The sequence below is a fragment of the Mesoplodon bidens genome (genome assembly GCF_964165515.1).
Source record: "Mesoplodon bidens genome assembly, contig: HAP1_SCAFFOLD_532, whole genome shotgun sequence".
Classification (NCBI taxonomy): Eukaryota; Metazoa; Chordata; class Mammalia; order Artiodactyla; family Ziphiidae; genus Mesoplodon; species Mesoplodon bidens.
Genome location: NW_027671287.1, coordinates 219,998 through 286,365, shown reverse-complemented (window position 1 = coordinate 286,365; position 66,368 = coordinate 219,998). Strand labels below are relative to the sequence as shown.

Sequence of the window (66,368 nt, the reverse complement as noted above, 5' to 3'; positions counted from 1 at the left end):
GATCTGAAAAAGAAAACTGAGAAAAAGACTTGCAACAGGAAATAAATTACCATCCGCATGTTTCTCTCTTTGTCAGAAACGTCATCATCTGTCATGTAGAATTGTGGTGTCCAAGGGCAGCAGCCATGTTGGGGTGGCCATGGGAAAGGAAAGGGAAGATTCAGAGTTGGGATGTGACCTTGAGACCCCTGTGTTCTCATCTCCACGACCTCCCAGGGCCTCAATTGTACCACCTCTGCAATGAAGAAGTGGGTCTCTGACTTCCAACATAAGGCTGCCGCCCTCAACTTTCCGACTCCCCTGTGCACAATACCATAGATGTGCTAACCAGAAAACAAACTTCCATATTAGGCAGTGACAAGTGCAAGAAAGAGCAGCTCATGTGAAAAGATAACTTTTGATGAGCAAATCAAGAAAAGGTGATTATAAAGCACAGTCACGTCTAAGGACATAATTTCTCTCTATTGTATCATTAAAATATGAAAAAAAACAATTCAGAAATCTACACATATTTCATTCTTCTTGCTGATTTCATATTCACCTTCCTCATCCTCCAAAGCAGGAGATATAACCCTAAAGTTCCAGGAAACCTCTGCCATTAGATCCTACCTAAGTGTTGCTCCTACCTGTATCCTCTTCCTCATCACGGCCAAAAATGCTATCCAGAGTTGAATCTGTAGAAACACGAACATGAATTTCCAAGACTTATGGATACACTTAAAATGTTACTAATGTGACTGAGTAATTGGATATTTTATTTTGTTTTATTTTAATACACTGACTTAATCATTGATTGAATTAAATAAATTATAACAGGCACATCTAGCTAGTGGCTACCACACTGTAATACACATCCCTCTCTTTCTCTCTCTCTCTCTCTCTCTCCATATATATATATATATATATGTGTGTATATATATATATATATAAAGTATATGGAGGATGTTACCGCCGCTCCCGTGGTTATTCCCCTCTGTATGGTCTACCCATTCAAGATGGCTGTTTGCTGATGGTTTACCAAAGGAAAACCTCTGCCCGGTGAAGTACGTAGCCCAAGGGGTAAGAGGGATGCGTCCCTCTGCTGGTCTCCCTGGTAACCGATGAGCCCATCTGCTGTCAACTCCCCCTTTAACTGGTAGCCTGCCTATTCCGCCCAGAGAGAAGCATGCTGCTACTGCTGCTGCTGCGTTCTGCCTGCCATCGGCTATCTACAGTGGGATGTCTCTCCAGGACCACTTTGCTTCTGACGTGAAAGATGTCCCATTTATTAAACCATGAATGTCTCTGTCCCTGTCTCCGGGCTCTTTCTTTAGCCATGAGGCTGAGCAAGTACAGGGCTTGCAGGTGTGAGAGGTGCAGCCCAACACCCTCTGCAGGGCAGTTTGCTGGCCAGATTTGATGATTCATTTGTAGGTGTTTCCTAGGCTCATGCACACTTGCCAGGCACTCATGAGACCTTGGGGACACTGAAACAGTAATGTCAACACCCAGATCCTAGAGGAATTCCCGACAGGTGTTCCACTAAGGAAGAGGTAATGAGCATGTCCCAGTGCACCTGTGCTAGACATAATCGGCGAGCAGGTGCAGAAGAGAGGGAGGGACACTCACTCACTTCATGAGGCCATCCTTCTCACCACTGCCTCTGAAACATCCAGGGAAGGAAGGGACAAAATGCCCTTAGAAGGTAAATGGCCTGTACACTGAAAACTACAAACCACTGCTGAAAGAATTAAACAAGGAACAAATAATTGAAGTGACATAGCATATTCATAGACTGGACACTTATTATTGTTGACATTTCTACACTACCCAAAGGTAAGTATAAATTCATTGTAATACCTATCAAAATCCCAATGTCATTTTCAAAGAAATAGAAAAAAATGATCCTAAACTACATATGGAACGACTAAGAACTCCAAACAGACAAAACAATCCTGAGAACAAAGAATATAGATGGAGGTTTCGCACTTCCTGACTTCAAAACACATTACAAAGCCACAGGAATCAAAACTGTATGGTACTGACATAGAAACAGATACATAGCCCTAAAGACCAGAATAAATAACCCCCAAGAAAACTCATAGATACATGGCCAAATGAAATTCACCAAGCTTCTAAGACAACAAATAGGGAAAGTAGAGGTTTTTGTTTGTTTGTTTGTTTGTTTTTGTGGTATGCGTGCCTCTCACTGTTGTGGCCTCTCCCGCTGCGGAGCACAGGCTCTGGATGTGCAGGCTCAGCCGCCATGGCACATAGTTCCAGCCGCTCCGTGGAATTGGGATCTTCCCAGACCGGGGCATGAACCTGCGTCCCCTGCATCGGCAGGCGGACTCTCAACCACTGCGCCAACAGGGAAGCCCAGAAAGTATAGTTTTTTCAACAGTCAATAGGATGAAAATATAACTTACAGAAAGATTAAAAACATATATCAGAAAAGGAGCTAATGTCCAAAATATATAAGAAAAACACTACAACTCAAATGCAAAATAAGTTAAAAAATTAAAAAGGGTAAATAACTGGGTTCAGAAATGTGCAAAGACTTAAATAAGACATTTCCCGAAAAAGACATACAAATGGCTAACAAATATAGGAAAAGGTTCTCAACCTCACTAATCATCAGGGCAATGCAAATCAACACCTCATACCTGTGAGGCTGTGTATTATAAAGAAAAAAAAAATAACAGTTTAAGGCCAAGATGTGGGGAATTGGAAACTTTGTACACTGCTGGTGGGAATGTAAAATGGTGCAGCTATTATGAAAAAGAGTATAGGGGTTCCTTATAAAATTATAAACAGAAATATCATATTACTCAGCAATCACAGTTCTGGGAATATATCCAAAGGAAATTAAATCAGTATCAAAATGAGATGAACATAGGTTCATTGCAGCATTTTCCACAATAGCCTAGATATGCAACCAACTTCACAAAACAAGTAAGGGTCACGTGCCAGAGCTATCTTAGATACTTCAAAACAACTCCGTAAGTCTCTTAGCCCCTTAGAGAGGATGAAAGCAATATTAGAGTTAAAAGTAACTTGTCCCAATTCCCTTAGTCTGGAATACTGAAACAAAATTCTACAGCAGAGGCAGCCGCATAAACACACAGCACCTGCCAGGGTTTACCCCTGGAAGAACTGGGAAGGATAAGACCAATGCAGGCCTGAGGAAAGGTCAGAGGGTAGGCAGGTCTGGGGTGTGGGGAGCAGGGGCAGGTCTGTCCGGAAGGAGCAGTGGGTTGTAAGAAGAGCAGTGACCCTGGGTCCTGCTGCCCTGAGTCTCTGTCCTGGGCCTGGTCAAGCCCAGGAGAGCAGGTCAGAAGGGCTGTGAGACAAGTATGTGAAGAAGCCCAGCAGCCCCTTCACACAGCCCTCTAGAATTTTTGCCGCCCATGGAGGGTCTCTAGGGGCAGCTGGACGTGGAACCCTCTCAAATGGAAGCATGTCAGCACACCAGCCTTGGGGAAGTGCAGAGGCTGAGATGAGCTCAAGGAGACTGAGCACATGCAGTGATCCCAGAGCACGTGTTCTGTGACTCATCCATCCCTGGGACTGTCCTTTACAAGAGGAACAAACAGTGAGGACAAAACTTGAGGTGAAACCACAAGTCCTGAAAGTGCAGAGGGAGACAGTTCACTTCTCATCCACCACCTCACCCTTTCTAGAAGAACTTGGTCTCAAGTTTCAAGGGCCCATGAGAGTTTTGACCCACAGGTTCTGTCCATCATAGGTCAATATGCAAAAGAAAACAAACTCTCCTGTGCACAATACCTTAGATGTGCTAACCAGAAAACAAAATTCCATATTAGGCAGTGACAAGCACAAGAAAGAGCAGCTCATGGGGAAAAGATCATTTTTGATGAGCGAATCAAGAAAAGGTGATTATAGAGCACAGTCATGTCTAAGGACACAATTTCTCTCTATTATATCATTAAAATATGAAAAAAAAACAAGTCAGAACTCTACACATATTTTATTCTTCTTTCTGATTTCATATCCACCTTCCTCAGTCTCCAAAGCAGGAGATATAACCCTAAAGTTCCAGGAACCCTCTGCCATTAGATCCTACCTAAGTGTTGTTCCTACCTGTATCCTCTTCCTCATCACGGCCAAAAATGCTATCCAGAGTTGATTCTGTAGAAACACAAAAATGAATTTACAAGACTTATGGATACACTTAAAATGTGACTAATATGAGTGAGTAATTGGATATTTTATTTTGTTTTATTTTAATACATTGAGTTAATCATTGATTGAATTAAATAAATTATAACAGGCACATCTAGCTAGTGGCTACCACACTGTAATACACATCCCTCTCTTTCTCTCTCTCTCTCTCTCTCTCCATATATATATATATATATGTGTGTATATATATATATATATAAAGTATATGGAGGATGTTACCGCCGCTCCCCTGGTTATTCCCCTCTGTATGGTCTACCCATTCAAGATGGCTGTTTGCTGATGGTTTACCAAAGGAAAACCTCTGCCCCGTGAAGTACGTAGCCCAAGGGGTAAGAGGGATGCGTCCCTCTGCTGGTCTCCCTGGTAACCGATGAGCCCATCTGCTGTCAACTCCCCCTTTAACTGGTAGCCTGCCTATTCCGCCCAGAGAGAAGCATGCTGCTACTGCTGCTGCTGCGTTCTGCCTGCCATCGGCTATCTACAGTGGGATGTCTCACCAGGACCACTTTGCTTCTGACGTGAAACATCTCCCATCTATTAAACCATGAATGTCTCTGTCCCTGACTCCGGGCTCTTTCTTTAGCCCTCAGGCTGAGGAAGTACAGGGTTTGCAGGCGTGAGAGGTGCAGCCCAACACCTTCTGCAGGGCAGTTTGCTGGCCAGATTTGATGATTCATTTGTAGGTGTTTCCTAGACTCATGCACACTTGCCAGGCACTCATGAGACCTTGGGGACACTGAAACAGTAATGTCAACACCCAGATCCTAGAGGAATTCCCGACAGATGTTCCAGGTGAGGGGAGAGGTAATGAGCATGGCCCAGTGCACCTGTGCTAGACATAATCAGCGAGCAGGTGCAGAAGGGAGGGAGGGACATTCACTCACTTCATGAGGCCATCCTTCTGACCACTGCCTCTGAAAAATCCAGGGAAGGAAGGGACAAAATGCCCTTAGAAGGTAAATGGCCTGTACACTGAAAACTACAAACCACTGCTAAAAGAATTAAACAAGGAACAAATCATTGAAATGACATATCATATTCATAGACTGGAGACTTATTATTGTTGACATTTCTACACGACCCGAAGGTAAGTATAAATTCATTGTAATACATATCAAAATCCTAATGTCATTTTCAAAGAAATAGAAAAAAAAAGGTCCTAAAATACATATGGAACCACTAAGGACTCCAAACAGACAAAACAATCCTCAGAACAAAGAACATAGATGGAGGCTACTCACTTCCTGACTTCAAAACACATTACAAAGCCACAGGACTCAAAACTGTATGGTACTGGCATAGAAACAGATACATAGGCCTAAAGACCAGAATAAATAACCCCCAAGAAAACTCAAAGATACATGGCCAAATGAAATTCACCAAGCTTCTAAGACAACAAATAGGGAAAGTATAGTTTTTTCAACAGTCAATAGCATAAAAATATAATTACAGAAAGATTAAAAACATATATCAGAAAAGGAGATAATGTCCAAAACATATAAGAAAAACACTACAACTCAAATGCAAAATATGTTAAAAAATTAAAAAGGGTAAATAACTGGGTTCAGAAATGTGCAAAGACTTAAATAAGACATTTCCCGTAAAGACATACAAATGGCTAACAAATATAGGAAAAGGTTCTCAACCTCACTAATCATCAGGGCAATGCAAATCAACACCTCATACCTATTAGGCTATGTATTATAAAGAAAAATATTAACAGTTTAAGGCCAAGATGTGGGGAATTGGAAACTTTGTACACTGCTGGTGGGAATGTAAAATGGTACACCTATTATGAAAAAGAGTATGGGGGTTCCTTATAAAATTATAAACAGAATTATCATATGATTCAACAATCACAGTTCTGGGTATATATCCAAAGGAAATTAAATCAGTATCACAATGAGATGAACTTAGGTTCACTGCAGCATTCTCCACAATAGTCTTGATATGCAACCAACTTCACAACTCAAGTGTCCTGTGCCTGAGCTAAACTTAGGTACTTCAAAACAACTCCGTAAGTCTCGTAGCCCTTTAGAGAGGATGAAAGAAAAATTAGAGTTAAAAGTAATTTGTCCCAGTTCCCTTACTCTGGAATACTGGAACAAAATTCTACAGCAGAGGAAGCCTCATAAACACACAGCACCTGCCAGGGTTTACCCCAGCCTTGGAAGAACTGGGAAGGATAAGAGCAACACAGGCCTGAGGAAAGGTCCGAGTGTAGGCAGGAGTGGAGTGCGGGGAGCAGGGGCAGGGCTGTCTGGAAGGAGCAGAGGGTTGTAAGAAGAGCAGTGACCCTGGGTCCTGCTGCCCTGAGTCTCTCTCCTGGGCCTGGTGAACTCCAGGAGACCAGGTTAGCAGGGCTGTGAGAGCCAGTGTGTGAAGCGAGCCCAGCAGCCCCTTCACACAGTCCTCTAGAATTCCTGCAGGCCATGAATGGTCCTTAGGGGCAGCAGGATATGGAGCCCTCTCAAATGGAAGCATGTCAGCACATCAGCCTTGGGAGGTGCTGAGGCTGAAATGAGGAGACTGAGCACATGCAGTGATCCCGAAGCATGTGTTCTGTGACTCATCCACCTCTGGGTACTCGCTTTCCATGAGGAATAAACAGTGAGGACAAAAGTAAGGTGAAGCTACAAGTCCTGAAAGTGTAGAGGGAGAGAGTTCAAGTCTCATCCACCACCTGACACTCACTATAAGAACTTCTTCTCCAGTGTCAAATGACTATGAGAGTTTTGTTTCCAATAGGATATGGCAATCATACGTGAATGTAAAAACGAAACCAAAATCCCTGGTGCAAAATACCCTCCAGGTACCAAATAGAAACGAACCATTCATATTTGGCAGTAAAAAAGCAATGAAAGAGTAGTCTTGTGAGAAACCAAATTTCTGAACGGCAAAGCAAGAAAAGATGACTATAAGCACACTACAGACAAAGGACATGGACACAATAACTCTATTATATCATTAAAATTTGGAAAGAGCAAATCAGAATTCTACACATATTTCCTTCTTCTTCCTGATTTCATATTCACTTTCCTTAGTTTCTAAAGAAGTGGGTGAAACCCAAGTTCTCTAGTAATTGTCTTGCTATAGATCCTACCTGAGAGTTGTTCCCTACATGAATCGTCATTAGCATCACTGCTATATATGCTCTCCACCATGCATTCTGTACAAACACAACCAGGAGCATAAAGTTATTATACAAGTTGACCCACCCATTTCTCCTACTCGACTTGCTGGCTCACACAGCATCACCCTGGTATTCCCTCCAGGTTCTCAGAACTCCACTGTGTTCTGTGCAGACAGAGTCCTTCAATAAGATATTGATCACAGTTGAAAATTTCAAATGAGGGAGAGATGCTGAGAAAATCACCTTTCAAACCCTCACTTCTATAGACACATTTATAGCTTTCACCGTCAACCTTACCAACCTGAAATTCCAGATGTTACAGACACACCTGAAATATGGCTAGTGTGACCAAGCAATTATGTGTCTTTTGCATTTTTTAATAAAATGAGTTAATTATTGTTTGAATGAAGTTACTTATAAATAGACACATTTGGTTAGTGGCAACCAAACTGGAAAGCTCAAGTATAAGAAATCCAAAGATGAGAAAGAAGCAACCAGCCACCCCACTCCTGGTTGTTCTTTACTGCAGAAAATTTGATGGTCTGATCTGATCATTCGAGTATAGGTATATCTTGGGCTCTTGGACCCACGCCAGGCATTGGGAGAGTCCTTGTGGACAATGAAATAATACAGTCAACACTCAGATCCAAGAGGAATTCCCAGGAAGGGGCCCACTTGTTGACAGAGGTGAAGGGCATGGCCCAGTACAACTGTATTAGACATAATCAGAGAGTAGGTGCAGAGGGGAGGGAGGGATTTCACTCTCTCCATGAGTCCATCCTTCTCAACCCTGACTCTAGAAGACCTGAGGAAGGCAGTGGACAAGGCCTCGGAGGAGGTGAAAATTTGTACACTGAAAACTACAGGACATTGCAGAAAGAAATTAAAGAAGAGACAAGTAATTGGAATGACATACCATGTTCATAGACTGGATTATTAAATACTGTTGGCATTTCTATACTACATAAAGTGATGTACACATATCGCAACAACCCACAAAATTCCATGTCATTATTATAGAAGCGGACAGAATCCTAAAATACATATGGAACCCCCCCAAAGTAGATAAAACAATCTTGAGATCAAAGAGCAATGATGGAGATGAACAGTTCCTGAACTCAAAACACATAACAATGCCACAGTAGTCAAAACAGTCTGCTACTGGCATCAAGACAGTGAGATAGACCAATGAAATATAATAGAGAGATGCCAAATAAATGCACATATATATGGCCAACTGATCTTTGCCAAGGTTCTAAGATTACCAAGTGAAGAAAGGATAGCCTCTTCAACAATCAACAGAATGAAAAGGCAACCTATAGGATGGGAGGAAATATGTGTAAACCTTGTATCTGAATAAGGGACCAATATCCAGAATATATAAGAAACTACTACAAGTCAATTTCAAAAAAAAAGCGGGCAAATAACTGAGTTTCAAAATGGGTAAAAAGCTTCACTAGACATTTCTCCATAAAGACATACAAGTGGTCAATCTACATATGAAAATTTGCTCAACATCGCTAAGCATCAGGGAAATGGAAATCAAGCCACAAGGAGATACCACTCACACCTGTTAGGATGTGTAATATAAAAAGTTATTTAGGGCTTCCCTGGTGGCACAGTGGTTGAGAGTTTGCCTGCCGATGCAGGGGACTCATGTTCGTGCCCCGGTCTGGGAGGATCCCACATGCCGCTGAGCAGCTGGGCCCATGAGCCATGGACGCTGAGCCTGTGCTTTTGGAGCCTGTTCTCAGCAATGGGAGAGCCCACAACAATGAGAGGCCCGTGTACTGCAAAAAAAAAAAAAAGAAGAAGAAAGAAGGAAACTTAATGGATGCTTGCAAAGATGTGAAGAAGTGGAACTTCTGTACCCTGTTTTGTTCCCTGTAGTAATGTAAAATGGTGTAGACATTATGGAAAACAGAATGGAAGTCCCCCAAAAATTATTAAGAGAACTATCATAAGATCCAGCAATCACTGATTTAGGTTTATATACAAAGGAGATAAAACAAGCATGTCTAAGAGATATCTAAAAGCTCATGTCCATTGCAGCATTACACACAATACACAACATAGGAAAACTACGTAGTATCCATGGGAAGATGAATTAATAAAGAAAATCTGGTGTATACATACAGTGAAAGGTCATTCAGTCTTTGAAATAGAAGGAAATCCTGCCATTTGCAGCAACACGAAAGAACTAGGACGACATTTGTAAGAGTGAATTAAGCCAGTTACAGAAGGTCAAAAACTGAAAGAAAACTCCGAGAAGCTGAGAGTAGAAGGGTGGTTCCAAGAGCTGGCAAGAGGTTGACATGGGAAGTATCTGTTCAAGGTTAGAATGTGTTATTTGCAAAATGGAAAAGTTCTAGACACATGCTGTACAACAAGGTGCATGTAGTCAACAAGACTGACTGGACATTTCAAAACGTGTTAAGACGTTGGATTTCATTGTATATGTACTTTTACAACAATAAACTATACATATGTAAAATAAATACAAAGTGGAAAAAGGGGAAAAAAGAAGAAAAATAAGGAAAGGGAGTCAACAGAGGGAAAGAAGAAAGCAGGAGGGGTCTCGAATGTACACAGGTATCAGGAGATAATGGGAGAGAAGCTCCTCTCCCCAGGCTTTAAAGAAGACATCTCTCCAGAGTTCACTCAAGCAAGAGGGGGATGTCCTTTCTCTTCCCCATTCAACCAGAAGCACCAATAGCATCCTAAGTGTGGCCCAGGCTGTGCTCAGGTGTACACTTTTCCATGATCTCTAAACAAACCACCCCTGACTCCCCATGGCTCAGGTGCCCTTCCTGTATCTCCTTCCACTTCTCTAAAGCATTTCCGTCTTCAAGTCCAGCCCGAGGCTCCAATCCTGTCCTCACACGTGGTTCCACAGGGTGGGTCTCTGAGTTCTTAAGAGCCTCACTGTGAGTAGCAGGCACTGAATCGCACACCAGGGTTCCCCTCAGAACTATCAGCAAACTACGACCTAGGGATTCAGGATTTCTAGAACAACTTTACTCATAGACAGTCTCTTGGGTAAACAAGTGACATTTTACAATGAAGCATTTTCAGTTTTTACTGTGGTGGGGAAAATATTGACACATATATGGCAATCATATTCTATTAAAGTATGTATTTCTCAAAGGACTATCGAAAAAAAAATTTTAAGTATAACTTTCCATGTTTTAATCGACTTTACTCCCAGATTTGTTTGCTTGCAAAAGCCTTCAGAAAATACCAAGAACCTACTTCATCTGGCAGTTTGCACAGCAACATGAGAGGAGATGCTCTTGTCACACTGCTTGGTTTCTCTGTCCCACCTTGCAAAGCACAACCTCCTGTCCGCCCTCCTGGGAAGGGAGCCAGTACCTAACCAAAGCTCACACCCTGGGGTAGATTTCTTGGTTCTGTCTGCACTGTATGCAGTGTTCCTTGCCCAGCACACAGAAACAGGGCCGGCACAAGTGATGGAAGACAGACTTTCCACAGGAGAAGGACATTTCGTTTCCTTAGCACAGAATCCGATAGTGATTATTAGCCTCAAAGGAGAAAGGTGGAGTGAATTTCCTCCATCTACTCCTGAAGGCCCCTTCTAACATGGACTCCTCCAGAACTGGGTGTGGCATGTGGGTACAAGCATGGGCTCCCTGCAAAAGGAAGGAGGCATGCCTAGCACTAGGTGCTTCAGGTAAGGGGGGAGGACTCATCCCAAGGCTCTAATAGGAAACAGTTAGAATGAGGGAAGTGGCAGAGAGATGTATCATAACCATTCAGAATGCTATGAGACCTACTAAGAGATGAGATTTCTTATTAAATGAAGTTGTAATTGACCCAGTAGTAGGGATGCTGAAACCCAGCTTTGTTCATTAAGAATCCAGCTATGGAGCAACTAAGTCCGTGCACCACAACTACTAAGCCTGTGCTCTAGAGCCCGCAAGTCACAACTACTGAGCCCACGTGCCACAACTATTGAAGCCCATGCACCTAGAGCCCATGCTCTGGAACAACAGAAGCCACCGAAATGAGAAGCCCGCGCACTGCAATGAAGACCCAACACAGCCAAAAAATAATAATCATCATCATCATCCAGTAAACATTTGCCTGGGTGGTGATAGGATTTGTTTTCCAGGTTAAATGAGGCTCACTTGGTATAAAATCAATGCACACACTGAAAGTGTACAGTTTATTTACTTTTATATCCATACCCATTCATGATGCAGTGGTGATGGGAATATTTTCTAGAAAGTTGGCCCCAGTAACAGTGATGTTTAGGGGAACATAAATCAAGGGAAACACAACACAAAAAGTTCACATACACACACAGAATCATACCACTCATTTCACATACAGACACACCCAGTCTCATGCACACAAACCTACACCACCTAACCATAATACAGCTTCTTCCTGGGACTATAGTAATTGGTTCCATTACTTGTAAATCACTTTCTATCACCAGGACCCCTACTCTCATTCCCAGCACAAATTTGGAATCAGTTTGCCCTGTACACTAAAACCAGCAAGAATGTCCCACTTTCTCATCTTCAAAGTTCTTCCTTCTGAAGTGACTGATTCCAGAATACATACCGTTTTCACGTTCTGTGAAGGCCACCTGCAATTATAGAAGAGACAACACTATGAGGATAAGATCACAGTGATGCTCAGGTCTTTTGTTCATTTGCTGACAGTAGAAAACCTGATAAGAAACAGTGGTCCAGGGAACCCAGCAAGGGTTATCAGCAAACCTACTCAGGCTGAAAGGCAAGAACTTTGCTGGGAGGATGGAACTTCCAAGTCCATTTAGGCTGGAAATTACAGAATTCTTTGTCTAGAGGAAAAATCGCTGCAGGAGAGAGAGCTCCGTACTCTACAGGCTGTAATGGGTGCTGTCAATTGTAATGTCCTGTGGAATCAGGCACCATGAGTTGGTAATAGACTCTCACTCCACATTCTCCCAACCAAGGGAATTCTATGTATCTGGAAGGAATACCCTCAAATATTCATAACTCAATTCTATTCAAAGAGAAATAAAGCAATATTTCTATCTCAGACCAGAAAAAATCCAGCTTACCTTGGGGATACAGGGAGGCTTTTCTTCCGTCCTATCATGGTGCATGTCATCTGCCACATCCTCAGGAACAGCTGGAGGGACACAGAGTAACTGTCAGGACACTGGTGATGCGGCTCAGGAATTACTCAAGGGCTTTCTTCTCAATGAGGACATGGGGTGGTGTGTATGGATGTGGGAGGTTAGTAAGTGTGGGCTGAGCTGGTGTTGGGCCATCCTCTTTGGCGGATGAAGGAAGGCAAAGGACAAGAGGAAGGAAATGAAAACAGAGCTTTGGCTTTCTAGCTAAGGGGAGCCTAATCAGAAGGAAAGGGTCGATCTAAAAAATGGTAAACACTAAAATGCATGCTCTGTTTCAATGACAGAGACCCATGACCCATCCTGCCTCTTTTGAGCTTCTGCTAAATTGCCACTGTCTCTTGATTTTTCCCAGATCACTCTTTCCCCAGCATCCACAATGCCAGCTACTGCATTTGTCATGTCTTCTATTGTATAATATTTTTTAGTTGATTAACAGCAACCTCTATTAAAGGACTGAATTCCATCCTAGACAAAATATGCTATATTTATTCACTAATCACTTGTCTTAAAGAAAATCAAATACACAAGATTTGACAAAACTGAAATCCTACCATTTAGATACAGCCACTATCAATCGTATCATATTTTACTCCCAGTCTTTGTTTTCTATACAATATACATATGCCCAGTGAGTCAGGGGCTGTCCATACTCTAGGGAGCTGTTCCATAAGTGGGGCACTTCGTTATGAAGAGGGAGCCCGGACTGAGCACAGCCTGTCTCTAACCCAGCTGTGCAGGAGAAGTGTACAGCCTAACAGTCAGGTTCCACTTTGAGTCTTTGGGTGTGGACTACAGGAATTGACCAATTCTAAGGCTTATGGTAATGTTATCCAATACAATAAAATAGCTCCCTGATTCTTATCTGCTTTTGGCCTTTTTAAGCAATGACACCAGCAGTGACAGATATGACCTGTACTGTATACATGGGGTCTCACACCTCTCAGAATCTGTGAGCTGACCAGGAGAATGCAGGTCTTGTGGTGAATTTCACATTAATGACTGTGCCAGAGTCACCTGATTAGTCCACCCATAGCTGCCCTGGATTCTGTGGCCACTAAGGCCACCTGAAGGGCAAGGTCTGGACCTTTGGAGATGCTAGGACTTCCAGCCAAGGATACGGATGCAGGGACTCCCTTGCTCCATGACTGAGGATCCCTTGGCTGAGTGGTAAGTGCAGGTCAGGGATCCAGAGCACCCACATTGGGACCCACCCCTGGGTTCTCAGTTTGGCTTTTCCACTTAGGAGGTCAAGAGCTGAGAACATTTATCTCTGCACCATCTCCTTCTGAGGAAAAGGAATATTAACCAAATCTGGGCAACAGCTGTGTTGAGGGAAGAACAAGGTAGTGTACAATCAGTGTGCAGTGGTGACGAGCTTTGTTGAGAGGTGAATTGTGCTGTGTAAGATGGAAATATCTCCTGAGGAAACACACACATGCTCACGCACGCAGGTTCACAATCACACCACATAGGCTCACACATGGTCCCCACCCCAACCCTGATACACACAAACCCACATCATCTAAATGATGCAGTTACTTCCAGGACCATACATCTTGGGCATGGCTCTTTACTGGGAAATCAGTCTCTAGCTCTACACCCCCAGCCCTCATCCCTGTAGGGACCCTGAAACAGGGTGTCTCTCCAAGCAAAGCCAGCAAGAGAGTCCCACCGTCTTCATCATCTAGATTGTTCCTCAGCACAGGGGTGACCTCTGAATACATACCGCTTTTGTTTGCTGTCCAATCCACCTGTGATTAGAGAATAGAAAACAGTGTAAGGATCTCAGCATCCTGTGCTCTGTGGACACAGGTATTTCATCTCTTTTTTTGTCCTCAGAAAAGCAAATGGGGAACTGTTGTTCAGTCAATGGCCCCAAAAGAAACCAGAGAAGACAGCTGTGGGAAAGGCTCGATCTTTGCCTGGAAGATCTCTCAGGTCCACTTTGAGGAGCAAATACAAAAGTCTATTTCAAGGAGGGAAATTTTCTGCTGAGGAAAGTGTGTCTGACTCTACAGTTCCTAACTGATGTTGCCATTTTTTAAATGGCCTTTTGAATGAGTTATCTGTTGGGAAAGAGCTTCAAATCAGCATGCATCCAACCAAGCAAAATTGTATACATCAGCTGTCTTGAACATTGTAGATCTTCAGATCTGAAATCAATTGGAAAAGAAAGAAATGAAGCAAACTTTTAATCTCTGATAAATAAGGGGAGCTTACCCTGGAGGAAGAAGGAGCCTCTTCAACTGCCCTCACATAGGGCAGTTTCTCCAACAGGTCCTCGGGGGGCTCTAGGAGGACACAGAGTAAGTGTCAGGACACTGGTGATGCTGCTCAGGAATTACTCAGAGAGCCTCGTTAATGTGGACACAGGGTGGGAGTGTATGGATGCAGGTGGTTACTGAGTGTGGACTGAGGTGCTGTTGGACAAACCTCCCTGGTGGGTGGAGGAAGGCAAAGGGGAGGAACATTTCAGAAATGAGGAAGAGAACCTTTAGCTTTCTAGCTGTAGGGAACCTAATCAATTTGAAAGTGTCAGTCTGAAAAAGCTTGAACACTAACATTGCACTATGTTTCAGTATAGAGTCCCACGGCCCCTCTGCCCATTTGAAAGTCCCTCCAAATCCCCCTTCTTCTTGAAATGTTACAAGACTCTTTCAGCTTCCTTCTAATCAAATATGTTGCTCCTTCATTCATCGTCCATTCTGTTGGATTGTTGACTTATTTTATTGTGATGAAATATACATATTTATGCTTTTCCTAATTTTGAAGTATACAGTTCACTAGCATTTCTAACTTTCACAATGCTGTGTACCCATCAACACAATCTACATCTTAATCTTTTGCATCATTTCAACGTAACCTCTGTACCCACTAAATCATAATCCACCTTACTCCTGCCTACTGACCTTGGTTATTTCTACTTCCGGTGTCTGTGAGTTTGCCTACACTAGGTACCTTATACAAGTGGAATCATATAATATTTGTCTTTCTGCGCCTGCCTTATTTCACTAACAATAATATATTTTTTATATTATTTGGATCATTCATTTTGTAGCATAAGTCAATCTTTAATTCCTTTTTATGGTTGAAAATTATTCCATTCTATGTATATATCACATTTTATTTATCCATTCATCACCTCATGGACTTTGGATTGTTTCTATCTTTTGGCTACTAAGAATAATGCTACTATGAACATTAGTGTACACATTTCTGTATGGCACCACAATGGTGACAAATAATATTGTACATATTTCAAATATCATTGAATATAACAACAGAAAGTGTGACTCTTAGCTGAACTATAGACTTTTAATTAGTAAAAATATACTTACATTGTTTCACTAATTGTAACAAATATACTCCACCTATGTTATATATTATTAATAACTGAAACTGGAGCGATAGGATACAGGAATTTTCTGTATTGCATGTACAACATTTATGTCAATATAATCCTGTTCTAAATAATGTCTAATAATTTAAAGAAATTTCGAAACACAGTTTCAGAGAGGGATGTGTTGTTGCTAAGTTCAAAAATCAGCTAATGTCTAAACCGTAACTAGAGACCATCTTCACTCTTAAACATGAACCAAATTTTGAATTTTAAATGCATGTTTACTTCCATGGTTAAAACAGTACCATCTGGCTTAGTAAGTTTCAATTTGAACACATGGAATAAAAAAAGAATACTGCTTAATATTTCATAGCTTTTTCTTCAATATGAGGCACTGAATCAACTAGAATAATTGTTCTTGAGTGAACCTAATGAGACATTTTCCACAGTACCTTCAGCTGGGTCATTTATAGGGTTCACCCTAAAATGTGGCCGGATGTGGATCTTTTTCAGCCAGCCTGGGATTGATATTCTTGACCTCTGATGAGTGTTTCTTCTTCTCGCATTCTGGAAGCAGCATCCTGGGAAATGCATTACAATAGAGACAACTATTGACATCTTGCTGGCAGAAGACCATGGGGAAATTAGCAATAATTTATTCACAGTTCAATCCTCTGGTCCCTTTCCTCACCAGCGGCCCAGCAGAGCCTCCTGAATCAAAGTTGGACTTAGGAAGATCTTGCAGTTTGCTATGCAGGGAAAACACCCAACAGACAGGTTTTGTGGGCAAATATCTTTATTTAACTGAGAATGTTTAGAAACTCAGCAAGCCATTGGGACCATGACTGATGGACTGGATTCAAATCCCGTTTAGAAGAAGCATGTACTTGGGAAAGATATGTAGATCCCTCTTTGCCTCAGTTCCCTGTTCTGAGATGTAGGAATGTTAATATGGCCTACTTTTAGCATTATGTCATGTGGCCAAAAATGATTGAATGCAGGTAAAATGTTTGAAAAGTAAAGGACCAGTGCTTCACAAATGCTCTGTAAGTGTTCAATCCTGAATGATGGCAAGAAGAAGCTGGATATTTCGTAGCTGTTGAAAGGAGAGAAGGGATTTGACGGCTCCAAGTAAAGGGGGTTTCAAGCTTACTCTTCAGCTTTTTCATGGGAACAATGCTTTACAGCTCATGGAGAATATCCATTATCATGTCTGACACCCAGCCCTCTTGGGGGTGAAGCGGAGGGCAAAGTGGGGGCTGTAACCCATATGTTATGGTGGAGGGTGTGGAAATTTAGAGAGATAAGTGACTGTCCAAGAGTCACAACCATGATGAATGATGGATCACGGACAGGACAGACAGAGCCAGTGCCTACCCTGAGCTCAATCCCTGGGGTAGATCTCTTGGTTCTGTCTTCACTGTATGCAGTGTTTCTTGCCCAGCACACAGAAACAGGGCCGGCACAAGTGATGGAAGACAGACTTTCCACAGGAGAAGGACATTTCGTTTCCTTAGCACAGAATCCGATAGTGAATATTAGCCTCAAAGGAGAAAGGTGGAGTGAATTTCCTCCATCTACTCCTGGAGGCTCCTTCTTTCTCGGACTCCTCCAGAACTGGGTGTGGCATGTGGGTACAAGCATGGGCTCCCTGCAAAAGGAAGGAGGCCTGCCTAGCACTAGGTGCTTCAGGTAAGGGGGGAGGACTCATCCCAAGGCTCTAATAGGAAACAGTTAGAATGAGGGAAGTGGCAGAGAGATGTATCATAACCATTCAGAATGCTATGAGACCTACTAAGAGATGAGATTTCTTATTAAATGAAGTTGTAATTGACCCAGTAGTAGGGATTCTGAAACCCAGTTTTATTCATTAAGAATCCAGCCATGGGACCCGGAGGAAGATGGCGGAAGAGTAAGACGCGGAGATCACCTTTCTCCCCACAGATACATCAGAAATTCATCTACACGTGGAACAACTCCTACAGAACACCTACTGAATGCTGACAGAAGACCTCAGATCCCCCAAAAGGCGAGAAACTCCCCACATAACTGGGTAGGGCAAAATAAAATAGAATAAACAGAGACAAAACGATAGGGACGGGACCTGCACCAGTGGGAGGGAGCCGTGAAGGAGGAAAGGTTTCCAAACACTACAAGCCCCTTCGCGGGCGGAGACTGCAGGTGGCGGAGGGGGAAAGCTTCGGAGTAGCAGAGGAGAGCACAGCAACAGGGGTGTGGAGGGCAAAGTGGAGAGATTCCGGGACATTGGATCGGTGCCCTCAGGCACACACCAGCCCGAGAGGCTTGTCTGCTCAGCCGCTGGGGCGGGTGGGGCTGGGAGCTGAGGCACGGGTATTGGCTTTCAGTCGGAGCGCAGGGAGAGGACTGGGGCTGGCGGCAGGAAGAGAGCCTGAAGGGGTTAGTGCACCACGGCTAGCCCGGAGAGAGTCCGGGGAAAAAGTCTGGAGCTGCCGAAGAGGCAAGAGACTTTTTCTTCCCTTTTGTTTCCTGGTGCATGATGAGAGGGCATTAAGAGGGCTGCTTGGGGAAGCGCCGGAGATGGGCGCGAGCCGCGGCTAAAGGCGCGGACCCCGGAGACGGGCGTGGGATGCTGGGGCTGCTGCTGCCACCGCCGCAGGGCCTGTGTGCGAGCGCGGGTCACTGTCCGCCCCGCCTTCCGGGGGGCCTGTGCACCCCACCACTGCCGGGGTCCCGGGACCCGGGGACGGTTTTCCCGGGAAAGCGCACGGAGCGCCTCGGGCTGCTGCAACGTCACGCCGGCCTCTGCCGCTGCAGGCCCGCCCCACACTGCGCGCCCCTCCCTCCCCTCTGCCGGAGTGAGCCAGAGCCCCCGAATCAGCGGCTCCTTTAAACCCGTCCCGTCTGAGCGAAGAACGGACGCCCTCCGGCGACACTATGCACAGAGGCGGGGCCAGGTCCAAGGCTGAGACCCGGGAGCTGTGAGAGCAGAGAAGAGACAGGGAAATCACTCTGTGCAGCCTCGGAGGCAGCGGATTAAAGCTCCACGGTCCACTTGATGTGCCCTGCGTCTGTGGAGTGCATGAATAGACAGCGAATCATCCCAAATTGAGGAAGTGGACTTTGAGGACAAGATTTAAGACTTTGCCCCCTTTTCCTCTTTTTACAACGAATTATCCCAAATTAAGGAGGTGGACTTAGAGAGCAAGGTTTCAGACTTCTCGCCCTTTTCCTCTTTTTACAACGAATTATCCCAAATTGAGGAGGTGGACTTGGAGAGCAAGATTTTTGATTTTTCCCCCTGCTCTCTTTTTGTGAATGTGTATGTGTATTCTTCTGTGTGAGATTCTCTCTGTATAGCTTTGCTTCCACCATATGTCCCAGGGTTCTATCTGTCCGTTTTTATTTCAATAATTATTTTTTAATTTTAATAACGCTACTATATTTCATATTTTAAATAATTTTACTTTACCTGCTCTTTATTTTTTTCCTACCTTCCCTTCCTCCCTCCCTCCCTCCGCCCCTCCTTTCCTTCTCTTTCTTTCCTTCCTCCCTCCCTCCCTCCCTTCTTCCTTTCACTCTTTCTTTTTCTTTCCTTCCTCCCTCCCTCCCTCCCTCCTGTCTTTCTATCCTTCCTCCCTCCCTCCCACCCTTCTTCCTTTCACTTTGTTTTCTTTCCTTCCTCCCTCCCTCATTCCTGTCTTTCTTTCTTTCTTTCCTTCCTTCCTCCCTCCCTCCCTCCCTTCTTCCTTTCACTCTTTCTTTTTCTTTCCTTCCTCCCTCCCTCACTCCTGTCTTTCTTTCTTTCCTTCCTCCCACCCTCCTTTCTTCCATTCACTCTTCCTTTTTCTTTCATTCTTCCCTCCCTCCTTTCTTTCTTTCTTTCCATCCTTCCTCCCTCCCTCCTTTCTTTCTTTCTTTCTTTCTTTCTTTCTTTCTTTCTTTCTTTCTTTCTTTCTTTCTTCCTTCCTTCCTTCCTGCCTTTCTTTCCTTCCTCCTTTCTTTCTCTCTCTCTTTCTTTCTTCTACTAATTCTTTCTTTCTACTTTTTTTCCCTTTTATTCTGAGCCGGGTAGATGAAAGGCTCTTGGTGCTGCAGCCAGGAGTCAGTGCTGTGCCTCTGAAGTGGGAGAGCCAACTTCAGGACACGGGTCCACAAGAGACCTCCCAGCTCCACATAATATCAAGCAGCGAAAATCTCCCAGAGATCTCCACCTCAACACCAGCACCCAGCTTCAGTCAACGACCAGCAAACTACAGTGCTGGTCACCCTATGCCAAGCAACTAGCAAGGCAGGAACACAACCCCACCCATTAACAGAGAGGCTGCCTAAAAACATAATAAGGTCACAGGCAACGCAAAACACACCACCAGACGTGGACCTGTCCACAAGAAAGACAAGATCCAGCCTTAACCACCAGAACACAGGCACTAGTCCCCCCCACCAGGAAGCCTACACAACCTACTGAAACAACCTTAGCCACTGGGGACAGACACCAAAAACAACGGGAACTACGAATCTGCAGCCTGCAAAAAGGAGACCCCAAACACAGTAAGATAAGCAGAATGAGAAGACAGAAAAACACACAGCAGGTGAAGGAGCAAGATAAAAACCTACCAGACCTAACAAATGAAGAGGTAATAGGTAGTCTACCTGAAAAAGAATTCAGAATAATGATAGTAAAGATGATCCAAGATTCTATTTCCAAGATCCAAAATCTTGGAACTAGAATAGACAAAATGCAGGAAACAGTTAACAAGGACCTAGAAGAACTAAAGATGAATGAAGCATCGATTAAAAACACAATAAATGAAATGAAAAATACTCTAGATGGGATCAATAGCAGAATAACTGAGGCAGAAGAACGGATAAGTGAGGTGGAAGATAAAATAGTGGAAATAACTGATGCAGAGCAAAATAAAGAAAAAAGAATGAAAAGAACAGAGGACAGTCTCAGAGACCTCTGGGACAACATTAAACGCACCAACATTCGAATTATAGGGGTTCCAGAAGAAGAAGAGAAAAAGAAAGGGACTGAGAAAAGATTTGAAGAGATTATAGTTGAAAACTTCCCTAATATGGGAAAGGAAATAGTTAATCAAGTCCAGGAGGCACAGAGAGTCCCATACAGAATAAATCCAAGGAGAAATACATCAAGACACATATTAATCAAACTGTCAAAAATTAAACACAAAGAAATCATATTAAAAGCAGCAAGGGAAAAGCAACAAATAACACACAAGGGAATCCCCATCAGGTTAACAGCTGATCTCTCAGCAGAAACTCTACAAGCCAGAAGGGAGTGGCAGGACATAATTAAAGTGATGAAGGAGAGAAACCTGCAACCAAGATTACTCTACCCAGCAAGGATCTCATTCAGATTTGATGGAGAAATTAAAACCTTTACAGACAAGCAAAAGCTGAGAGAGTTCAGCACCACCAAACCAGCTTTACAACAAATGCTAAAGGAACTTCTCTAGGCAAGAAACACAACAGAAGGAATATACCTACAATAACGAACCCAAAGCAATTAAGGAAATGGGAATAGGAACATACATATCAACAATTACCTTAAATGTAAATGGACTAAATGCTCCCACCAAAAGACACAGAGTGGCTGAATGGATACAAAAACAAGACCCATATATATGCTGTCTACAAGAGACCCACTTCAGACCTAGAGACACATACAGACTGAAAGTGAGGGGATGGAAAAAGATATTCCATGCAAATGGAAATCAAAAGAAAACTGGAGTAGCAATTCTTATATCAGACAAAATAGACTTTAAAATAAAGACTATTAGAAGAGACAAAGAAGGACACTACATAACGATAAAGGGATCGATCCAAGAAGAAGATATAACAATTGTAAATATTTATGCACCCAACATAGGAGCACCTCAATACATAAGGCAAATACTAACAGCCATAAAAGGGGAAATCGACAGTAACACACTCATAGTAGGGGACTTTAACAGCCCACTTTCACCAATGGACAGATCATCCAAAATGAAAATAAATAAGGAAACACAAGCTTGAAATGATACATTAAACAAGATGGACTTAGTTGATATTTATAGGACATTCCATCCAAAAACAACAGAATACACATTTTTCTCAAGTGCTCATGGAACATTCTCCAGGATAGATCATATCTTGGGTCACAAATCAAGCCTTGGTAAATTTAAGAAAATTGAAATTGTATCAAGTATCTTTTCCGAACACAATGCTATGAGACTAGACATCAATTACAGGAAAAGATCTGTAAAAAATACAAACACATGGAGGCTAAACAATACACTACTCAATAACGAAGTGATCACTGAAGAAATCAAAGAGGAAATTAAAAAATACCTAGAAACAAATGACAACGGAGACACGACGACCCAAAACCTATGGGACGCAGCAAAAGCAGTTCTAAGGGGGAAGTTTATAGCAATACAATCCCACCTTAAGAAACAGGAAACATCTCGAGTAAACAACCTGACCCTGCACCTAAAGCAATTAGAGAAAGAAGAACAAAAGACCCCCAAAGTTAGCAGAAGGAAAGAAATCATAAAGATCAGATCAGAAATAAATGAAAAAGAAATGAAGGAAACGATAGCAAAGATCAATAAAACTAAAAGCTGGTTCTTTGAGAAGATAAACAAAATTGATAAACCATTAGCCAGACTCATCAAGAAAAAAGGGAGAAGACTCAAATCAATAGAATTAGAAATGAAAAAGGAGAAGTAACAACTGACACTGCAGAAATACAAAAGATCATGAGAGATTACTACAAGCAACTCTATGCCAATAAAATGGACAACCTGGAAGAAATGGACAAATTCTTAGAAATGCACAACCTGCCAAGACTGAATCAGGAAGAAATAGAAAATATGAACAGACCAATCACAAGCACTGAAATTGAAACTGTGATAAAAAATCTTCCAACAAACAAAAGCCCAGGACCAGATGGCTTCACAGGCGAATTCTATCAAGCATTTCGAGAAGAGCTAACACCTATCCTTCTGAAACTCTTCCAAAATATAGCAGAGGGAGGATCACTCCCAAACTCATTCTACGAGGCCACCATCACCTTGATAGAAAACCAGACAAGGATGTCACAAAGAAAGAAAACTACAGGCCAATATCACTGATGAACATAGATGCAAAAATCCTCAATAAAATACTAGCAAACAGAATCCAACAGCACATTAAAAGGATCATACACCATGATCAAGTGGGGTTTATTCCAGGAATGCAAGGATTCTTCAATATACGCAAACCAATCAATGTGATACACCATATTAACAAATTGAAGGAGAAAAACCATATGATCATCTCAATAGATGCAGAGAAAGCTTTCAACAAAATTCAACACCCATTTATGATAAAAACCCTGCAGAAAGTAGGCATAGAGGGAACTTTCCTCAACATAATAAAGGCCATATATGACAAACCCACAGCCAACATTGTCCTCAATGGTGAAAAACTGAAACCATTTCCACTAAGATCAGGAACAAGACAAGGCTGCCCACTCTCACCACTCTTATTCAACCTAGTTTTGGAAGTTTCAGCCACAGCAATCAGAGAAGAAAAGGAAATAAAAGGAATCCAAATTGGAAAAGAAGAAGTAAAGCTGTCACTATTTGCAGATGACATGATACTGTACATAGAGAATCCTAAAGATGCTACCAGAAAACTACTAGAGCTAATCAATGAATTTTGAAAAGTAGAGGATACAAAATTAATGCACAGAAATGTCTGGCATTCCTGTACAGTAATGATGAAAAATCTGAAAATGAAATCAGGAAAACACTCCCATTTACCATTGCAACAAAAAGAATAAAATATCTAGGAATAAACCTACCTAAGGAGACAAAAGACCTGTATGCAGAAAATTATAAGACACTGATGAAAGAAATTAAAGATGATACAAATAGATGGAGAGATATACCATGCTCCTGGATTGGAAGAATCAATATTGTGAAAATGATTCTACTACCCAAAGCAATCTACCGATTCAATGCAATCCCTATCAAACTACCACTGGCATTTTTCACAGAAGTAGAACAAAAAATTTCACAATTTTTTTGGAAAAACAAAAGACCACGAATAGCCAAAGCAATCTTGAGAACGAAAAACGGAGCTGGAGGAATCAGGCTCCCTGACTTCAGACTATACTACAAAGCTACAGTAATCAAGACAGTGTGGTACTGGCACAAAAACAGAAAGATAGATCAATGGAACAGGATAGAAAGCCCAGAGATAAACCCATGCACATATGGTCAACTTATCTTTGATAAAGGAGTCAGGAATGTACAGTGAAGAAAGGACAGCCTCTTCAATAAGTGGTGCTGGGAAAACTGGACAGGGACATGTAAAAGTATGAGATTAGATCATTCCCTAACACCATACACAAAAATAAGCTCAAAATGGATTAAAGACCTAAATGTAAGGCCAGAAACTATCAAACTCTTAGAGGAAAACATAGGCAGAACACTCTACATCAATCACAGCAAGATCCTGTTGGACCCACCTCCTAGAGAAATGGAAATAAAAACAAAGATAAACAAATGGGACCTAATGAAACTTCAAAGCTTTTGCACAGCAAAGGAAACCATAAACAAGACCAAAAGACAACCCTCAGAATGGGAGAAGATATTTGCAAATGAAGCAACTGACAAAGGATTAATCTCCAAAATTTATAAACAGCTCATGCAGCTCAATAGCAAAAAAACAAACAACCCAATCCAAAAATGGGCAGAAGACTTAAATAGGCATTTCTCCAAAGAAGATATACAGACTGCCAACAAACACATGAAAGAATGCTCAACATCATTAATCATTAGAGAAATGCAAATCAAAACTACAAAGAGATATCATCTCACACCAGTCAGAATGGCCATCATCAAGAAATCTAGAAACAATAAATGCTGGAAAGGGTGTGGAGAAAAGGGAACAATCTTGCACTGCTGGTGGGAATGTGAATTGGTACAGCCACTATGGAGAACAGTATGGAGGTTCCTTAAAAAACTAGAAATAGAACTACAATATGACCCAGCAATCCCACTACTAGGCATATACTCTGAGAAAACCATAATTCAAAAAGAGACACATACCAAAATGTTCATTGCAGCTGTATTCACAATAGCCCGGAGCTGGAAACCACCTAAGTGTCCATTATCGGATGAATGGATAAAGAAGATGTGGCACATATATACAATGGAATATTACTCAGCCATAAAAAGAAACGAAACTGAGCTATTTGTAATGAGGTGGATAGACCTAGAGACTGTCATACAGAATGAAGTAACTCAGAAAGAAAAAGACAAATACTGTATGCTAACACATATATATGGAATTAAAAAAAATGTAATGAATAACCTAGGGGGAAAACGGGAACAAAGACAGAGACCTACTTCAGAATGGACTTGAGGATATGAGGAGGAGGAAGGGTAAGCTGTGACAAAGTGAAAGAGAAGCATGGACATATATACACTACCAAATGTAAGGTAGATAGATAGTGGGAACCAGCCGGAGAGCACAGGGACATAAGCTCGGTGCTTTGTGACCGCCTGAGGGGAGGGATGGGGAGGGTGGGAGGGAGGGAGATGCATGAGGGAAGGGATGTGGGAACAGATGTAAATGTATAACTGATTCACTTTGTTATAAAGCAGAAACTAATAAAAAAAATTATCTTTGAGCCGAAAAGGAAAAAAAAGAAGTAATCAATAAAAATTATTAATATACTCTCACAAATAAAAAAAAAAGAATCCAGCCATAGAGCAACTAAGCCCGTGCACCACAACTACTAAGACTGGGCTCTAGAGCCCGCAAGTCACAACTACTGAGCCCACGTGCCACAACTATTGAAGCCCATGCACCTAGAGCCCGTGCTCTGGAACAACACAAGCCACCGAAATGTGAAGCCCGTGCACAGCAACGAACACCCAACACAGCCAAAAAAAAAAAAAAAAAAAAAAGAATCCAGTAAACATTTGCCTGGGTGGTGATAGGATATGTTTTCCAGGTTATATGAGGCTCACTTGGTATAAAATCAATGCACACACCGAAAGTGTACAGTTTATTTACTTTTATATCCATACCCATTCATGATGCAGTGGTGATGGGAATATTTTCTAGAAAGTTGGCACCAGTAACAATGATGTTTAGGGGAACATAAATCAAGGGAAACACAACACAAAAAGTTCACATACACACACAGAATCATACCACTCATTTCACATACAGACACACCCAGTCTCATGCATACAAACATACACCACCTAACCGTAATACAGCTTCTTCCTGGGACTATAGCAATTGGTCACATTACTTGTAAATCACTTTCTATCACCAGGACCCCTACTCTCATTCCCAGCGCAAATTTGGAATCAATTTGCCCTCTACACTAAAACCAGCAAGAATGTCCCACTTTCTCATCTTCAAAGTTCTTCCTCCCCAAGTGACTGATTCCAGAATACATACCGTTTTCACGTTCTGTGAAGGCCACCTGCAATTACAGAAGAGAAAACACTATGAGGATAAGATCACAGTAATGCTCAGGTCTTTTGTTCATTTGCTGACAGCAGAAAACCTCATAAGAAACAGTGGTCCAGGGAACCCAGCAAGGGTTATCAGAGCAAACCTACTCAGGCTGAAAGGCAAGAACTTTGCTGGGAGGATGGAACTTCCAAGTCCATTTAGGTTGGAAATTACAGAGTTCTCTTCCTACAGGAAAAATCGCTGCAGAAGAGAGAGCTCCGTACTCTACAGGCTGTAATGGATGCTGTCAATTTTAATGTCCTGTGGAATCAGGCACCATGAGTTGGTAATAGACTCTCACTCCACAATCTCCCAACCAAGCGAGTTGTATATATCTGGAAGGAATGCCCTCAAATATTCATAACTTAATTCTATTCAAAGAGAAATAAAGCAATATTTCTATCTCAGACCAGAAAAAATCCAGCTTACCTTGGGGATCCACGGAGGCTTTTCTTCTGTCCTATCACGGTGCAGGTCATGAGCCACATCCTCAGGGAGAGCTGGAGGGACACAGAGTAACAATTAGGACACTGGTAAAGCTGCTCAGGAAATACTCAGGGGCTTTCTTCTCGATGAGGACATGGGGTGGTGTGTATGGATGTGGGAGGTTAGTAAGTGTGGGCTGAGCTGGTGTTGGGCCATCCTCTTTGGCGGATGAAGGAAGGCAAAGGACAAGAGGAAGGAAATGAAAACAGAGCTTTGGCTTTCTAGCTAAGGGGAGCCTCATCAGAAGGGAAGGGTCGATCTAAAAAATGGTAAACACTAAAATGCATGCTCTGTTTCAATGACACAGACCCATGACCCATCCTGCCTCTTTTGAGTTTCTGCTAAATTGCCACTGTCTCTTGATTTTTTCCAGATCACTCTTTCCCCAGCATCCACAATGCCAACTACTGCATTTATCATGTCTTCTGTTGTATGATATTTTATACCTGATTAACAGCAACCTCCATTAAAGGACTGAATTCAGTCCTAGACAAAATATGCTATATTTATTCACGAATCACTTGTCTTAAAGAAAATCAAATACACAAGATTTGACAAAACTGAAATCCTACCATTTAGATACCACCACTATCAATCGTATCATATTTTACTCCCAGTCTTTGTTGTCTATAAAATATACGTATGCCCACTGTGACAGGGGTTGTCCATACTCTAGGGAGCTGTTCCATAAGTGGGACACTTCGTTATGAGGAGGGAGCCCAGACTGAGTACAGCCTGTCTCTAACCCAGCTGTGCAGGAGAAGTGTACAGCCTAACAGTCAGGTTCCACTTTGAGTCCTTGGGTGTGGGCTACAGGAATTGACCAATTCTAAGGCTTATGGTAATGTTATCCAATACAATAAAATAGCTCCCTGATTCTTATCTGCTTTTGGCCTTGTTTAAGCAATGACACCAGCACTGACAGATATGACCTGTACTGTATACATGGGGTCTCACACCTCTCAGAATCTGGGAGCTGACCAGGAGAATGCAGGTCCTGAGGTGAATTTCACATTAATGACTGTGCCAAAGTCAACTGATAAGTCCACCCATAGCTGCCCTGGATTCTGTGACCACTAAGGCCACCTGATGGGCAAGGTCTGGACCTTTGGAGATGCTAGGACTTCCAGCCAAGGATACGGATGCAGAGACTCCCTTGCTCCATGACTGAGGATCCCTTGGCTGAGTGGTAAGTGCAGGTCAGGGATCCAGAGCACCCACATTGGGACCCACCCCTGGGTTCTCAGTTTGGCTTTTCCACTTAGGAGGTCAAGAGCTGAGAACATTTATCTCTGCACCATCTCCTTCTGAGGAAAAGGAATATTAACCAAATCTGGGCAACAGCTGTGTTGAGGGAAGAACAAGGTAGTGTACAGACAGTGTGCAGTGGTGATGAGGTTTGTTGCCAGGTGAATTGTGCTGTGTAAGAGGGAAATATCTCATGAGGAAACACACACACGCTCACGCATGCAGGTTTACAATCACACCACATAGGCTCACACATGGACCCCACCCCAACCCTGATACACACAAACCCACATCATCTAAATGATGCAGTTACTTCCAGGACCATAGAACTTGGGCATGGCTCTTTACTGGGAAATCAGTCTCTAGCTCTACACCCCCAGCCCTCATCCCTGTAGGGACCCTGAATCAGGGTGTCTCTCCAAGCAAAGCCAGCAAGAGAGTCCCACCTTCTTCATCATCTAGGTTGTTCCTCAGCACAGGGGTGATCTCTGAATACATACCGTTTTTGTTTGCTGTCCAATCCACCTGTGATTAGAGAAGAGAAAACAGTGTAAGGATCTCAGCATCATGTGCTCTGTGGACACAGGTATTTCATCTCTTCTTTTGTCCTCAGAAAAGCAAATGGGAAACTGTTGTTGAGTCAATGGCCCCAAAAGAAACCAGAGAAGACAGCTGTGGTAAAGGCTCGATCTTTGCCTGGAAGACCTCTCAGGTCCACTTTGAGGAGCAAATACAAAAGTCTATTTCAAGGAGGGAAATTTTCTGCTGAGGAAAGTGTGTCTGACCCTACAGTTTCTAACTGATGTTGCCATTTTTTAAATGGCCTTTTGAATAAGTTATCTGTTGGGAAAGAGCTTCAATCAGCATGCATCCAACCAAACAAAATTGTATACATCAGCTGTCTTAAACATTGTAGATCTTCAGATCTGAAATCAATTGGAAAAGAAAGAAATGAAGCAAACTTTTAATCTCTGATAAATAAGGGGAGCTTACCCTGGAGGTAGAAGGAGCCTCTTCAACTGCCCTCACATAGGGCAGTTCCTCCAAACGGTCCTCATGGGGCTCTAGGAGGACACAGAGTAAGTGTCAGGACACTGGTGATGCTGCTCAGGAATTACTCAGAGAGCCTCGTTAATGTGGACACAGGGTGGGAGTGTATGGATGCAGGTGGTTACTGAGTGTGGACTGAGGTGCTGTTGGACAAACCTCCCTGGTGGGTGGAGGAAGGCAAAGGGGAGGAACATTTCAGAAATGAGGAAGAGAACCTTTAGCTTTCTAGCTGTAGGGAACCTAATCAATTTGAAAGTGTCAGTCTGAAAAAGCTTGAACACTAACATTGCACTATGTTTCAGTATAGAGTCCCACGGCCCCTCTGCCCATTTGAAAGTCCCTCCAAATCCCCCTTCTTCTTGAAATGTTACAAGACTCTTTCAGCTTCCTTCTAATCAAATATGTTGCTCCTTCATTCATCGTCCATTCTGTTGGATTGTTGACTTATTTTATTGTGATGAAATATACATATTTATGCTTTTCCTAATTTTGAAGTATACAGTTCACTAGCATTTCTAACTTTCACAATGCTGTGTACCCATCAACACAATCTACATCTTAATCTTTTGCATCATTTCAACGTAACCTCTGTACCCATTAAATCATAATCCACCTTACTCCTGCCTCCTGACCTTGGTCATTTCTACTTCCGGTGTCTGTGAGTTTGCCTACACTAGGTACCTCATACAAGTGGAATCATATAATATTTGTCTTTCTGCGCCTGCCTTATTTCACTAACAATAATATAATTTTTATATTATTTGGATCATTCATTTTGTAGAATAAGTCAAACTGTAATTCCTTTTTATGGTTGAAAATTATTCCATTCTGTGTAGATATCACATTTTATTTATCCATTCATCACCTCATGGACTTTGGATTGTTTCTATCTATTGGCTACTAAGAATAATGCTACTATGAACATTAGTGTACGCATTTCTCTATGGCACCATAATGGTGACAAATAATACTGTACATATTTCAAATATCATTGAATATAACAACACAAGGTATGACTCTTAGGTGAACTATGGACTTTTAATTAGTAAAAATATACTTACATTGTTTCACTAATTGTAACAAATGTACTTCACCTATGCTATATATTATTAATAGCTGAAACTGGAGTGATAGGATACAGGAATTTTCTGTATGGATGTACAACTTTTATGTCAGTATAATCCTGTTCTAAATAATGTCTAATAATTTAAAGAAATCTCAAAACATGGTTTCAGGGAGGGATGTGTTGTTGCTAACGTTCAAAAATCAGCTAATGTCTAAACCATAACTAGAGACCATCTTCCCTCTTAAACATGAACCAAATTTTGAATTTTAAATGTATGTTTACTTCCATGGTTAAAACAGTACCAGCTGGCTTAGTAAGTTTCAATTTGAACACATGGAATAAAAGAAGAATACTGCTTAATATTTCATAGCTATTTCTTAAATATGAGGCACTGAATAAACTAGAATAATTACTCTTGAGAGAACCTAATGAAAAATTTTCCACAGTACCTTCAGCTGGGTCATTTATAGCGTGCACCCTAAAATGTGGCCAGATGCGGATCTTTTTCAGCCAGCCTGGGATTGATATTCTTGACCTCTGATGAGTGTTTCTTCTTCTCGCATTCTGGGAGCAGCATCCTGGGAAATGCATTACAATAGAGACAACTATTGACATCATGCTGGCAGAAGACCATGGGGAAATTACCAATAATTTATTTACAGTTCAATCCTTTGGTCCCTTTCCTCACCAGCTGCCCAGCAGAGCCTCCTGAATCAAAGTTGGACTTAGGAAGATCTTGCAGTTTGCTATGCAGTGAAAACACCCAACAGACAGGTTTTGTGGGCAAATATCTTTATTTAACTGAGAATGTCTAGAAACTCAGCAAACCATTGGGACAATGACTGATGGACTGGATTCAAATCCCGTTTAGAAGAAGCATGTACTTGGGAAAGATATATAGATCCCTCTTTGCCTCAGTTCCCTGTTCTGAGATGTAGGAATGCTAATATGGCCTACTTTTAGCATTATGTCATGGGGCCAAAAATGATTGAATATAGGTAAAATGTTTGAAAAATAAAGGACCGGTGCTTCAAAAAGCTCTATAAGTGTTCAATCCTGAATGATGGCAAGAATAAGCTGGATATTTCATAGCTGTTGAAAGGAGAGGATGGATTTGACGGCAACAAGTAAAGGAGGGATTCAAGTTTACTCTTCAGCTTTTTCATGGGAACAATGCTTTACAGCTCATGGAGAATATCCATGATCATGTCTGACACCTAGCCCTGTTGGGGGTGAAGGGGAGGGCAAAGTGGGGGTTGTAACCCTTATGTTATGGTGGAGGGTGTGGAAATTTAGAGAGAAAAGTGACTGTCCAAGAGTCACAACCACGATGAATGATGGATTATGGACAGGACAGAGAGAGCCAGTGCCTACCCTGAGCTCAATACGTGGGGTAGATCTCTGGGGTTTCTCTTCACCTTATGCAGTGTTCCTTGCCCAGCACACAGAAACACAGCCGGCACAAGTGATGGAAGACAGACTTTCCACAGGAGAAGGACATTTCGTTTCCTTAGCACAGAATCCGATAGTGAATATTAGCCTCAAAGGAGAAAGGTGGAGTGAATTTCCTCCATCTACTCCTGGAGGCTCCTTCTTTCTCGGACTCCTTCAGAAATGGCTGTGGCATGTGGGTACAAGCATGGGCTCCCTGCAAAAGGAAGGAGGCCTGCCTAGCACTAGGTGCTTCAGGTAAGGGGGAAGGACTCATCCCGAGGCTCTAATAGGAAACAGTTAGAAAGAGGGAAGTGGCAGAGAGATGCATCATAACCATTCAGAATGCTATGAGACCTACTAAGAGATGAGATTTCTTATTAAATGAAGTTGTAATTGAACCAGTAGTAGGCATGCTGAAACCCAGTTTTGTTCATTAAGAATCCAGCCATGGAGCAACTAAGTCCGTGCACCACAACTACAAAGCCTGTGCTCTAGAGCCTGCAAGTCACAACTACTGAGCCCAAGTGCCACAACTATTGAAGCCCATGCACATAGAGCCCGTGCTCTGGAACAAGAGAAGCCACCGAAATGAGAAGCCCGCGCACTGCAACGAAGAGCCAACACAGCCAAAAGAAAAAAAATCCAGTAAACATTTGCTTGGGTGGTGATAGGATTTGTTTTCCAGGTTAAATGAGGCTCACTTGGTATAAAATCAATGCACACACTGAAAGTGTACAGTATATTTATTTTTATATCCATACCCATTCATGATGCAGTGGTGATGGGAATATTTTTTAGAAAGTTGGCCCCAGTAACAGTGATGTTTAGGGGAACATAAATCAAGGGAAACACAACACAAAAAGTTCACATACACACACAGAATCATCCCACTCATTTCACATACAGACACACCCAGTCTCATGCACACAAACCTACACCACCTAACCGTAATACAGCTTCTTCCTGGGACTATAGTAATTGGTCACATTACTTGTAAATCTCTTTCTATCACCAGGACCCCTACTCTCATTCCCAGCACAAATTTGGAATCAGTTTGCCCTCTACACGAAAACCAGCAAGAATGTCCCACTTTCTCATCTTCAAAGTTCTTCCTCCCCAAGTGACTGATTCCACAATACATACCGTTTTCACGTTCTGGGAAGGCCACCTGCAAATACAGAAGAGAAAACACTATGAGGATAAGGTCACAGTGATGCTCAGGTCTTTTGTTCATTTGCTGACAGTAGAAAACCTCATAAGAAACAGTGGTCCAGGGAATCCAGCAAGGGTTACCAGAGCAAACCTACTCAGGCAGAAAGGCAAGAACTTTGCTGGGAGGATGGAACTTCCAAGTCCATTTAGGTTGCAAATTACAGAATTCTTTTCCTAGAGGAAAAATCGCTGCAGGAGAGAGAGATCCATACTCTACAGGCTGTAATGGATGCTGTCAATTTTAATGTCCTGTGGAATTAGGAACCATGAGTTGGTAATAGACTCTCACTCCACATTCTCCCAACCAAGGGAGTTGTATATATCTGGAAGGAATACCCTCAAATATTCATAACTTAATTCTATTGAAAGAGAAATAAAGCAATATTTCTATCTCAGACCAGAAAAAATCCAGCTTACCTTGGGGACCCACGGAGGCTTTTCTTCTGTCCTATCATGGTGCAGGTCAACCGCCACATCCTGAGGGAGAGCTGGAGGGACACAGAGTAATTGTCAGGACACTGGTGATGCTGCTCAGGAATTACTCAGTGGCTTTCTTCTCGATGAGGACATGGGGGGTGTCTATGGATGTGGGAGGTTAGTAAGTGTGGGCTGAGCTGGTGTTGGGCCTTCCTCTTTGGGGAAGAAGGAAGGCAAAGGACAAGAGGAAGGAAATGAAAACAGAGCTTTGGCTTCTTAGCTAAGGGGAGCCTAATCAGAAGGGAAGGATCGATCTAAAAAATGGTAAACACTTAAATGAATGCTGTGTTTCAATGACAGAGACCAATGACCCCTCCTGCCTCTTTTGAGCTTCTGCTAAATTGCCACTGTCTCTTGATTTTTCCCAGATCACTCTTTCTCCAGCATCCACAATGCCAGCTACTGCATTTATCATGTCTTCTGTTGTATAATATTTTATACTTGATTAACAGCAACCTCCTTAAAGGACTGAATTCCATCCTAGACAAAATATGCTATTTTATTCACTAATCACTTGTCTTAAAGAAAATCAAATACACAAGATTTGACAAAACTGAAGTCCTACCCATTAGATACAGCCACTATCAATCGTATCATATTTTTCTCCCAGTCTTTGGTTTCTGTATAATGTAAGTATGCCCACTGAGTCAGCGGCTGTCCATACTCTAGGGAGCTGTTCCATAAGTGGGACACTTCGTTATGAAGAAGGAGCCCAGACTGAGCACAGCCTGTCTCTAACCCAGCTGTGCAGGAGAAGTGTACAGGCTAACAGTCAGGTTCCACTTTGAGTCCTTGGGTGTGGGCTACAGGAATTGACCAATTCTAAGGCTTATGGTAATGTTATCCAATACAATAAAATAGCTCCCTGATTCTTATCTGCTTTTGGCCTTGTTTAAGCAAAGACACCAGCACTGACAGATATGACCTGTACTGTATACATGGGGTCTCACACCTCTCAGAATCTGGGAGCTGACCAGGAGAATGCAGGTCCTGAGGTGAATTTCACATTAATGACTGTGCCAAAGTCAACTGATAAGTCCACCCATAGCTGCCCTGGATTCTGTGACCACTAAGGCCAACTGATGGGCAAGGACTGGACCTTTGGAGATGCTAGGACTTCCAGCCAAGGATACGGATGCAGGGACTCCCTTGCTCCATGACTGAGGATCACTTGGCTGAGTGGTAAGTGCAGGTCAGGGATCCAGACCACCCACATTGGGACCCACCACTGGGATCTCAGATTGGGTTTTCCACTCAGGAGGTCCAGATCTTAGAACATTTATCTCTGCACCATCTCCTTCTGAGGAAAAGAAATATTAACCAAATCTGGGCAACAGCTGTGTTGAAGGAAGAACATGCAACCACGTTCAGAAAACAAGTAAGGGTCCTGTGCCTGAGCTAACCTTAGGTACTTCAAAAAAACTCCGTAAGTCTCTTAGCCCCTTAGAGGGGATGAAAACAATATTTGAGTTATAAGTAACTTGTCCCAATTCCCTTAGTCTGGAATACTGAAACAAAAGTTCTACAGCAGGGGAATCCTCATAAAGACACAGCACCGGCCAGGCTTTACCCCAGCCTTGGAAGAACTGGGAAGGATAAGAGCAAGGCAGGCCTGAGGAAAGGTCAGAGGGTAGGCAGGACTGGGGTGTGGGGAGCAGGGGCAGGGCTGTCTGGACGGAGAAATGTGTTGTAAGGAGAGCAGTGACCCTGCGTCGTGCTGCCCTGAGTCTCTGTCCTGGGCCTGGTCAACTCCAGGAGACCAGGTCAGCAGGGCTGTGAAAGCAAGTGTGTCAAGATGCCCAGCAGCCCCTTCACACAGCCCTCTAGAATTTCTGCCGCCCATTGAGGGTCTCTAGGGGCAGCTGGACGTGGACCCCTCTCAAGTGGAAGCATGTCAGCACATCAGCCTTGGGGAAGTGCAGAGGCTGAGATGAGGTCAAGGAGACTGAGCACATGCAGTGATCCCAGAGGACGTGTTCTGTGACTCATCCATCTCTGGGACTGTCCTTTACAAGAGGAACAAACAGTGAGGACAAAACATGAGGTGAAGCCACAAGTCCTGAAAGTGCAGAGGGAGACAGTTCACTTCTCATCCACCACCTCACCCTTTCTAGAAGAACTTGGTCTCAAGTTTCAAGGGCCCATGAGAGTTTTGACGCACAGGTTCTGTCCATCATAGGTCAATATGCAAAAGAAAACAAACTCTCCTGTGCACAATATCCTAGATGTGCTAACCAGAAAACAAACTTCCATATTAGGCAGTGACAAGCACAAGAAAGAGCAGCTCATGTGCAAAAGATCAGTTTTGATGAGCAAATCAAGAAAAGGTGATTATAGAGCACAGTCACGTCTAAGGACACAATTTCTCTCTGTTGTATCATTAAAATGTGAAAAAAACAAGTCAGAACTCTACACATATTTCATTCTTCTTTCTGATTTCATATCCACCTTCCTCAGTCTCCAAAGCAGGAGATATAACCCTAAAGTTCCAGGAACCCTCTGCCATTAGATCCTACGTAAGTGTTGTTCCTACCTGTATCCTTTTCCTTATCACGGCCACAAATGCTATCCAGAGTCGATTCTGTAGAAACACGAACATGAATTTACCAGTCTTATGGATACATTTAAAATGTGACTAATGTGACTGAGTAATTGGATATTTTATTTTGTTTTATTTTAATACACTAAGATAATCATTGATTGAATTAAATAAATTATAACAGGCACAACTAGCTAGTGGCTACCACACTGTAATACACATCCCTCTCTCTCTCTCTCTCCATATATATGTATATATATATATATAATATATGGAGAATGTTACCACCACTCCCCTGTTTATTCATTTCTGTATGTTGTATCAATTAAAGATGACTATTTGCTGATGGTTTAACGAAGGTAAAACCTCTGCCCCGTGAAGTACTTAGCCCAAGGGGTAAGAGGGATGCGTCCCTCTGCTGGTTTCCCTGGTAACCGATGAGCCCATCTGCTGTCAACTCCCCCTTTAACTGGTAGCCTGCCTATTCCGCCCAGAGAGAAGCATGCTGCTACTGCTGCTGCTGCGTTCTGCCTGCCATCGGCTATCTACAGTGGGATGTCTCTCCAGGACCACTTTGCTTCTGACGTGAAAGATCTCCCATTTATTAAACCATGAATGTCTCTGTCCCTGACTCCGGGCTCTTTCCTTAGCCCTGAGGCTGAGCAAGTACAGGGCTTGCAGGCGTGAGAGGTGCAGCCCAACACCTTCTGCAAGGCAGTTTGCTGGCCAGATTTGATGATTCATTTGTAGGTGTTTCCTAGGCTCATGCATACCTGCCAGGCACTCATGAGACCCTGGGGACACTGAAACAGTTATGTCAACACCGAGATCCTAGAGGAATTCCCGACAGGTGTTCCACTTGAGGGGAGAGGTAATGAGCATGGCCCAGTGCACCTGTGCTAGACATAATCAGCGAGCAGGTGCAGAAGGGAGGGAGGGACATTCACTCACTTCATGAGGCCATCCTTCTCACCACTGCCTCTGAAAAATCCAGGAAAGGAAGGGACAAAATGCCCTCAGAAGGTAAATGGCCTGTACACTGAAAACTACAAACCACTGCTGAAAGAATTAAACAAGGAACAAATCATTGAAATGACATATCATATTAATAGACTGGAGACTTATTATAGTTGACATTTCTACACTACCCAAAGGTAAATATAAATTCATTGTAATACCTATCAAAATCCCAATGTCATTTTCAAAGAAATAGAAAAAAAAAAGATCCTAAAATACATATGGAATCACTAAGGACTCCAAACAGACAAAACAATCCTGAGACCAAAGAACATAGATGGAGGCTTCCCACTTCCTGACATCAAAACACATTACAAAGCCACAGGAATCAAAACTGTACAGTACGGACATAGAAACAGATACATAGGCCTAAAGACCAGAATAAATAACCACCAGGAAAACTCATAGATACATGGCCAAATGAAATTCACCAAGCTTCTAAGACAACAAATAGGGAAAGTATAGTTTTTTCAACAGTCAATAGGATGAAAATATAACTTACAGAAAGATTATAAACATATAATAGAAAAGGAGCAAATGTCCAAAACATATAAGAAAAACAATACAAATCAAATGAAAACTAAGTTAAAAAATTAAAAAGGGTAAATAAATGGGTTAAGAAATGTGCAAAGACTTAAATAAGATATTTCCTGAAAAAGACATACAAATGGCTAACAAATATAGGAAAAATTTCACAACCTCACTAATCATCAGGGCAATGCAAATGAACACCTCACACTTGCTAGGCTGTGTATTATAAAGAAAAAAATTAACAGCTTAAGGCTAAGATGTAGGGAATTGGAAACTTTGTACACTGCTGGTGTGAATGTAAAATGGTGCAGCTCTTATGAAAAAGAGTACGGGGGTTCCTTATAAATTTATAAACAGAAATATCATATGATTCAGCAATCACAGTTCTGGGTATATATCCAAAGGAAATTAAATCAGTATCACAATGAGATGAACTTAGGTTCATTGCAGCATTCTCCACAATAGCCTAGATATGCAACCAACTTCACAAAACAAGTAAGGGTCCTGTGCCTGAGCTAACCTTAGATACTTCAAAACAACTCTGTAAGTCTCTTAGCCCCTTAGAGAGGATTAAAGCAATATTAGTGTTAAAAGTAACTTGTCCTAATTCCCTTAGTGTGGAATACTGAAAGAAAAGTTCTACAGCAGGGGAAGCCTCATAAACACACAGCACCTGCCAGGGTTTACCCCAGACTTGGAAGAACTGGGAAGGATAAGACCAAGGCAGGCCTGAGGTAAGGTGAGTGGGTAGGCAGGACTGGGGTGTGGGGAGCAGGGGCAGGGCTGTCCGGATGGAGCAGTGTGTTGTAAGAAGAGCAGTGACCCTGGGTCCTGCTGCCTGAGTCTCTTTCCTGGGCCTGGTGAATTCCAGGAGACCAGGTTAGCAGGTCTGTGAGAGCCAGTGTGTGAAGCGAGCCCAGCAGCCACTTCACAGAGTCCTCTAGAATTCCTGCCAGGCATGAAGGGTCTTTAGGATCAGCTGGACGTGGAGCCCTCTCAAATGGAAGCATGTCTGCACATCAGCGTTGGGAGGTGCTGAGGCTGAAATGAGGAGACTGAGCACATGCATTGATCCCAAAGTATGTGTTCTGTGACTCATACACCTCTGGGAGAGCGCTTTCCATGAGGAATAAACAGTGAGGACAAAAGTAACATGAAGCTACAAGTCCTGAAAGTGTTGACGGAGAGAGTTCAAGTCTCATCCACCACCTGACACTCACTGTAAGAACTTGTTCTCTAGTGTCAAGTGACTATGAGAGTTTTGTTCCCACTAGGATATGGCCATCATACGTGAATGTGAAAAGGAAACCAAAATCCTGGTGCAAAATACTCTGCAGGTACAAAACAGAAACGAACCTTTCATCTTTGGCAGTGAAAAAGCAATGAAAGAGTAATCTTGTGAGAAAGAAAATTTCTGAATGGCAAAGCAAGAAAAGATGACTATAAGCACAGTACAGTCAAAGGACATGGACACAATAACTCTATTATATCATTAAAATTTGGAAAGAGCAAATCAGAATCCTACACATATTTCCTTCTTCCTGATTTCATATTCACCTTCCTTAGTTTCTAAAGAACCGGGTGGAACCCTAGTGTTCTAGGAATTGTCTCCCTTTAGATCCTACCTGAGAGTTGTTCGCTATGTGAATCGTCATCAGCATCAGTGCTATGTATGCTCTCCAAGATCCATTCTGTACAAACACAACCATGAGCATAAAGTTATTATACAAGTTGACCCACCCATTTCTCCTACTCGACTTGCTGGCTCACAAGGCATCACCCTGGTCTTCCCTCCAGGTTCTCAGACCTCCCCTGTGCTCTGTGCAGACAGAGTCCTTCAATAAGATATTGATCACAGTTGAAAATTTCAAATGAGGGAGAGATGCTGAGAAAATCACCTTTCGACCCCTCACTTCTATAAACCCATTTATAGCTTTCACCGTCAACCTTACCAACCTGAAATTCCAGATGGTACAGACACACTTCATACATGGCTAGTGTGACCAAGGAATTGTGTGTTTTTTGCGTTTTTTAATAGAATGAGTTAAGTCTTGTTTGAACTAAATTAATTATAAATAGACACATTTGGTTAGTGGCTACCACACTGGAAAGCTCAGCTCTAAGAAATCCAAAGATGAGAAAGAGGCAACCAGCCACCCTTCCCATGGTTATTCTTTACTGCAGAAAATTTGATGGCCTGGCCTGATCATACGTATGTAGGTATATCTTGGGCTCTTGGACCCACGCCAGGCATTGGGAGAATCCTGGGGGACACTAAAATAGTACAGTCAACACTCAGATCCAAGAGGAATTCCCAGCAAGGGGCCCACTTGTAGACAGAGGTGAAGGGCATGGCCCAGTACACCTGTATTAGATATAACCAGAGAGTACGTGCAGGGGGAGGGAGGGATTTCACTCTCTCCATGAGTCCATCCTTCTCAATCCTGACTTTAGAAGACCTGAGGAAGGCAGTGGAAAAGGCCCCGTAGGAGGTGAAAAATTTGTATACTGAAAACTACAGGATATTACTGAAAAAAATTAAGGAAGAGACAAGTAATTGGAATGACATACCATGTTCATAGACTGGAGTATTAAATACTGTTGGAATTTCTATACTACATAAAGGGATGTACACATATATCACAACAACCCACAAAATTCCATGTCATTATTATAGAAGTGGACAGAATCCTAAAATACATATGGAAACCCCCAAGTAGATAAAAGAATCTTGAGAGCAAAGAGCAATGATGGAGATTAACACCTCTTGAACTCAAAACACATAACAATGCCAGAGTAGTCAAAACAGTGTGCTACTGGCATCAAGACAGTGAGATTGACCAATGAAATATAATAGAGAGACCCCAAATAAACGCACATATATATGGCCAACTGATCTTTGCCAAGGTTCTAAGATTACCAAGTGAAGAAAGGATAGTCTCTTCAACAATCAACAGAATGAAAAGGCAACCTATAGGATGGGAGGAAAAATGTGTAAACCTTGTATCTGAATAAGAGACCAATATCCAGAATATATAAGAAACTACTACAAGTCAATTTCAGAAAAACAGCGGGCAAATAACTGAGTTTAAAAATGGGTAAAAAGCTTCACTAGACATTTCTCCATAAAGACATACAAGTGGTCAATCTACATATGAAAATTTGCTCAACCTCGCTAAGCATCACGGAAATGGAAATCAAGCCACAAGGAGATATCACTCACACCTGTTAGGATGTGTATTATAAAAAGATAATTAGGGCTTCCCTGGTGGCACAGTGGTTGAGATTCCCCCACCGATGCAGGGGACACATGTTCGTGCCCAGGTCTGGGAGGATCCCACATGCCGCTGATCAGCTTGTCCCATGAGCCATGGCCGCTGAGCCTGTGTGTTTGGAGCCTGAGCTCCACAACGGGAGAGCCCACAACAATGAGAGACACATGTACGGCAAAAAAAAAAGAAAAAAAAAAAAAGAAAGAAAATTAATGGATGCTGGCAAAGATGTGAAGAAGTGGAACTTCTGTACCCTGTTTTGTACCATGTAGTAATGTAAAATCGTGTAGCCATTATGGAAAACAGAATGGAGGTCCCCTAAAAATTATTAAGAGAACTCTCATAAAATCCAGCAATCACTCATTTAGGTTTATATACAAAGGAGATAAAACAAGAATGTCCAAGAGATATCTACAATCTCATGTCCATGGCAGCATTATACACAATACACAACATAGGAAAACTGCCTAGTGTCCATGGGAAGATGAATTAATAAAGAAAATGTTGTGTATACATACAGTGGAATGTCATTCAGTCTATGAAAAAGAAGGAAATCCTGCCATTTGCAGCAACACGAAAGAACTTGGAGGACATTTGTAAGAGCGATATAAGCCAGTCACATAAGGTCAAAAACTGAAAGAAAACTCCTAGAAGCAGAGGGTAGAAGGGTGGTTCCAAGAGCTGGCAGGAGGTTGACATGGGGAGTCTCTGTTCAATGGTTAGAATGTGTTATTTCAAAATGGAAAAGTTCTAGACACATGCTGTACAACAAGGTACATGTAGTCAACAGGACTGCCTGGACATTTCAAAACTTGTTAAGAAGTTGGATTTCATCGTATGTGTCCTTTTACAACAATAAAATACACATATGTAAAATAAATACAAAGTGAAAAAAGGGGAAAAAAGAAGAAAAATAAGGAGAGGGAAAGAAGGAAGCAGGAAGGGTCTCGAATATACACAGGTATCAGGAGATAATGGGAGAGAAGCTCCTCTCCCCAGGCTTTAAAGAAGACATCTCTCCAGAGTTCACTCCAGCAAGAGGGGGCTGTCCTTTCTCTTCCCCATCCAAGCAGAAGTGCCAATAGCATCCTAAGTGTGGCCCAGGCTGTGCTCAGGTGTACACTTTTCCTTGATCTCTAAACCAACCACACCTGACTCCCCATGACTCAGGTGTCCTTAATGTATCTCCTTCCACTTCTCTAAAGCATTTCCCTCTTCAAGTGCAGCCCGAGGCGCCAATCCTGTCCTCACACGTGGGGTCCACTGGGCGGGTCTCTGAGTTCTTAAGAGCCTCCCTGTGAGTAGCAGGCACTGAATTGCACACCAGGGTTCCCCTCAGCACCATCAGGAAACTACGACCTAGGGATTGAGGATTTCTAGAAAAACTTTACTCATACACAGTCTCTTGGGTAAACAAGTGACATTTTACAATCAAGCATTTTCAGTATTTTCTTTGGTGGGGAAAATATTGACACATATACGGCAATCATATTCTATTAAAGTATGTATTTCTCAAAGGACTCACTATCGAAAAAAATTTTTTAAGTATAACTTTCCATGTTTTAATTGACTTTACTCCCAGACTTGTTTGCTTCCAAAAGCCTTCAGAAAATACCAAGAACCTACATAATCTGGCAGTTTGCACAGCAACATGAGTGGAGATCCTCTTGTCACACTGCTTGATTTCTCTGTCCCACCTTGCAAAGCACAACCTCCTGTCCGCCCTCCTGGGAAGGGAGCCAGTGCCCACCCAGAGCTCAATCCCTGGGGTAGATCTCTTGGTTCTGTCTTCACTGTATGCAGTGTTTCTTGCCCAGCACACAGAAACACGGCCGGCACAAGTGATGGAAGACAGACTTTCTACAGGAGAAGGACATTTCGTTTCCTTAGCACAGAATCCGATAGTGAAGATTAGCCTCAAAGGAGAAAGGTGGAGTGAATTTCCTCCATCTACTCCTGGAGGCTCCTTCTTTCTCGGATTCCTCCAGAACTGGGTGTGGCATGTTGGTACAAGCATGGGCTCCCTGCAAAAAGAAGGAGGCCTGCCTAGCACTAGCTGCTTCAGGTAAGGGGGGAGGACTCATCCCGAGGCTCTAATAGGAAACAGTTAGAATGAGGGAAGTGGCAGAGAGATGTATCATAACCATTCAGAATGCTATGAGACGTACTAAGAGATGAGATTTCTTATTAAATGAAGTTGTAATTGGCCCAGTAGTAGGCATGCTGAAACCCAGTTTTCTTCACTAAGAATCCAGCCATGTAGCAACTAAACCCGTGCACCACAACTACTAAGCTTGTGCTCTAGACCCTGAAAATCACAACTACTGAGCCCACGTGACACAACTTTTGAAGCCCATGCACCTAGAGCCCGTGGTCTGGAACAACAGTAGCCACCGAAATGAGAAGCCCACGCAGTGCAACGAAGACACAACACAGCCAAAAGAAAAAAAAAAGTATCCAGTAAACATTTGCCTGGGTGGTGATAGGATTTGTTTTCCAGGTGAAATGAGGCTCTCTCGGTATAAAATCAATGCACACCCTGAAAGTGTACAGTTTATTTACTTTTATATCCATACTTATTCATGATGCAGAGTTGATGGGAATATTTTTAAGAAAGTTGGCACCAGTAACAGTGATGTTTATGGGAACATAAATCAAGGGAAACACAACACAAAATGTTCACATACACACAGAATTATACCAGTCATTTCACATACAGACACACCGTGTCTCATGCACAAAAACTTACACCACCTAACCGTAATACAGCTTCTTCCTGGGACTATAGTAATTGGTCACATTACTTGTAAATCTCTTTCTATCACCAGGTCCCCTACTCTCATTCCCAGCACAAATTTGGAATCAGTTTGCCCTCTACAATAAAACCAGCAAGAATGTCCCACTTTCTCATCTTCAAAGTTCTTCCTCCCCAAGTGACTGATTCCAGAATACATACCGTTTTCACGTTCTGTGAAGGCCACCTGCAACTACAGAAGAGAAAACACTATGAGAATAAGATCACAGTGATGCTCAGGTCTTTTGTTCATTTGCTGACAGTAGAAAACCTGATAAGAAACAGTGGTCCAGGGAACCCAGCAAGGGTTATCAGAGCAAACCTACTCAGGCTGAAAGCCAAGAACTTTGCTGGGAGGATGGTACTTCCAAGTTCATTTAGCTGGGAAATTACAGAATTCTTTTCCTAGAGGAAAAATCGCTCCAGGAGAGAGAGCTCCGTACTCTGCAGGCTGTAATGGATGCTGTCAATTGTAATGTCCTCTGGAATCAGGCACCATGAGTTGGTTATAGACTCTCACTCCACATTCTCCCAACCAAGGGAATTGTATGTATCTGGAAGGAATACCCTCAAATATTCATAACTTAAATCTATTGAAAGATAAATAAAGCAATATTTCTATCTCAGACCAGAAAAAATCCAGCTTACCTTGATGATCCCCGGAGGCTTTTCTTCTATCCTATCACGGTGCATGTCAACCGCCACATCATCAGGGAGAGCTGGAGGGACACAGAGTAACTGTCAGGACACTGGTGATGCTGCTCAGCAATTACTCAGGGGCTTTCTTCTCGATAAGGACATGGGGTGGTGTGTATGGATGTGGGAGGTTAGTAAGTGTGGGCTGAGCTGGTGTTGGGCCATCCTCTTTGGGGGACGAAGGAAGGTAAAGGACAAGAGGAAGGAAATGAAAACAGACCTTTGGCTTTCTAGCTAAGGGGAGCCTCATCAGAAGGGAAGGGTCGATCTAAAAAATGGTAAACACTAAAATGCATGCTCTGTTTCAATGACACAGACCCATGACCCATCCTGCCTCTTTTGAGCTTCTGCTAAATTGCCACTGTCTCTTGATTTTTCCCAGATCACTCTTTCTCCAGCATCCACAATTCCAGCAACTGCATTTATCATGACTTCTGTTGTATGATATTCTAAACTTGGTTAACAGCAACCTCTATTAAAGGACTGAATTCAATCCTAGACAAAATATGCTATATTTATTCACTAATCACTTGTCTTAAAGAAAATCAAATACACAAGATTTGACAAAACTGAAATCCTACCATTTAGATATAGCCACTATCAATCGTATCATATTTTTCTCCAAGTCTTTGTTTTCTATACAATGTATGTATGCCCACTGAGTCAGGGGCTGTCCATACTCTAGGGAGCTGTTCCATAAGTGGGACACTTCGTTATGAAGAGGGAGCCCAGACTGAGCACAGCCTGTCTCTAACCGAGCTGTGCAGGAGAAGTGTACAGGCTAACAGTCAGGTTCCACTTTGAGTCCTTGGGTGTGGGCTACAGGAATTGACCAATGCTATGGCTTATGGTAATGTTATCCAATACAATAAATAGCTCTCTGATTCTTATCTGCTTTTGGCCTTGGTTAAGCAATCACACCAGCACTGACAGATATGACCTGTACTGTATACATGGGGTCTCACACCTCTCAGAAGCTGGGAGCTGACCAGGAGAATGCAGGTCTTGTGGTGAATTTCACATTAATGACTGTGCCAAAGTCAACTGATAAGTCCACCCATAGCTGCCCTGGATTCTGTGATCATTAAGGCCACCTGATGGGCAAGGTCTGGACCTTTGGAGATGCTAGGACTTCCAGCCAAGGATACGGATGCAGGGACTCCATTGCTCCATGACTGAGGAACCCTTGGCTGAGTGGTAAGTGCAGGTCAGGGATCCAGAGCATCCATACTGGGAACCACCCCTGGGTTCTCAGTTTGGCTTTTCCACCTAGGAGGTCAAGAGCTGAGAACATTTATCTCTGCACCATGTCCTTCTGAGGAAAAGGTATATTAACCAACTCTGGGCAACAGCTTTGTTGAGGGAAGAACATGCAACCAACTTCACAAAACAAGTAAGGGTCCTGTGCCTCAGCTAACCTTAGGTACTTCCAAACAACTCCCTAAGTCTCTTAGCCCCTTAGAGAGGATGAAAGCAATATTAGAGTTAAAAGTAACTTGTCCCAATTCCCTTAGTCTGGAATCCTGAAACAAAATTCTACAGCGGAGGAAGCCTCATAAACAAACAGCACCTGCCATGGTTTACCCCAGCCTTGGAAGAACTGGGAAGGATAAGACCAAGGCAGGCCTGAGGAAAGGTCAGAGGGTAGGCAGAACTGGGGTGTGGGGAGCAAGGGCAGGGCTGTCTGGAAGGAGCAGTGGGTTGTAAGAAGGGCAGTGACCCTGGGTCCTGCTGCCCTGAGTCTCTGTCCGGGGCCTGGTCAACCCCAGGAGACCAGGTCAGCAGGGCGGTGAAAGAAAGTGTGTGAAATAGCCCAGCAGCCCCTTCACACAGCCCTCTACAATTCCTGCCGGCCATGAAGGGTCTTTAGGGGCAGCTGGATGTGGACCCCTCTCAAATGGAAGCATGTCAGCACACCAGCCTTGGGGAAATGGAGAGGCTGAGATGAGCTCAAGGAGACTGAGCACATACAGTGATCCCAGAGCATGTGTTCTGTGACTCATCCATCTCTGGGACTGTCCTTTACAAGAGGAACAAACAGTGAGGACAAAACATGAGGTGAAGCCACAAGTCCTGAAAGTGCAGAGGGAGACAGTTCACTTCTCATCCACCACCTCACCCTTTCTAGAAGAACTTGGTCTCAAGTTTCAAGGGCCCATGAGAGTTTTGACCCACAGGTTCTGTCCATCATAGGTCAATATGCAAAAGAAAACAAAGTCTCCTGTGCACAATACCCTAGATGTGCTAACCAGAAAACAAACTTCCATATTAGGCAGTGACATGCACAAGAAAGAGCAGCTCATGTGCAAAAGATCATTTTTGATGAGCAAATCAAGAAAAGGTGATTATAGAGCACAGTCACGTCTAAGGACACAATTGCTTTCTATTGTATCATTAAAATATGAAAAAAACAAGTCAGAACTCTACACATTTTTTATTCTTCTTTCTGATTTCATATCCACCTTCCTCAGTCCCCAAAGCAGGAGATATAACCGTAAAGTTCCAGGAACCTTCTGCCATTAGATCCTACCTAAGTGTTGCTCCTACCTGTATCCTTTTCCTTATCACGGCCACAAATGCTATCCAGAGTCGATTCTGTAGAAACACGAACATGAATTTACAAGTCTTATGGATACATTTAAAATGTGACTAATGTGACTGAGTAATTGGATATTTTATTTGTTCTATTTTAATACAATGAGTTAATCATTAATTGAATTGAATAAATTATAGCAGGCACATCTAGCTAGTGGCTACCACACTATAATACACATTCCTCTCTCTCTCTCTCTCCATATATATATATATACCCATTCAAGATGGCTGTTTGCTGATGGTTTACCAAAGGAAAACCTCTGCCCCGTGAAGTACTTAGCCCAAGGGGTAAGAGGGATGCGTCCCTCTGCTGGTTTCCCTGGTAACCGATGAGCCCATCTGCTGTCAACTCCCCCTTTAACTGGTAGCCTGCCTATTCCGCCCAGAGAGAAGCATGCTGCTACTGCTGCTGCTGCGTTCTGCCTGCCATCGGCTATCTACAGTGGGATGTCTCTCCAGCACTACATTGCTTCTGACGTGAAAGATCTCCCATCTATTAAACCATGAATGTCTCTGTCCCTGACTCAAGGCTCTTTTCTTAGCCCTGAGGCTGAGCATGTACAGGGCTTGCAGGTGTGAGAGGTGCAGCCCAACACCTTCTGCACGGCAGTTTGCTGGCTAGATTTGATGATTCATTTGTAGGTGTTTCCTAGGCTCATGCACACTTGCCAGACACTCATGAGACCTTGGGGACACTGAAACAGTAATGTCAACACCCAGATCCTAGAGGAATTCCCGACAGGTGTTCCACTTGGGGAGAGAGGTAATGAGCATGGCCAAGTGCACCTGTGCTAGACATGATCAGTGAGCAGGTGCAGAAGGGAGGGAGGGACATTCACTCACTTCATGAGGCCATCCTTCTCACTCCTGCCTCTGAAAAATCCAGGGAAGGAAGGGACAAAATGCCCTTAGAAGGTAAATGGCCTGTACACTGAAAACTACAAACCACTGCTGAAAGAATTTAACAAGGAACAAATTATTGAAATAGCATATCATATTCATAGACTGTAGAATTATTATTGTTGACATTTCTACACTACCGAAAGGTAAGTATAAATTCATTGTAATACATATCAAAATCCCAATGTCATTTTCAAAGAAATAGAAAAAAAAAAGATCCTAAAATATATATGGAAACACTAAGGAGTCCAAACAGACAAAACAATCCTGAGAACAAAGAACATAGATGGAGGCTTCTCACTTCCTGTCTTCAAAACACATTACAAAGCCACAGGAATCAAAACTGTATGGTACTGACATAGAAACAGATACATAGGCCTAAAGACCAGAATAAATAAACCCCAAGAAAACTCATAGATACATGGCCAAATGAAATTCACCAAGCTTCTTAGACAACAAATAGGGAAAGTATAGTTTTCTCAACAGTCAATAGGATGATAATATAACTTACAGAAAGATTACAAACATATATCAGAAAAGGAGTTAATGTCCAAAACATGTAAGAAAAACACTACAACTCAAATGCAAACTAAGTTAAAAAATTAAAAAGGGTAAATAAATGGGTTAAGAAATATGCAAAGACTTAAATAAGACATTTCCTGAAAAAGACATACAAATGGCTAACAAATATAGGAAAATGTTCTCAACCTCACTAATCATCAGGGCAATGCAAATGAACACCTCACAGCTGTTAGGCTGTGTATTATAAAGAAAAAAATTAACAGTTTAAGGCCAAGATGTGGGGAATTGGAAACTTTGTACACTGCTGGTGGGAAGGTAAAATGGTGCCGCTATTATGAAAAAGAGTATGGGGGTTCCTTATAAAATTATAAACAGAAATAACATATGATTCAGCAATCACAGTTCTGGGTATATAGCCAAAGGAAATTAAATCAGTATCACAATGAGATGAACTTAGGTTCATTGCAGCATTCTCCACAATAGCCTAGATATGCAACGAACTTCACAAAAGAAGCAAGTGTCCTGTGCCTCAGCTAACCTTAGGTACTTCAAAACAACTCCGTAAGTCTCTTAGCCCCTTAGAGAGGATGAAAGCAATATTAGAGTTAAAAGTAATTTGAACCAATTCCCTTAATCTGGAATACTGAAACAAAAGTTCTACAGCAGGGTAAGCCTCATAAACTCACAGCACCTGCCAGGGTTTACCCCAGCCTTGGAAGAACTGGGAAGGATAAGACCAAGGCAGGCCTGAGGAAAGGTCCGAGGGCAGGCAGGACTGGAGTGTGGGGAGCAGGGGCAGGGCTGGCCGGATGGAGCTTGGGTTGTAAGAAGAGCAGTGACCCTGGGTCGTGCTGCCCTGAGTCTCTGTCCTGTGCCTGGTGAATTCCAGGAGACCAGGTTAGCAGGGCTGTGAGAGCCAGTGTGTGAAGCGAGCCCAGCAGCCCCTTCACACAGTCTTCTACAATTCCTACTGGCCATGAAGGGTCTTTAGGGGCAGCTGGACATGGAGCCCTCTCAAATGGAAGCATCTCAGCACATCAGGCTTGGGAGGTGCTGAGGCTGAAATGAGGAGACTGAGCACATGCAGTGATCCCAAAGCATGTGTTCTGTGACTCATCCACCTCTGGGAGCACGCTTTCCATGAGGAATAAACAGTGAGGACAAAAGTAACATGAAGCTACATGTCCTGAAAGTGTAGAGGGAGAGAGTTGAACTCTCATCCACCACCTGACACTCACTATAAGAACTTTTTCTACAGTGTCAAGTGACTATGAGAGTTTTGTTCCCACTAGGATATGGCCATTATACGTGAATGTAAAAAGGAAACCAAAATCCCTGGTGCAAAATACCCTCCAGGTACCAAACAGAAACGAACCTTGCATCTTTGGCAGAGAAAAAGCAATGAAAGAGTAGTCTTGTGAAAAAGAAAATTTGTGAATGGCAAAGCAAGAAAAGATGACTATAAGCACAGTACAGTCAAAGGACATGGACACAATAACTCTATTATATCATTAAAATTTGGAAAGAGCAGACTGGTTTGAGAAAAGCATGGGTCGCAAGTACACATTGGGACCCTGCCATTAATGGAGGGGAAAAGCGGGGAGACGCCAGCAGATTCCATCCTGTAAGCTGGTAGGAAGCCTGAAGGCTTGATGGGATTCCAGTGTGATAGGAGGCAAGGACATGCTTCAGGACCCCGGAGGAAGATGGCGGAAGAGTAAGACGCGGAGATCACCTTCCTCCCCACAGATACATCAGAAATTCATCTACACGTGGAACAACTCCTACAGAACACCTACTGAACGCTGACAGAAGACCTCAGACCCCCCAAAAGGCAAGAAGCTCCCCACATACCTGGGTAGGGCAAAAGAAAAAAAGAATAAACAGAGACAATAGGATAGGGACGGGACCTGCACCAGTGGGAGGGAGCCGTGAAGGGGGGAAGGTTTCTACACACTACAAGCCCCTTCGCGGGCGGAGACTGCAGGTGGCGGAGGGGGAAAGCTTCGGAGTAGCGGAGGAGAGCACAGCAACAGGGGTGCGGAGGGCAAAGCGGAGAGATTCTGGCACAGAGGACCGGTGCCCTCAGGCACACACCAGCACGAGAGGCTTGTCTGCTCGGCCGCCGTGGCGGGCGGGGCTGGGAGCTGAGGCTCGGGTATCGGCTTTCAGTCGGAGCGCAGGGAGAGGACTGGGGCTGGCGGCAGGAAGAGAGCCTGAAGGAGTTAGTGCACCACGGCTAGCCCGGAGGGAGTCCGGGGAAAGGGTCTGGAGCTGCTGAAGAGGCAAGAGACTTTTTTCCCTTTTGTTTCCTGGTGCGCGAGGAGAGGGCATTAAGAGGGCTGCTTGGGGAAGCGCCGGTGACAGGCACGAGCCGCGGGTAAGGCACGGACCTCGGAGACGGGCGTGGGCCGCCGCCGCCGCCGCCGCCGCCGCCGCCGCCGCGGGGCCTGTGTGCGAGCGCGGGTCACTGTCCGCCCCGCCTTCCGGGGGGCCTGTGCACCCCGCCACTGCTGGGGTCCCCGAGACCCGGGGACGGCTTTCCCGGGAAAGCGCACGGAGCGCCACGGGCTGCTGCAACGTCACGCCGGCCTCTGCCGCCGCAGGCCCGCCCCACACTGCGCGCCCCTCCCTCCCCTCTGCCTGAGTGAGCCAGAGCCCCCGAATCAGCGGCTCCTTTAAACCCGTCCTGTCTGAGCGAAGAACGGACGCCCTCCGGCGACCTACGCGCAGAGGCGGGGCCAGGTCCAAGGCTGAGACCCGGGAGCTGTGAGAGCAGAGGCAGGGAAATTCTGTGCAGCCTCGGAGGCAGCGGATTAAAGCTCCACGGTCCATTTGATGTGCCCTGCGTCTGTGGAGTGCATGAATGGACAGCGAATCATCCCAAATTGAGGAAGTGGACTTTGAGGACAAGATTTAAGACTTTCCCCCCTTTTCCTCTTTTTACAACGAATTATTCCAAATTAAGGAGGTGGACTTAGAGAGCAAGATTTCAGACTTCTCGCCCTTTTCCTCTTTTTACAACGAATTATCCCAAATTGAGGAGGTGGACTTGGAGAGCAAGATTTTTGATTTTTCCCCCTGCTCTCTTTTTGTGAATGTGTATGTGTAATCTTCTGTGTAACATTCTCTCTGTATAGCTTTGCTTCCACCATATGTCTCAGGGTTCTATCGGTCCGGTTTTTTTTTTTTTTTTTCAATAATTACTTTCTAATTTTAATAACGCTACTATATTTCATACTTTATTCTATTTTACTTTACCTGCTCTTTCTTTTTTTCCTACTCTCCCTTCCTCCCTCCCTCCCTCCGCTCCTCCTTTCCTTCTTTCTTTTTCTTTCCTCCCTCCCACCCTTCTTCTTTCCACTTTCTTTTTCTTTCCTTCCTCCCTCCCTCCTGTCTTTCTTCCTTTCCTTTCTCCCTCCCTCCCTCCTTTCTTTCCATCCTTCCTCCCTCCCTCCCTCCCTCCTTTCTTTCTTCCTTCCTTCCTTCCTTCCTTTCTTCCCTTCTTCCTTTCTTTCCCTCTCTCTTTCTTTCTTCTACTAATTCTTTCTTTCTACTTTTTCTCCCTGTTACTCTGAGCCGGGTGGATGAAAGGCTCTTGGTGCTGCAGCCAGGAGCCAGTGCTGTGCCTCTGAAGTGGGAGAGCCAACTTCAGGACACGGGTCCACAACAGACCTCCCAGCTCCACATAATATCAAGCAGCGAAAATCTCCCAGAGATCTCCATCCCAACACCAGCACCCAGCTTCAGTCAACGACCAGCAAGCTACAGTGCAGGTCACCCTATGCCAAGCAACTAGCAAGGCAGGAACACAACCCCACTCATTAGCAGAGAGGCTACCTAAAAACATAATAAGGCCATAGGCACCCCAAAACACACCACCAGACGTGGACCTGTCCACCAGAAAGACAAGATCGAGCCTCAACCACCAGAGCACAGGAATTAGTCCCCCCCACCAGGAAGCCTACCCAACCTACTGAAACAACCTTAGCCACTGGGGTCAGACACCAAAAACAACGGGAACTACGAATCTGCAGCCGGCAAAAAGGAGACCCCAAACACAGTAACATAAGCAAAATGAGAAGGCAGAAAAACACACAGCAGGTGAAGGAGCAAGATAAACACCTACCAGACCTAACAAATGAAGAGGTAATAGGCAGTCTACCTGAAAAAGAATTCAGAATAATGATAGTAAAGCTGATCCAAGATTCTATTTCCATGATCCATAATCTTGGAAATAGAATAGACAACATGCAAGAAACAGTTAACAAGGACCTAGAAGAACTAAAGATGAATCAAGCATCGATTAAAAACACAATAAATGAAATGAAAAATACTCTAGATGGGATCAATAGCAGAATAACTGAGGCAGAAGAACGGATAAGTGAGGTGGAAGATAAAATAGTGGAAATAACTGATGCAGAGCAAAATAAAGAAAAAAGAATGAAAAGAACAGAGGACAGTCTCAGAGACCTCTGGGACAACATTAAACGCACCAACATTCGAATTATAGGGGTTCCAGAAGAAGAAGAGAAAAAGAAAGGGACTGAGAAAATATTTGAAGAGATTATAGTTGAAAACTTCCCTAATTTGGGAAAGGAAATAGTTAATCAAGTCCAGGAGGCACAGAGAGTCCCATACAGAATAAATCCAAGGAGAAATACACCAAGACACATATTAATCAAACTGTCAAAAATTAAACACAAAGAAATCATATTAAAAGCAGCAAGGCAAAAACAACAAATAACACACAAGGGAATCCCCATAAGGTTAACAGCTGATCTCTCAGCAGAAACCCTACAAGCCAGAAGGGAGTGGCAGGACATAATTAAAGTGATGAAGGAGAGAAACCTGCAACCTAGATTACTCTACCCAGCAAGGATCTCATTCAGATTTGATGGAGAAATTAAAACCTTTACAGACAAGCAAAAGCTGAGAGAGTTCAGCACCACCAAACCAGCTTTACAACAAATGCTAAAGGAACTTCTCTAGGCAAGAAACACAACAGAAGGAATATACCTACAATAACGAACCCAAAGCAATTAAGGAAATGGGAATAGGAACATACATATCAATAATTACCTTAAATGTAAATGGACTAAATGCTCCCACCAAAAGACACAGAGTGGCTGAATGGATACAAAAACAAGACCCATATATATGCTGTCTACAAGAGACCCACTTCAGACCTAGAGACACATACAGATTGAAAGTAAAGGGATGGAAAAAGATATTCCATGCAAATGGAAATCAAAAGAAAGCTGGAGTAGCAATTCTTATATCAGACAAAATAGACTTTAAAATAAAGACTATTAGAAGAGACAAGGAAGGACACTACATAACGATAAAGGGATCGATCCAAGAAGAAGATATAACAATTGTAAATATTTATGCACCCAACATAGGAGCACCTCAATACATAAGGCAAATACTAACAGCCATAAAAGGGGAAATCGACAGTAACACACTCATAGTAGGGGACTTTAACACCCCACTTTCACCAATGGACAGATCATCCAAAATGAAAATAAATAAGGAAACACAAGCTTTAAATGATACATTAAACGAGATGGACTTAGTTGATATTTATAGGACATTCCATCCAAAAACAACAGAATACACATTTTTCTCAAGTGCTCATGGAACATTCTCCAGGATAGATCATATCTTGGGTCACAAATCAAGCCTCGGTAATTTTAAGAAAATTGAAATTGTATCAAGTATCTTCTCCGACCACAATGCTATGAGACTAGACATCAATTACAGGAAAAGATGTGTAAAAAATACAAACACATGGAGGCTAAACAATACACTACTCAATAACGAAGTGATCACTGAAGAAATCAAAGAGGAAATTAAAAAATACCTAGAAACAAATGACAATGGAGACACGACGACCCAAAACCTATGGGATGCAGCAAAAGCAGTTCTAAGGGGGAAGTTTATAGCAATACAATCCCACCTTAAGAAACAGGAAGCATTTCGAGTAAACAACCTGACCCTGCACCTAAAGCAATTAGAGAAAGAAGAACAAAAATACCCCAAAGCTAGCAGAAGGAAAGAAATCATAAAGATCAGATCAGAAATAAATGAAAAAGAAATGAAGGAAACGATAGCAAAGATCAACCAAACTAAAAGCTGGTTCTTTGAGAAGATAAACAAAATTGACAAACCATTAGCCAGACTCATCAAGAAAAAAAGGGAGAAGACTCAAATCAATAGAATTAGAAATGAAAAAGGAGAAGTAACAACTGACACTGCAGAAATACAAAAGATTATGAGAGATTACTATAAGCAACTCTATTCCAATAAAATGGACAACCTGGAAGAAATGGACACATTCTTAGAAATGCACAACCTGCCAAGACTGACTCAGGAAGAAATAGAAAATATGAATAGACCAATCACAAGCACTGAAATTGAAACTGTGATTAAAAATCTTCCATCAAACAAAAGCCCAGGACCAGATGGCTTCACAGGTGAATTCTATCAAACATTTAGAGAAGAGCTAACACCTATCCTTCTCAAACTCTTCCAAAATATAGCAGAGGGAGGAACACTCCCAAACTCATTCTACGAGGCCGACATCACCTTGATACCAAAACCAGGCAAGGATGTCACAAAGAAAGAAAACTACAGGCCAATATCACTGATGAACATAGATGCAAAAATCCTCAACAAAATACTAGCAAACAGAATCCAAGAGCACATTAAAAGGATCATACACCATGATCAAGTGGGGTTTATCCCAGGAATGCAAGGATTCTTCAATATACGCAAATCAATCAATGTAATACACCATATTAACAAGTTGAAGGAGAAAAACCATATGATCATCTCAATAGATGCAGAGAAAGCTTTCGACAAAATTCAACACCCATTTATGATAAAAACCCTGCAGAAAGTAGGTATAGAGGGATCTTTCCTCAACATAATAAAGGCCATATATGACAAACCCACAGCCAACATTGTCCTCAATGGTGAAAAACTGAAACCATTTCCACTAAGATCAGGAACAAGACAAGGCTGCCCACTCTCACCACTCTTATTCAACATAGTTTTGGAAGTTTTAGCCACAGCAATCAGAGAAGAAAAGGAAATAAAAGGAATCCAAATTGGAAAAGAAGAAGTAAAGCTGTCACTGTTTGCAGATGACATGATACTATACATAGAGAATCCTAAAGATGCTACCGAAAAACTACTAGAGCTAATCAATGAATTTGGTAAAGTAGCAGGATATAAAATTAATGTACAGAAATCTCTGGCATTCCTATACACTAATGATGAAAAATCTGAAAATGAAATCAAGAAAACACTCCCATTTACCATCGCAACAAAAAGAATAAAATATCTAGGAATAAACCTACCTAAGGAGACAAAAGACCTGTATGCAGAAAACTATAAGACACTGATGAAAGAAATTAAAGATGATACAAATAGATGAAGAGATATACCATGCTCCTGGATTGGAAGAATCAATATTGTGAAAATGACTCTACTACCGAAAGCAATCTACAGATTCAATGCAATCCCTATCAAACTACCAATGGCATTTTTCACAGAACTAGAACAAAAAATTTCAAGATTTGTTTGGAAAAACAAAAGGCCCCGAATAGCTAAAGCAATCTTGAGAACGAAAAACGGAGCTGGAGGAATCAGGCTCCCTGACTTCAGACTATACTACAAAGCTACAGTAATTAAGACAGTCTGGTACTGGCATAAAAACAGAAAGATAGATCAGTGGATCAGGATAGAAAGCCCAGAGATAAACCCACGCACATATGGCCAACTTATCTTTGATAAAGGAGGCAGGAATGTACAGTGGAGAAAGGACAGCCTCTTCAATAAGTGGTGCTGGGAAAACTGGACAGGGACATGTAAAAGTTTGAGATTAGATCATTCCCTAGCACCATACACAAAAATAAGCTCAAAATGGATTAAAGACTTAAATGTAAGGCCAGAAACTATCAAACTCTTAGAGGAAAACATAGGTAGAACACTCTATGACATAAATCACAGCAAGATCCTTTTGGACCCACCTCCTAGAGAAATGGAAATAAAAACAAAGATAAACAAATGGGACCTAATGAAACTTCAAAGCTTTTGCACAGCAAAGGAAACCATAAAGAAGACCAAAAGACAACCCTCAGAATGGGAGAAAATATTTGCAAATGAAGCAACTGACAAAGGATTAATCTCCAAAATTTATAAACAGCTCATGCAGCTCAATAGCAAAAAAACAGACAACCCAATCCAAAAATGGGCAGAAGACTTAAATAGGCATTTCTCCAAAGAAGATATACAGACTGCCAACAAACACATGAAAGAATGCTCAACATCATTAATCATTAGAGAAATGCAAATCAAAACTACAATGAGATATCATCTCACACCAGTCAGAATGGCCATCATCAAGGAATCTAGAAACAATAAATGCTGGAGAGGGTGTGGAGAAAAGGGAACACTCTTGCACTGCTGGTGGGAATGTGAATTGGTACAGCCACTATGGAGAACGGTATGGAGGTTCCTTAAAAAACTACAAATAGAACTACCATATGACCCAGCAATCCCACTACTGGGCATATACCCTGAGAAAACCATAATTCCAAAAGAGACATGTACCAAAATGTTCATTGCAGCTCTATTCACAATAGCCCGGAGCTGGAAACAACCTAAGTGTCCATCATCGGATGAATGGATCAAGAAGATGTGGCACATATATACAATGGAATATTACTCAGCCATAAAAAGAAACGAAACTGAGCTATTTGTAATGAGGTGGATAGACCTAGAGTCTGTCATACAGAGTGAAGTTAGTCAGAAAGAGAAAGACAAATACCATATGCTAACACATATATACGGAATTTAAAAAAAAAATGTCATGAAGAACCTAGGGGCAAAACGGGAATGAAGACGCAGACCTACTTGAGAATGGACTTGAGGATATGGGGAGGGGGAAGGGTGGGCTGTGACAAGGCGAAAGAGAGGCATGGACGTGTATACACTACCAAACGTAAGGTAGATAGATAGTGGGAAGCAGCCGCAGAGCACAGGGAGATCAGCTCGGTGCTTTGTGACCGCCTGGAGGGGTGGGATGGGGAGGGTGGGAGGGAGGGAGATGCATCAGGGAAGGGATGTGGGAACAGATGTATATGTATGACTGATTCACTTTGTTATAAAGCAGAAACTAATTAAAAAAATGAATAAATAAACTTAAAAAAAAATGGAAAAAAAAAAAAAAAAAAAAAATTTGGAAAGAGCAAATCAGAATTCTTTACATATTTCCCTCTTCTTCCTGATTTCATATTCACCTTCCTTAGTTTCTAAAGAACCGCGTGGAACCAAAGTGTTCTAGGAATTGTCTCCCTTTAGATCCTACCTGAGAGTTGTTCGCTATGTGAATCGTCATCAGCATCACTGCTATATATGCTCTCCATGATCCATTCTGTACAAACACAACATGAGCATAAAATTATTATACAAGTTGACCCACCCATTTCTCCTACTCGACTGGTTGGCTCACAGAGCATCACACTGGTCTTCCCTCCAGGTTCTCAGACCTCCCCTGTGCTCTGTGCAGACAGAGTCCTTCAATAAGATATTGATCACAGTTGAAAATTTCAAATGAGGAGGAGGTACTGAGATAATCACCTTTCGACCCCTTACTTCTATACACCCATTTATAGCTTTCACCGTCAACCTTACCAACCTGAAATTCCAGATGTTATAGACACACTTCATACATGGCTAGTGTGACCAAGCAATTGTGTGTTTTTTGCATTTTTTAATAGAATGAGTTAAGTCTTGTTGGAACTAAATTAATTATAAATAGACACATTTGGTTAGTGGCAACCACACTGGAAAGCTCAGTTCTAAGAAATCCAAAGATTTGAAAGAGGCAACCAGCCACCCTTCCCATGGTTGTTCTTTACTGCATAAAATTTGATGGCCTGATCTGATCATTCGTATGGAGGTATATCTCGGGCTCTTGAACACAAGACAGACACTGGGAGAGTCCGTGTGGACACTGAAATAGTACAGTCAACACTCAGATCCAAGAGGAATTCCCAGCCAGGGGCCCACTTGTAGACAGAGGTGAAGGGCATGGCCCACTACACCTGTATTAGACATAATCAGAGAGTAGGTGCAGGGGGAGGGAGGGATTTCAATCTCTCCATGAGTCCATCCTTCTCAATCCTGACTCTAGAAGACCTGAGGAAGGCAGTGAAAAAGACCCCGTAGGAGGTAAATAATTTGTCTACTGAAAACTACAGGACATTGCTGAAAAAAATTAAAGAAGAGACAAGTAATTGGAATGACATACCATATTCATAGACTGGATTATTAAACACTGTTGGCATTTCTATACTACATAAAGTGATGTACACATATATCGCAACAACCCACAAAATTCAATGTCATTATTATAGAAATGGACAGAATCCTAAAATACATATGGAACCTCCCCAAGTAAATAAAACAATATTGAGAGCAAAGAGCAATGATGGAGATTAACACTTCCTGAACTCAAAACACATAACAATGCCACAGTAGTCAACACAGTCTGCTACTGGCATCAAGACAGTGAGATTGACCAATGAAATATAATAGAGAGACCCCAAATAAACGCACATATATATGGCCAACTGATCTTGGCCAAGGTTCTATGATTACCAAGTGAAGAGAGGATAGTCTCTTCAACAATCAACAGAATGAAAAGGCAACCTATAGGATGGGAGGAAATATGTGTAAACCTTGAATCTGAATAAGGGACCAATATCCAGAATATATAAGAAACTACTACAAGTCAATTTCAGAAAAACAGCAGGCAAATAACTGACTTTAAAAATGGGTAAAAATCTTCACTAGACATTTCTCCGTAAAGACATACAAGTGGTAAATCTACATATGAAAATTTGCTCAACCTCGCTAAGCATCAGGGAAATGGAAATCAAGCCACAAGGAGATATCACTCACACCTGTTAGGATGTGTATTATAAAAAGACAAATAGGGCTTCCCTGGTGGCACAGTGGTTGAGAGTCCGCCTGCCGAGGCAGGGGACACATGTTCATTCCCCAGTCTGGGAGGATCCCACATGCCGCTGAGCGGCTGGGCCCATGTCCCATGGCCGCTGAGCCTGTGCATTTGGAGCCTGTGCTCTGCAACGGAAGAGCCCACAACAATGAGAGACACGTGTACTGCAAAAAAAAAAAAAGAAAGAAATTAATGGATGCTGGGAAAGATGTGAAGAAGTGGAACTTCTGTACCCTGTTTTGTACCATGTAATAATGTAAAATGGTGTAGCCATTATGGAAAACAGAATGGAGGTCCCCTAAAAATTATTAAGAGAACTATCATAAAATCCAGCAGACACTCATTTAGGTTTATATACAAAGGGGATAAAACAAGAATGTCCAAGAGATATCTACAATCTCATGTCCATTGCAGCATTATACACAATACACAACATAGAAAAACCGCCTAGTGTCCATGGCAAGATGAATTAATAAAGAAAATGTGGTGTATACATACAGTGGAATGTCACTCAGTCTTTGAAAAAGAAGGAAATCCTGCCATTTGCAGCAACACGAATAAACTTGGAGGACATTTGTAAGAGTGAAATAAGCCAGTCACAGAAGGTCAAAAACTGAAAGAAAACTCCGAGAAGCAGAGAGTAGAAGGGTGGTTCCAAGAGCTGGCAAGAGGTTGACATGGGAAGTCTGTGTTCAATGGTTAGCATGTGTTATTTCAAAATGGAAAAGTTTTAGACACATGCTGTACAACAAGGTGCATGTAGTCAACAGGACTGCCTGGACATTTCCAAACTTGTTAAGAAGTTGGATTTCATCGTATGAGTATTTTTACAACAATAAAATACACATATGTAAAATAAATACAAAGTGGAAAAAGGGGACAAAAGAAGAAAAATAAGGAAAGGGAGTCAACAGAGGGAAAGAAGAAAGCAGGAAGGGTCTCGAATGTACACAGGTATCAGGAGATAATGGGAGAGAAGCTCCTCGCCCCAGGCTTTAAAGAAGACATCTCTCCAGAGTTCACTCCAGCAAGAGGGGGATGTCCTTTCCCTTCCCCATTGAAACAGAAGTGCCAATAGCATCCTAAGTGTGGCCCAGGCTGTGCTCAGGTGTACACTTTTCCTTGATCTCTAAACCAACCACACCTGACTCCCCATGACTCAGGTGTCCTTAATGTATCTCCTTCCACTTCTCTAAAGCATTTCCCTCTTCAAGTCCAGCCCGAGGCGCCAATCCTGTCCTCACACGTGGGGTCCACTGGGCGGGTCTCTGAGTTCTTAAGAGCCTCCCTGTGAGTAGCAGGCACTGAATCGCACACCAGGGTTCCCCTCAGCACCATCAGCAAACTACGACCTAGGGATTGAGGATTTCTAGAACAACTTTACTCATAGACAGTCTCTTGGTGAAACAAGTGAAATTTTACAATCAAGCATTTTCAGTTTTTCCTTTGGTGGGGAAAATATTGACACATATAAGGCAATCATATTCTATTAAAGTATGTATTTCTCAAAGGACTCACTATCGAAAAAAATTTTTTAAGAATAACTTTCCATGTTTTAATTGACTTAATCCCAGACTTCCTTGCAAAAGCCTTCAGAAAATACCAACAACCTACATCATCTGGCAGTTTGCACAGCAACATGAGTGGAGTAACTCTTTTCACACTGCTTGGTTTCTCGGTCCCACCTTGTAAAGCACAACCTCCTGTCTGCCCTCCTGGGAAGGGAGCCAGTGCCCACCCTGAGCTCAATCCCTGGGGTAAATCTCTTGGTTCTGTCTTCACTGTATGCAGTGTTTCTTGCCCAGCACACAGAAACAGGGCCGGCACAAGTGATGGAAGACAGACTTTCCACAGGAGAAGGACATTGCGTTTCCTTAGCACAGAATCTGATAGTGAATCTTAGCCACAAAGGAGAAAGGTGGAGTGAATTTCCTCCATCTACTCCTGGAGGCTCCTTCTTTCTCGGATTCCTCCAGAACTGGGTGTGGCATGTGGGTACAAGCATGCGCTCCTTGCAAAATGAAGGAGGCCAGCATAGCACTAGGTGCTTCAGGTAAGGGGGGAGGACTCATCCCGAGGCTCTAATAGGAAACAGTTAGAATGAGGGAAGTGGCAGAGAGATGTATCATAACCATTCAGAATGCTATGAGACCTCTTAAGAGATGAGATTTTTTATTAAATGAAGTTGTAATTTACCCAGTAGTAGGGATGCTGAAACCCAGTTTTGTTCACGATGAATCCAGCCATGGAGCAACTAAACCCGTGCACCACAACAACAGCCTGTGCTCTAGAGCCTGAATGTCAAAACTACTGAGCACACGTGCCACAACTATTGAAGCCCATGCACCTAGAGCCCGTGGTCTGGAACAACAGTAGCCACCGAAATGAGAAGCCCGTGCAGTGCAACGAAGACCCAACACAGCCAAAAGAAAAAAAAAAGAATCCAGTAAACATTTGCCTGGGTGGTGATAGGATTTGTTTTCCAGGTTAAATGAGGCTCAATTGGTATAAAACCAATGCACACCCTGAAAGTGTACAGTTTATTTACTTTTATATCCATACCCATTCATGATGCAGTGTTGATGGAAATATTTTTTAGAAAGTAGGCACCAGTAACAGTGATGTTTAGGGGAACATAAATCAAGGGAAACACAACACAAAAAGTTCACGTACACACACAGAATCATACCATTCATTTCACATACAGACACACCCAGTCTCATGCACACAAACCTACACCACCTAACCGTAATACGGCCTCTTCCTGGGACTATAGTAATTGGTCACATTACTTGTAAATCACTTTCTATCACCAGGGCCCGTACTCTCATTCCCAGCACAAATTTGCAATCAGTTTGCCCTCTACACTAAAACCAGCAAGAATGTCCCACTTTCTCAACTTCAAAGTTCTGCCGCCCCAAGTGACTGATTCCAGAATACATACTGTTTACACGTTCTGTGAAGGCCACCTGCAATTACAGAAGAGAAAACACTATGAGGATAAGATCACAGAGATGCTCAGGTCTTTTGTTCATTTGCTGACAGTAGAAAACCTGATAAGAAACAGTGGTCCAGGGAACCCAGCAAGGGTTATCAGAGCAAACCTACTCAGGCTGAAAGGCAAGAACTTTGCTGGGAGGATGGAACTTCCAAGTTCATTTAGGTTGCAAATTACAGAATTCTTTGCCTAGAGGAAAAATCGCTGCAGGAGAGAGAGCTCCGTACTCTACAGGCTGTAATGGATGCTGTCAATTTTAATGTCCTGTGGAATCAGGCACCAAGAGTTGGTCATAGACTCTCACTCCACATTCTCCCAACCAAGGGAATTGTATGTATCTGGAAGGAATACCCTCAAATATTCATAACTTAAATCTATTGAAAGAGAAATAAAGCAATATTTCTATCTCAGACCAGAAAAAATCCAGCTTAACTTTATGATCCACGGAGGCTTTTCTTCTGTCCTATCACGGTGCAGGTCAACCGCCACATCCTCAGGGAGAGCTGGAGGGACACAGAGTAACTGTCAGGACACTGGTGATGCGGCTCAGCAATTACTCAGGGGCTTTCTTCTCGATGAGGACATGGGGTGGTGTGTATGGATGTGGGAGGTTAGTAAATGTGGGCTAAGCTGGTGTTGGGCCATCCTCTTTGGGGGATGAAGGAAGGTAAAGGACAAGAGGAAGGAAATGAAAACAGAGCTTTGGCTTTCTAGCTAAGGGGAGCCTAATCATAAGGGAAGGGTCGATCTAAAAAATGGTAAACACTAAAATGCATGCTCTGTTTCAATGACACAGACCCATGACCCATCCTGCCTCTTTTGAGCTTCTGCTAAATTGCCACTGTCTCTTGATTCTTCCCAGATCACTCTTTTCCCAGCATCCACAATGCCAGGTACTGCATTTATCATGTCTTCTGTTGTATAATATTTTATACTTGATTAACTGCAACCTCTATTAAAGGACTGAATTCAATCTTAGACAAAATATGCTATATTTATTCACTAATCACTTGTCTTAAAGAAAATCAAATACACAAGATTTGACAAAACTGAAATCCTACCATTTAGATACAGCCACTATCAATCGTATCATATTTTTCTACCAGTCTTTGTTTTCTATACAATATATGTATGCCCACTGAGTCAGGGGCTGTGCATACTCTAGGGAGCTGTTCCATAAGTGGGACACTTCGTTATGAAGAGGGAGCCCGGACTGAGCACAGCCTGTCTCTAACCCAGCTGTGCAGGAGAAGTGTACAGGCTAACAGTCAGGTTCCACTTTGAGTCCTTGGGTGTGGGCTACAGGAATTGACCAACGCTATGGCTTATGGTAATGTTATCCAATACAATAAATAGCTCCCTGATTCTTATCTGCTTTTGGCCTTGTTTAAGCAATGACACCAGCACTGACAGATATGACCTGTACCGTATACATGGGGTCTCACACCTCTCAGAATCTGTAGCTTACCAGGAGAATGCAGCTCTTGAGGTGAATTTCACCTTAATGACAGTGCCAAAGTCAACTGATAAGTCCACCCATAGCTGCCCTTGATTCTGTGACCACTAAGGCCACCTGATGGGCAAGGTCTGGACCTTTGGAAATGCTAGGACTTCCAGCCAAGGATACGGATGCAGGGACGCCCTTGCTCCATGACTGAGGATCCGTTGGCTGAGTGGTAAGTGCAGGTCAGGGATCCAGAGCATCCATATTGGGACCCACCCCTGGGTTCTCAGTTTGGCTTTTCCACTTAGGAGATCAAGAGCTTAGAACATTTATCTCTGCACCATCTCCTTCTGAGGAAAAGGAATATTAACCAAATCTGGGCAACAGCTGTGTTTAGGGAAGAACATGCAACCAAATTCACAAAACAAGTAAGGGTCCTGTGCCTGAGATAACCGTAGGTACTTCAAAACAACTCCGTATGTCTCTTAGCCCCTTAGAGAGGATGAAAGCAATATTAGAGTTAAAACTAACTTGTCCCAATTCCCTTAATCTGGAATACTGAAACAAAATTCTATAGCAGAGGCAGCCGCATAAACACACAGCACCTGCCAGGGTTTACCCCTGGAAGAACTGGGAAGGATAAGACCAAGGCAGGCCTGAGGAAAGGTCAGAGGGTAGGCAGAACTGGGGTGTGGGGAGCAAGGGCAGGGCTGTCTGGAAGGAGCAGTAGGTTGTAAGAAGATCAGTGTCCTTGGGTCCTGCTGCCCTGAGTCTCGGTCCTGGGCCTGGTCAACCCCAGGAGACCAGGTCAGCAGGGCTTTGAAAGCAAGTGTGTGAAATAGCCCAGCAGCACCTTCACACAGCCCTGTAGAATTCCTGCCGGCCATGAAGGGTCTTTAGGGGCAGCTGGACGTGGACCCCTCTCAAATGGAAGCATGTCAGCACACCAGCCTTGGGGAAATGGAGAGGCTGAGATGAGCTCAAGGAGACTGAGCACATACTGTGATCCCAGAGCATGTGTTCTGTGACTCATCCATCTCTGGGACTGTCTTTACAAGAGGAACAAACAGTGAGGACAAAACATGAGGTGGAGCCACAAGTCCTGAAAGTGCAGAGGGAGACAGTTCACTTCTCATCCACCACCTCACCCTTTCTAGAAGAACTTGGTCTCAAGCTTCAAGGGCCCATGAGTGTTTTGACCCACAGGTTCTTTCCATCACAGGTCAATATGCAAAATACAACAAACTCTCCTGTGCACAATACCCTAGATGTGCTAACCAGGAAACAAACTTCCATATTAGGCAGTGACAAGCTCAAGAAAGAGCCGCTCACGCGCAAAAGATCATTTTTGATGAGCAAATCAATAAAAGGTGATTATAGAACACAGTCACATCTAAGGACACAATTGCTTTCTATTGTTTCATTAAAATATGAAAAAAACAAGTCAGAACTCTACACATATTTTATTCGTCTTTCTGATTTCATATCCACCTTCCTCAGTCTCCAAAGCAGGAGATATAACCCTAAAGTTCCAGGAACCCTCTGCCATTAGATCCTACCTAAGTGTTGTTCCTACCTGTATCCTTTTCCTTATCACGGCCACAAGTGCTATCCAGAGTCGATTCTGTAGAAACACGAACATGAATTTACAAGTCTTATGGATACATTTAAAATGTGACTAATGTGACTGAGTAATTGGATATTTTATTTGTTTTGTTTTAATACACTGAGTTAATCATTGATTGAATTAAATAAATTATAACAGGCACATCTAGCTAGTGGCTACCACACTATAATACACATTCCTCTCTCTCTCTCTCTCCATATATATATATATATATACCCATTCAAGATGGCTGTTTGCTGATGGTTTACCAAAGGGAAAACCTCTGCCCCGTGAAGGTACTTAGCCCAAGGGGTAAGAGGGATGCGTCCCTCTGCTGGTCTCCCTGGTAACCGATGAGCCCATCTGCTGTCAACTCCCCCTTTAACTGGTAGCCTGCCTATTCCGCCCAGAGAGAAGCATGCTGCTACTGCTGCTGCTGCGTTCTGCCTGCCATCGGCTATCTACAGTGGGATGTCTCTCCAGGACCACTTTGCTTCTGACGTGAAAGATCTCCCATCTATTAAACCATGAATGTCTCTGTCCCTGACTCCGGGCTCTTTCCTTAGCCCTGAAGCTGAGCAAGTACAGGGCTTGCAGGTGTGAGAGGTGCAGCCCAACACCTTCTGCAGGGCAGTTTGCTGGCAGACTTGATGATTCATTTGTAGGTGTTTCCTAGGCTCATGCACACTTGCCAGGCACTCATGAGACCTTGGGGACACTGAAACAGTAATGTCAACACCCAGATCCTAGAGGAATTCCCGACAGGTGTTCCACTTGAGGGGAGAGGTAATGAGCATGGCCCAGTGCACCTGTGCTAGACATAATCAGCGAGCAGGTGCAGAAGGGAGGGAGGGACATTCACTCACTTCATGAGGCCATCCTTCTCACCACTGCCTCTGAAACATCCAGAGAAGGAAGGGACAAAATGCCCTTAGAAGGTAAATGGCCTGTACACTGAAAAGTACAAACCACTGCTGAAAGAATTAAACAAGGAACAAATCATTGAAATGACATATCATATTAATAGACTGGAGACTTATTATTGTTGACATTTCTACACTACCCAAAGGTAAGTATAAATTCATTGTAATACCTATCAAAATCCCAATGTCATTTTCAAAGAAATA

The 66,368-nt window shown here is 42.8% G+C and overlaps 1 long non-coding RNA gene across 1 annotated transcript; it reads right to left on the bottom strand.

The window, feature by feature from the left end:
* Nucleotides 1–26,756: 26,756 nt before the first annotated feature.
* On the bottom strand, nt 26,757–29,109 carry LOC308611606. The gene is made up of 3 exons (XR_014014970.1): nt 29,047–29,109; nt 28,554–28,578; nt 26,757–26,819 (listed from the first exon to the last, which is right to left on the bottom strand). It is a non-coding gene; the product is annotated as an uncharacterized lncRNA (long non-coding RNA).
* Between the last annotated feature and the right edge of the window lie 37,259 nt (nt 29,110–66,368).